This window comes from Quercus robur, chromosome 8 (genome assembly GCF_932294415.1).
Source record: "Quercus robur chromosome 8, dhQueRobu3.1, whole genome shotgun sequence".
Lineage (NCBI taxonomy): Eukaryota > Viridiplantae > Streptophyta > Magnoliopsida > Fagales > Fagaceae > Quercus > Quercus robur.
The window spans coordinates 33116227-33188315 of NC_065541.1; the positions used below are offsets into that span (position 1 = coordinate 33116227).

The window sequence follows — 72089 nt, forward strand, 5'->3', positions numbered from 1 at the left end:
TATAAGGTATTGTGATTTCTTTATTTGTAACCGCTTGTTGTGATAATAGTGAATTCTCGGGAGTGGTGACCTTAAGGTTTTTGTCGTGTAAGTTTTTCTCATTCGTAAACAAATCACCGTGTCAATTTAATTTTCGCTGCATTTAGTGGTGATTTGTTTGTGCTACCACGCATGTTGCATGCTACTTGAATTAATTAATTAACTTAGCTAATTAATTTGTTAATTTATCACAAGGGTTCAATACATTCTTGGCTTATTAGGCAGGGCACCACTTACTTGTACCTAGCCAATACATGGGAGGTGGGCCATGAGCCAAGGCTTTTAGAGGGTGTGGTCTGGCAGTGGGGAGAAAGAGGGAGTCTATTTTGGGGATCCTGCTCAAACTTCTTTGGGGAGAGATGTCTTACTGGGATGGTATTTCACCCAAAAGAGGTAAGTATAAGCTGAGACCACTTGATGCATGCCATAGAGGTAGGTAATGAAGAGACTTAATCCTTATTTGGACGAGGGAGGTGAAAAACAGAGAGAGGTAAGAAACAAGATAAGCAATTTTGTTTGGGATGGAGAGTGGTGCAACCAACACATTTAGAGCAATGGTAGTGGCTGAGGAGTTGACAGATTAGTAGGCAGTCCTAGAAGGACATCCATAAGGAGCCAAAAGCAGTTGAAGGGTAAAAATGGCAAATCCCACCACGATAGATGGTATAAAAGGGGGTAACTGTGAACAATGAAAATGGAGGAACAAAAGGAAAGGGAGGTAGAAAGAAAAGAAAAGAAAATACAGAGAAAAAGAAAGAATACATGGAAAACTCAGAGAGATAAGTGGTAGGGATAGAGGCATACATCAATAGACTACCTTTTCTCTCCCTCTTGACAGACCTAGTCTCTGAAGAATTGAAATTCGAAGCCAAAACCATTTAGGTCATTTTTCCAAAGTGTGTAACTTCTATGGCAGAAGTCTTCCTTGAGGTTACCCACATTGGAGATTGGCTCCTTTCTTTGGTCCACTTCTGCTAAAAGGCTAAGCCTACTTTTATGGCAGACAAGCTTTCCTTTTACTATTCATGCTTATTGGGTGATTAGTTTACCGTTCAGTTATTAAATTATCTGCTGTAGCATTGTTTTCATTTGTTGTATTATTTTGCCATAACCTTATTAGGTACCTTCCTTCTCAACATTAGTCTCATTTATTTCATTTAGTATTACAATTATTTTGCGGTACTGTATTCTTGTTATAATATCTATAACAATTGTTCCTGCTGTGGCCATGTCACACACTCAGCCCGCGATGCCTCTGCCTGAACGCGTCTATATGGGGACGGCTTGCCTTGTGCACAAGCTAGCTTAAAGTGTAGCCTCATATAGGCCAGTCCCAACTCTCTTACCTCAGACCCACAGGTTGCAATACAGTAGGAGGGATCGAAGCCCAACAACACAAAAAGGCCCACCACAAGAGGTAACATATTTTGAGTGACAAAACATAAAGTAAAATAAAAAAGTTTGGCTTTAAATAGGTTTGAAATTATCTTTCCAACTATTATGTGGTTATATGACTATTATTTATATATGTGTATTATTTAAACAAGTCACATGACTCATTGCAGAGGTTATGTGACTAAAACTACATATATGTATGGTCTTTTCAATTGTCACATAGTGAGTTAAAAGAAGATAGGTATAAATTGGTTTGAAGCCAATTTTTTTTTTTTCTAAAATAAAGTACTTAGAGTGGGATTGATAATTCTTGTATAACAATCTATCATGATGTTTATCGCGGGAGTTCTCACTTTTGTTTCTTTTTTCCATTTTACTCGGCTGTAATTATTGCCACTTCTACATCAATTATCCCTTTGTTTAAAACTCTAAACATTTACTGCCTGAAATTGTTGGAAAGATTGATTGATTTTTTAATATTAAATCATTTGCAGGCTCCATTTCTTGTTTAAAACTCTAAACATTTACTGCCTGAAATTGTTGGAAAGATTGATAAATTTTTTAATATTAAATCATTTGCAGGCTCCATTTCTACGTATAACATTGCTCTATAACCAACCAATCGGTGGAATTGAACAAGAAATTGTAAGTGAAATTTCCGCTTCACATCCAGATTATATTTTATCATATTAATTAAGGAGTGGGGTTTAATCCAATAGGCATTCCCATGGGCTATCTGTGATCCCTTTCTTGTGTCCTTTCATACTCATAATTTCGGGAAGGTAGAGTTTTATGTCTTCTATTGACTAAGCCATTAAGACTCCCAACAAACTAGTCCCCACCATAACCGAAAAATTCCCGTTTCTTCTCCAATATATTACTTATCAGAATTCCATTTCCATCCAATCTACTAGCTTCATATCAAGCTACCAAGACACAAAGCAATTATGGCATACACATACACTACTCCATGGCTCTTGGTAGTAACTGAGCTTTTAATACTAGTCTCTATAACCGAAAGCAAAGTTCCAGCCATCATAGTTTTTGGGGACTCAACCGTGGATGCAGGAAACAACAACGTGGTTTTAACCCTTCTCAAGAGCAATTTCAGGCCTTATGGACGTGATTTTTCTGGTGGTCGCCCCACAGGACGGTTTTCTAATGGTCGCATTCCTCCAGACTTCATTTCTGAGGCTTTTGGGCTCAAACCAACAGTACCCGCTTACTTAGATCCTGCGTATGATATAGCAGATTTTGCCACTGGAGTTTGCTTTGCTTCTGCTGGGACAGGCTATGACAATGCAACTTCTGATGTATTAGTAAGTATCAAACAAAACCATATCTGTTAGTCCCTCCTCTCTTATTAATTAATATATATATATTTTTATTCTAACAAATTTAGGTTCTAACTGGTGGGGAATTATCTTTCTCCAATTCATTAGGTTGCAATATAGATGACAAATCATGTGTATTATTTAAATGAGTCACATAATTCATTTAAAATCTTTGCGACTAAAACTACATATTATTGGTTTCTTCATTCATTATATGTGTTGAAAGAAGATAGCTCGAACTAATTTGGAGCTAAACATTTTCCTTTTTTTTTTTTTTTTTTTAAACCTTATAAAAGATTAATTGATTCAAACTTTTCTTATGAGCAATTAATACGTACTTTTTGGTATTCTACTTTGTCAATGCGTGGATTCCAGTTAGTTCAACTGGTAAAATTTTTGATAATTTTTGTTTTTGTTTTGTTTTGTTTTTTTTTTTTGAGAAACAAAGTTTCTGATGGTTGAATAAGAGATCTGGGGTTCAATCCCCGCTTATACCAAAAACTGATTGGTGTCTTGGCCTGATGACAAAAAGCTATTATCAGGAGCGGACGCCATAAATTGAAACTCTTTCTAAAAAAAAAAAAAAAAAAATTGTCAATGCATGTGCATAAGAAAGTTATACCAATTTTTAACTTGTGCTTCCTTAATTTGCAGAATGTGATACCAATGTGGAAGGAATTGGAGTACTACAAGGAGTACCAAAACAAGTTGAGAGCCCACGTTGGTAAAGACAAGGCAAATGAGATTTTGAGTGAGGCCTTATATTTGATGAGCCTAGGAACAAACGACTTCCTAGAGAACTATTACATACTCCCTAAACGGCAATCTCAATTCACTGTCAAACAGTATGAGGATTTTCTCATTGGACTTGCTGGAAATTTCATTAGAGAACTGTATGGTCTTGGAGTTCGAAAAATATCCCTCACTGGACTTCCTCCAATGGGGTGTTTGCCACTGGAGAGAGCCTTAAATATTTTGGATCAACATGAATGCGTGGAGAAATATAACAAGGTGGCGCTGGAATTTAATTGGAAGTTAAATGGTTTGGTGAAAAGGCTGAATAAGGAGCTTCCTGGGCTCAGATTAATATTAGCAGATGCATACACGATTCTCTATCAAATCATCAAGAGACCTTCTTTATATGGTAAGTTCATACTCCTTGTACCTACTGCAATTTGGTTTTACTTACTTTTATTTTTTGCTGAATTAATTTGGTATTACCTGTTTATGATTGTGATTAACAATGATATGCCTCCCTTTTTTTAATAAGTAGGTAATAATTTTCCTTCAAGTATATTAAATTAAATGACTTTGGATTCTCAAAAAATAAAAAAACCTTATATTTTTCTCTAAATATAAAATGCAATATTTTTTTAATTAGTTATTTGACTTGTTTAAATAATTCACATAAACAATCTTATAAATAATCACATGTAATAAGTTGAAAAATATTCTTCTCTATTGGTTTATTAGAGCTAATATTTGTTCTATATCTAATATATTTCTTATTATTTGGTTGAGGATGATTGAAGGAGACACACAGTTCTTGCTTATTAGATTTTTTTAATAAAAAATTTTAAAATATGGTCCAAATCAACGATTATATTTCATTGGATAAGACTTAAAAGTGACTAAGGAAACCCCATATCCTAGCTCATGACTTACATTTTGATATTTATATATAAAAAAATTGGAATGAAATTAGTAGATTATAAGGACCGGAATACAATGAAATGAAATATGATATTTTTGTCTTAAAAGAAAATTATATATATATATATATATTTAAGAATTGAAAATAAATAAATATAAAGGTTAGAGAAATATAAATATTTCCATTCAATGAACTCTTCTCCCTCTCACATAAAAGAGAAGCTGCAGTTGAGTACTCTACATGGACCCGATTTATGTAAGAGTAGAGACTTATCATATGACGAGTTGTGGTATAAAATTGTGTCAAATTATGTGTTCCTAGTATTACTCTCATGAATAATGTAGAATGGATTTGTGTGAGATTAGAGTGAATTCCATAACTTCTCTGTATTGACTATTGAGAGAGATTTACAACTTGACACTACAGGGGAGAATGGACCTTTACCATAGGTGATAGGACACAAGTCGATATCTCTGCATTCATTGTTACTCTTTTCCTCCTCTAAATTAGTTGGAGTCACTCATTACTAGTAATAAATATAACCCTCTGTTACTAGACATAAAAGAAGTTGGTGAGGGCCTTAATGAGCGTTTAAAGCTAACCTGGTTTTGTTGGGAACACAATTTATGGTGTTGACTCTACAGTAAATTCAAGTATTTGCGATTTTTTGAGTGGGGGGGGGGGGGGGGGGGGGGGTTTTGGACTGTGTTTATTGCAATAGGGCACTACACAAATTAGGGGTCGTTTGGTACTGCTTTTAAATAACAGTTTTCAGTATTTAAATAACAATAATGCTTATAACATATATTTCTATAACACTTAAATATGTATTTCTACAACACTGAAAACTGAACAACAACACTTAAACACTGCTACCAAACGGGCCCGAGAATGTGAAAAATGCCTTCTTTTTTTTTTTAATAGAGTGGGGGACCTTTCTATAATGGAGGCCTTAAGAGAATTCAGATCAGTCGTTGTATAATAGAAAACCATATAAAATTTATATAGTTTTATTTAAAAATGATCTACATCATTCCATGTATAATTGTGTAAATTTATAAGGTTATTATAGCAAACTTGTAAATTTACACTGAGACTATTTATTTGTATGTAGTTGTTTATTCTTTCTTTATGTATCTCGAGAATAAAGGAAGAAAATGAATGTTGACTATTCTCTGTGAAGAAAATTTTTTTAAAAAAAAAATGATATTTTAATGAAATATAGTATAATATAGATAATTTGATGTGTGATATTTTGCATGAACTAAATACGGATGCTCTATGCCCCAAACGTAGAGCCGGCTCTACTTGCTTTATTAATCCAATTTGAAACAAACAATATATGTCATGTCAGGTTTTATTTTTATTTTATTTTTCCTCTACTTGTAAGTTCTGAATTATAACAAATATGAAATACGTTGTGGATTGGCAGGATTTGACGCTGTAGAAGTGGCATGCTGTTCTACAGGCACATACGAGATGAGTTACCTCTGCAGTGAGCACAATCCGTTAACTTGTTTGGATGCGAATAAGTATGTCTTTTGGGATGCCTTCCACCCTACAGAGAAAACAAATCACATAATCGTTAATCATTTAATTGATACGCTTCTAGCAAATTATCGTTGATTACTTTCGTCCAAAATAAACAAAAAACAAAAACAAAAAAATCTCTGATTTTTGTGTGGTTGATTAGCATAATATCTCAATTAAAATATTTTTATTTTATTTATAATGATGGATTTCTTTATCTATATATTTATTTGGTTTTAGATTTAGATTTGATAATATTAATTTATTCAGTTTTTTTTTTTGGTTGTCCTTATTCTGTAATAAAACAACAGTGGCTCCATTGTAATTCAACGATCGAGGTCCAAATGCAATGGCATTTGGAATCTCGACGTGATTTTTATTTTTATTTTTTATTGATCTCGACCTGAATTTGTTTTTTGTGTATTTATCTATTGAAATGTTTGAGCCTAAATTAATGAGGAAAGATTGGGTTTGATATCCAGTTGCATTGGATCCGTCATGATGGTGATACGTGTGTATTTTTTTGTTACATCTCGTTATTTCAGCGGGTGCAATGTGTTAGACCTAAGCCCATTAGTACAGTTCTAATTCAAACCAAGCTATCAAGAAAAAAAAAAAGCGATTATTAAGCAAAAAGTTGAAGCCAAGGAATTCTGTATTATAAAAAAAAAAAAAAAAGTTCAAGTCAAGGAGGAAATATTTTTTTGGCAAGAGTGGAATAATATAATTATTTACATATTTTGTCAAATTTTGGTTTAAATTACACATGTAATTTAAGCAATATATCACTAATTAATTTTATGTTTTTCTTGAATGCAAGTCTTGACAAATCTATCATTAAATTACGTTTTCTTCTTACAGTTTATACTCAATATTTTTAAGTGCAGATTACATTTTTTTACTCTAAACTACCACCCTAATTGTACTTATCCTTTAAATTATCGAAATGCATGATTGGCCCCCAAAGTTATAACTTTATTTCAATGCTCTTCCTACCATTTGTTTTATATGAATAATAAAAGAATTTATATGAGTGATAAATTAAATGTACATCAAAGGCATCATTCACAATGTTAGCACTTACACAATAATAAAGTGGATTAGTCTGTTTATTTGACAAAAAATGAAAAAGAATATAGTGTCGATACCTGATTTATATCCGACTCATTGCCATGATTTAATTTTTGTTTTTGTTTTTTATGTGTGTGCACACACTCTCCTAATCTAAGTTGAGCAATAAATTTGCAAACCATAGATATTGGCTCGGGAATTCCTTTATGCTCAAGGGAGGTATTAGCAGGCACATATATAATACAAAAAAAATTTCAAGTACAATGGGAAGAACTGGCTGGCTGGGTAGCGTCATTCTCTTATCATGTTGTGTGTTGTGGATTTTTGCAGGGATTGGCTTCATGTAAAGTCTACCTATATATGTGTGATGCTTTTGCTTGAAAAAGAAAGCTTAAGAACTATACTTGATGTGAATGGTCTATTTTAGAGCTTACTCTTATCTCTTCAAGAGGGGTACTTCCTTCCATTCCTAGTTCTCTACCTTTTGGACTACTTTGGGCAGCTTCCTTCTAGACAAGTCCAACCCTAGCTAAGAGAGCTAGTTTCTCCGAAGCTTACCTAGAACTTCTTACTGTAGAAGACTTTCTATCTCTCTCTCTCCTCTATACTGAAGAAATCCTTGTTGTTTTATGTGACACAATCACAGAGTTAAAACCTAGATTTAGAGAAAGGTAAGATCTTTTTGTGAAGTAAGAAAGATTGATAGAAAGGAATGGAGAGAGAGAGAGAGAGGGAGAGAGAGAGAGAGAGATAGATATTTGACAAAAGAGAAAATCTGTATCTTTTGCATAATGACAAAATTGGGAGTACAAGAATATTCATAATACACTAAGCCTATCTAATTGCATAACAACCAATCCAAATTATGCGGAACTATAACAGAATCTACACCAGAACAATATTAGTATTCAATTGGAAAAACATACAAAACTTATCGTGCATGATAATGTATGTGTGTGATTGGCTTTACACCTTTTTAGATTCAAGCTATATATCTTGAATCAATTTTCACGTTTTGTGGGATATAATTCTATATAATTCTTTTCTCCACTGTAATTTTCAAGAATGGTCTAGTAATTTTTTGATGTTGCTAGTCATACCACAACGAGAAAGCTCCATAGGTTTCTATAGAAAATGTATGGAACATGGCATCAAAATTTGTTTAGATATAATTATAATAAGTTTGGTTAATGAGTGCTCTTAAGTCATTTGTTAATTGACAATTTTAAGAAAGTTTTAATACCATTTTTATAAGAAAAATAAAAATTATAAGAAAAAAATTAATTAATTTTTTTCTTTTTTAATAAATAATTTCTAAAAAATATAATAAACCAATGTTCTTAAACATCCATCAACTTTTTCCAATTATATTTGGCAACCGATCATTTCAAGTTTGGGTTCAATCCAATCGAGCTCTGGTCAAAGTCATTCAAATTTAAATGGTTCACCATTTTTTAATGATCCTAAATATTTACAAAATATGGAGTATTTTTTGGCTAACTAATTACTTGATAAATTTATGGTAGAATTGTAGGAACTCTTTAACTTGTGGAATCAACCAGTCAATCCGTACTGGACTTGTTTTCTACTAGCCAGTTTAGTCTTGACTTGCTTTCCATTGGTCAAAATTTCATTGGTCCATGGCCACCTTCTCCACCCTTTCCTCTCGGGTTCAGACACAATATTGACGATTCAAGCTCAATTGTGAGGTCTAATCATCTTGATATAATAATGACGTATTTATTAGGCACAGAACCCAGCACCTCCATTTTTGTTGGGGAGCCTTCAATGCCCGAATGCTTGTCACTCTATTGGGCGGTTGCAACCACATGAGGGAACTTAATAACTCTCTCTCCTTCACTTTAGTACGTAAAACTTTCGGTGGTAGTTGGGAAGCCATTGACTTGCTGTCCTATTTATAATTATTTCTTTCAATTTCAGAAGGGAAGAATTTGTGGTTAATATTGTGAATAAATTATGGTTATGATTATCTTTCTTGGATATAATTTATATTGTATGGTTCTACTTCCACATTAGCAACCATGACGTGAAATAATGGTGTATATCACATTCATGGAGAGAAGTACAGATTTTATAAGATATGGGAATGTGACTAATATATGAATTATTGCCAAACTGTTTGCTTAAGCGACATCAGACTAAATATTTTGTATCACTACCAAACGACTTGTAGTTTTCCCTTTGCGTATATTATCTATTAATGCTATTTAGAAATCTATACCAGTTAATTGAGGGCGTATAGGTACAAGACTTTAATTTTTCCACTCTACAAGACAAGTAGCATAGCGTGTAAGTATCTTCAGGTTTGTATAGCAATTAAATCTCCCAACCACCTCTCAACCCTAAACTTTGAATCAAGCTGACTCATATATTTTACAACTGATATTTATTTATCGCAGCAGCCCCATTTTACTTCAATGTTAAAGGTTGTTTCAGACAAGTAGTACAAACTTTGAATATCAAATGGCATACATATGCATGTATATCAAATGTTTCCTTTTAACCCAATTTCTTCTGACACTAGTTGTCAGAACTGGTGCCAAAGTTCCAGCAATTATCGTGTTTGGGGACTCATCCGTAGATGCTGGAAATAACAACCAGATCCCAACTATTGCCAGGAGCAATTTTGAGCCTTATGGTCGTGACTTTTCAGGTCGCAAGGCAACTGGAAGGTTCTCTAATGGCCGAATTGCCACAGATTTTGTTTCTGAGGCATTTGGTCTCAAGCCAACCATACCAGCGTACTTGGATCCAGCATATAATATAGCTGACTTTGCCACTGGAGTTACCTTTGCTTCTGCTGGGACTGGCTATGACAATGCCACTTCTAATGTGTTGGTAATTAAGTCCCATTCATAACAAGTATTGTCCTCTGGTTATATGCTGATCATTTCCTTATTATTATTATTATTTTTTTTTGGATAAAAGCTGATCATTTCATTATGCTATATATTTATGATACAAGTTTCATGTCTATCTCTTACTCTCTGGGCTCAGTGTTTTACTTTCCACCACTAATTTAAGGTTGCATAATCTTTTAAGTTTTTTTTTTTAATAATTAATTTGCAAATCTTTAAACACAGTAAGCATTCTTTCTGCCTATGTTTCAGCATTTGAATTCGTTGAAGTGCACGCTTACATGACAGGACAGCTCGATATATTTTGAGGCCTAATTAAAGCAATAATTTTAAGTAAATTTTTTCTAATATCAAATTAATTAAAGAACGTGTGTATAACTTGCTGCATTAAATTTTAATTTGAAATCTATATTTGTCACTTTTTGAGTTGCAAAATTAAGAATGAAGTTTTGTATTCAATTTTTAATATAACTAATCCACTTTTCTTGTGATTAGTAATTGATATTAGAATATTAGATAGAATTTTATTAATTTTTATTTAGGAATAAAATTATTTGTGTAGAAGCAATTGTAGCATATATTTCTTTAAGCAATAGATGTATTGTAAAAGAAGAAATTCTTTTTAAAAATTTAGTTTATCATTTGGATTATTTTCTTCTATTTGTAAAACTTATTTTAAAACTTTTATCTCTAAAAGTAAATATATATGTCAATTTTTTTTTTTTTAAGTTTTTGCTTATTACTATTAGTAGCAAATTTAACAATACATCCCAGTTAAAATCGAAATAATTTTCTAATATTCATATGTTTATTTTTCTAGTAGACATTGGAAAGATATTTCATCTACAACATAAAGTTATAATACAACTAAAATAAATTCTTAAGCTTAGAACAATATAACTTAATTAATCAAATCACTATTGTAACTTCACTTAACATTAGAATTAACCAGAATCTCAACCTTCACAACTAAAGATGAATTAACTTCTTCTCAAAAAAAAAAAAAAAAGATGAATTAACTTAAAATCAAACTAATACTACAAATTTTCACATCAATTATATAAACATAAGATATAATCATATAAAAATAAAATAAATTTATCTTCCTTAATTATGATTTTTGATATTAAGTTCAGTAGTAAAAGAGAAAAAGATTGGGTTTAATGGTAATTGGTTATGAAGAGATACTTTTTTTACTTAGAGAAAAAGTGCAAAACAAATGTATGGGTTTAATTTGGTTTTTAGTTAGACATTGACCATTTTTTCAAGCCAAAAAAATAATAATAAATAGATAGGAGACATAAATTGTTTTCAGTTGCTATATATAAAAACATGTTATTATGATCAAAATTTTGGGACTTTTTTCACTTCTATGGCCTTAGGCAATTGTTTGAATGGCCTATATGGTAGACCTGTCCCTGTTCCGTTTATCTTTACACATTAATTTATTATTTGTACAAATCTTTATGCATGTGTTTCTACAGCATACAAAACAACATAGAATTTTTAAAAAATACACTCCCTCCCATAAAATATGGAATCGCTAAAATTTAAAAATTTTAAAAATACACACACTCCCATAAAACATGAAATTCCTAAAATTTTGAATGTAATGCTTATGTGATATTGTTTTATGTGTAAACAGATAATTGTGCAATACTTATTCCATAAATTTTTTAGCTTAACACATAACCTCTTATATGATCTTGTTTTATATAAAATTATAACTCTAAATATGGACTTGGATCATCAAATAAGAAATTGAGAGCAAACCACTATTTATTTTAATGGATGTTTTAAGAATTCACAAATTAAATAATACTAGGATTTGAAGTGTTGCATTTTAAACTTTAGGGATTATGTATTTAAGGAGAAACTGCAAGTAGATTTTGTGTACTTTTCCTTTTTTTTTTTTTAACATAATATATACTTTTATTTTTGTACCCGCCATTTTTTTTTTTTTGATAGTTGTACCCGCTAAATTAGATCCATACGACATGCCTACTCTAAATTATTAGTAATTATCACCTAATGTTTTGCAAAAATTTGTTTCCCTTGCAGTCTGTGATACCAATTTGGAAGGAATTAGTGTACTATGAAGACTATCAGAAGAGGTTGAGAGCCTATCTTGGAGAAACTAAGGCTAACCAAGTAATAAGTGACGCTTTGTACATGATAAGCATGGGAACGAATGATTTCCTTGAGAACTACTACACCTTGCCAGCTGGTCGACAATCCCAATTCACGGTTACACAGTACGAGGACTTTTTGATTGGAATTGCCGGAAATTTCATCAAGGAACTCTATGGTCTAGGAGCTCGAAAAATATCCTTAGGAGGGTTACCTCCAATGGGGTGTTTGCCATTGGAGAGAGCCACTAATATTGCTGGTGGCAATCAATGCGTGGAGAGCTACAACAATGTGGCTTTAGAGTTCAATGGAAAGTTGAAGATGTTAGCAACTACGCTGAACAAGGATCTTCCTGGGCTCAAATTGGTGTTTTCAAATCCATACTATATATTCACCTATCTTATAAGAAGACCTGCTACCTATGGTAAGTTATAACTGTGCCTGTATGTGCACCTCTGCCATTCCATGTATTTCACTTTCACTCATTACTACACAATTAATTAATGTACCGTTTTTTCCTTTTATCCTTTCAAGTTTCAACCAGCGCTTGGAAAATCTGATAGCCAATATATGTCACTACATTGACATTTAAGCTGTCATTACTCAGTAGCCACTTTAATTAGTTAAGTAGTTGGGTGGTAGATATATTTAATAGGTTCCATTGAATTTTCAGTTTTTTGCTGGATTATTTAATATGTGCTTAATTTGGTAGCTGTCTGTCATCTCATTAATTAATAACTGTTGTTTTGTCAAAAAAAAAAATTAATAACTGTTGACTTGAGAGGCTGAAAATTAATTGTAGATATTTTGACCTCTTAATTAATTAACTATTTGTTCTTAATTAATGGACAGGATTTGACGTGACTTCAATGGGCTGTTGTGCAACCGGAATGTTCGAGATGGGTTACTCATGCAATCGAAATAATTTATTGACCTGCACAAATGCGGACAAATATGTATTTTGGGATGCCTTCCACCCAACACAAAAAACCAATAGTATCATCTCCAATTATCTGGTGAAGACTGCTTTGGCTGGGTTCCTTTAATTTCCGTTTTAGCATATATAAATATATAATGTATCCTTATCAAGCTATGCCTAGGCCTAGCTAGCTAGCAACATTGTGAATGCTCATATATATTTATTATGCTTTAAACTCGAATAACCGTATTTATAGTATGCTATATGGTATATGGTCTATCGAACAATACAAAGCTTGTAATTTATTTCTTTCCACTTGAGGACCTGATCAAGTTATGTTAAAATTATATGGAACCTTCAATAATAGATTCACATATTACTAGTTTTCCCTAATCTTTCTCTTCGTTTTTCCCAATAGTTACCTGTCATCGAGCTTATGCGAAAAACTTCCACGATTCTATCAACACCCCCCCCCCCCCCCCCCCCCCCCCCCCCCCACACAACAAAAAAAAAAATTTCTGAACACTGTTATATATGTTTTGATGTATGTTGATAATACCCACAATTGTTTTGTGGGTACCATTTATTTATGTTATATTGCCTTATTTTCAAAACTTTTTTTGAGTCTAATTTTCTTTGAATCACTTTGGATAGGAACTAGGACACACAATTAAAATAACTACCCCATATTAATTAGGACAAATTATACATTTCCACAATAAACAATAACCCCAATTACACTTTTAGTCCTTAAACTAATGAAGCGCATGATTGACCCCTCAAAAATATAACGTCATTTTAATGTCCCCTTGTCTGTTTTGTTGTTAAGTCTGATGAAATTTAGGGTTGAAATACCAATTTGCCTTCACTTTAAATATATGACTGAATGGTAAATTGGTCTTTAAATACTAAATTACATTAGTTAACAACAAGATAGATGACATAGGGTTAAGTGTTATTTTTTTTTTAATAATTGAGGAGTTGTTTATGTGTTTCAATCGATCGAGGGGTTAGGTACTTAGGGTTAAGTGTTATTTTTTTTAATAATTGAGGAGTTGTTTATGTGTTTTTTTAATAATTGAGGAGTTGTTTATGTGTTTCAATCGATCAAGGGGTTAGGTACTTAGGGTTAAGTGATTTTTTTTTTTTTTTTAAATAATTGAGGAGTTGTTTATGTGTTTCAATCGATTGAGGGGTTAGGTACTTAGGGTTAAGTGTTTTTTTTTTTTTTTTTTTTTTTTTTTTTTTTAATAATTGAGGAGTTGTTTATGTGTTTCAATCGATTGAGGGGTTAGGTACTTAGGGTAATAATTTAGGATGGTAATTTGTAATTTTTCCTATTAATTTAGAAATAATTCTTTTTTTTTTTTTTTAAATTACTCTTATCAGTATCAAGGTCACATATGATAATAACTTTGACATTGTGTAACTCATATTACATTGAGTAGCTAGTAACTCCACTATTTTTATTGGTTTTCATTTGAGAAATGCTATGTCGACCCACTACATTTTTAAAAAACTTTTCACAGCAAGTCTTAAATGGTAGGTTTACTTATGATTTATTGTGAAAGTGTTTTAGACGTACCACTTCTCTTTTAATTTCGGTTTCATGCTAACCTTTTTCTTATATATATTCTTTTAATTTTTTATATTTTCAGGCAAGCTCACATCAACGGGTAACTCATGCCACGTTAATTAAAGCCACAATTTAGTGGTTTTTTAGCATTTTCTTTTTTATTTTATAAAAATTTAAAACAATAGGAGATGTCCGGTTAAAAAAGTATTGGAGGTAAGTTAAACCTGTAAAAAATTAAGTACAAGTCAAATTTGACTCTGTGACCGTCACATGACTCTCATTGCATGCTATTTCTTAACCCCTCTCTCTCTTTGGAAATATTTTGGTCATTGTAGGCATGCGGTAATGGTAATATACGTCACATAGGGTCCGTTTGAATACAACTTATTTTTACTGAAACTAAAAACTGAAAATATTGTAGTAAAATAACGTTTAAATGTGTGAATAGTGCCATGGGATCTGTGAACAGTGCACTTTGTCTCCTGCACAATGAATTCATGTGATGTTACTGTTCATACGCGCTGGGGAAAAAAAAAAAGAAAAGAAAAAAGGCAGAAAATGCAAACGTTGTAACGTGTCGTGGATCCAAACACTCACATAGTAATTTTATCACATAGTATGCCATTATGGTAATTTACATCACATTATATAGTAACTAGTTTTATAACCCCTTTTTTTTGGTTACAGTGGGGCTCATAGGCTCCACTAGTTACGTGTTAACCTATTTCTTTTTGATATTTTTAAATTTATATATATATTTTTGTCATTTTTGGCATGCAATAACAAAATTTCACATGATAGCAATATTTATTTTAAGGAAAAGATAGTAACTAGTAATTTTACTCACTACAAGAAATCTGGATTTAGGCCGCATTTTTTTTTTTTGGCAACGTTTCCAAATATGCCACTATAGGAACTCTATTGCAGCAGTTTTATAAAACGCTGCTAAAGAATGAATATATATTTTTTGCAACGTTTTACAAATGTTGTCTAAACCCAAATTTCTTGTAGTGATTGCATTCTCATATTACATTGAGTAATAACTTCACAGTTGTTGGGGGCATTTTTCGTTCATTGCCCACATGATGTTAGGAGAGTCAAAACTGAGACACGATTGTAGGCTTGAAACATGGCCCAAAAGCTGTCAGTGAAGTGTGAAAGACCCATTTTTCTCTAAGTCTAGGTTGCATCCAACAAATATTATAATAAGGCCCCAAAAATACCTCCTACAAAGATAAGCTAGCACAAAGGATGGCTTACCACAACAAGTGCTTAAATAATAGTCTAGCGGTAAGCAAGAGAAGAGTCCCAACGGTAAATGTTTGGAAAATCAATAAATGTATTTGCATAGTAAAAATTATGCTTTTCCTCCATAGTTGGTTAATATAGAAGTTGTCCCATTATAACAAGTACATGAGGAAAAAGGGTCCAACAATGAATATGACAGACCTCCAGTGGTAACGTCTAATTAGTCAATAAATGTGTTTACATGATAAAAATCATATAGTTTCTTTATTATTATCAAGTTATCATGAGGGAAAACTTCCATAGGATCCAAAACATTATGGCTTTCATCATAATAACAATAAACAAGGATTAAAGGCTTCATAATTACAAGAAAAAGAGGGAAAAATAGGATGGAATGAAGGGAGAGAGAGATTTCAATTTAGTGTAGCACATATTGAACTAAGATTTTTGGAATATCTATATGTGGGGTATGAATGGTGCAGTGTAGGCTATTTTTGAGTGAGTGGGTATTTAAGTTTGTGGTGGTGTGATGGAGTTAATGTTGAGGCTAAGGCTTTTGTGGGTAAAGAATTGTTTGTGACTGATTAGGAAACATTTATGGGCTGTGAATATGCAGAAAAAGAAAGGGAATGTTTGAGGCTAAGTGAGTGTGGGCTAAGGGGGATGATTTATGAGTTTGGGGAGAGTTGAACCACAAGCAAAGTGACAAGAAAATCAGAAATTTTAGAGGGGTTTGGTGTCGATTTTAAGGTTCTGGTATTTTTTGAGAAGATGGAATGTGATATTTATGGATAAGTGCATATGAGCATTTATGGACTAACGGCTAGTTTCTGAACTAAGGGACTGACTAATAGGCTGAAAATAGCATGATGGGCGAGGAATTTTATGATAAGATTTGTTGTCCTCCATAAGTTGATGGTAGTTCCCTTTTATATCGAAACTTAGGGGATTGATTAGCAAAAGTCCAAAAACATAGGACTGATTAGGGGCAGGACAACAGACTTAATTATCCTAGAATTTGGCCTAAAATGAGAGATTTTCTTTTGGGGCTGTTTTGCTTTCTTTGGGCAATGTCGCATATGGGTAAAAATTAGCATAATCTTGCATTAAATGCTAAGAATTTTGAGATTGTGTTTAGCCAATGGAATTAAGGTAGGTATTAAGGAGGAATTCTAGTGCTGCAACTGAGATTTGGACCCTAGGAAGTAGGATTCAACATCCCAAGCTAGGTGTCAAAGTTTAAGTCCACTTCAGAGGGTTCCGTTGGAGATCCCTTTATGGCCTCCAAACCACATGTTCCCAAATTTTCCCTTATAGGATTCATGGGCTTGATTCCTGAACCAATTACATATATTTTTAGTAATAAAATAAACTATTTGGTTCAGGATTTCATGAGCTTGGAGGTCTTAGTTATGGCTTCCTTGAGTTGTGACCAAAACTTGGGGAAGAAGGATATTTATTGCCTATTAGCCTTTATAGAATTCTTCAGTGGGGTCAGTTTGCACACATGAGCTATTTTGGCTGAGATTTCATGTTGGGCTTGGCCATAAAGGTTGAGTATTTTGTTGGGCCTTTGACTTGGTGGTTCTCTCCACTTGGGCCTACCTTTTTGCTTTCTCATTGTGAGCCCTACAAAATGGACAAAACTACCATATATTGCCATGGATTTCTATTCCACATGGGCTTTAGTTGTTAGTAGAAATAAAATGAATCCATAAGCTTTAATAAATATTTATGATAGGTTTTGGGTATTAATTTCCATGGGCTTTAAATAACAACTTGTAAAGTTTCTCATAATTTTTGCCATGGATTACTTTGTAAATGATATTTTCTTTGGGGCTTTTAAAATAATGACATCCAATATTTTCTTGAGAATAATATTTACCATGGGTTTTAAATAGAGGCAATATCCATTGGTTTCAAATAAAATATGGTAACAACCACTATAATGGAATAATGTGATATTCTCATGAGTTTTTCTATAGATAATCATAATGGGCATGTAGGATAAATAATTATCATGAGTTTTGGAAATAAATATTATGAATATTGTGATATAAAATAAATAATGACTATGAGTTTATAATATGATATGAAATAAATAATCATAATTTTCCATGGGCTTTTATAAGATGATTGCCATGGGTTTTGAAAATAGATAATTGCGATAGATTTCATGGGCTTGTAATATTATAGTAATAGATTCAAGAGCTTAAAGTATTATTCATCATTGGACTTTTAAGTAAAACACTTATGATATAGTATTTTGCCAAGTATTAATAACCTTGGATTTTTGATAAAATAGTATTAAATAGTTAGCTTAGACTTTTTATAAAACAGTGCCAAGTAGTTAGCTTGGGTTTTTGATAATGCCAAGTAATTAGCTTGGGCTTTTGATGTTGCTAATAAGAATTGGGCTTTTTGATGTTGCTAGCGGGAACTGGGCTTTTGATGTTTCCAATGAAAATTGATTTTTTTTTTAATATATATTGCCAGCAAGAACTGGGCTTTTAATGTTGCCAATGAAAATTGGGCTTTTTTGATATTGCCAGTAAGAACTGTTCTTTTGATAAATAAGTTGCCATGGATTTAAATCATGGGCTTTGATCATGGATTTAAATTCCATTGATAAAATTGTTTTGCTATGGACTTGAATCATGGGTTCTTCAAATATTGCCAAGCATAAGTATCTTGGGCTTTAAATAGAATGAGGTGTGTGTATTGGGCTCATAGGGCCGGTTTTGGGTTTAGTTAAATGATGATAATAAAATTAGATAAAATATGAGGTTTTTGGGCTTTTTGTGATAGTTTATATCATGACCCAATTTAGATAATGAGATATGAAATATTTGTGATTAACATAATAATAGGGCAAGAAATATTTGGGAGAGCCCAATAACTTATTTGTGGTATTTGAAAAAATATAGGTGATACTTAAATAATATTAGGTGTAAAAAAATTGCACCCTAGCATTCAGCCCCTCAAGTCACGTGTGATCAAATTATTAGTAATACTATATTTTTTGAAAAGAAAAATGTTAAGATCACACGTGCGAGTGTTTTTTTTTTTTTTTTTGAAAAATAGTGATCTATTATAGATAATGAGATATGCAATATTTGTCGGCCAACGGGATGAGAAATATTCATGGAGGCCCAAAATAATATATGGGTGATATTCTGGGTTTTTTTTTTTTTTGGTGAATAAGTAAAAGTGATTAAATAGGATTAAGGCATGTGGCATGAGTGAAAAAATTGTACCTCAACCTTTAGCCCCCTGAGTATGTATGATCAGCTTGCCTTTGGTCACACATATGAGTTTGAATGAGTCCGTAAGCTTGTGTTGCATGGTCGAGAGAGAGAGAGAGAGATGGTGAGCTTGAAAGAGAGAGCTTCTTCCTCTTTTCTAAGACTAAGAGAACCCTTTTATCTCATTCCAAACTTCTTCCATCCTCCTTTTCTGATTCAACTCCTCTTGATTGAGTTTTTTCTTTTGCATTTGTAGTTCATAAATAGAATTTAGTTGTTGGTGGAATTGAAGCCGATGGCTAGGTGATATAAGCCTTTTTTTGCCATCGCATGATTTATGATGCTGTTAGTTCCATTGCTTCAATAGTAATTGAGAAGGACAATCCAATTAGTGCACCTCTGAAGTGGGTGCTATGAAGACATATTCTAGTCACAAAATTGCATGGACTCTAGCCGCTACTGATGTTTTGTATGCAACGGTAAGAACTTTTGTCAGCCCCCATTCGATTTATGGGTCTTTGTAGGCCCATTAGTGATTGGCCTAATTGAATAAGCTGAAAGATTGATAATAAAGTGTTTTATTGACCCCTTCATAAAGCCAATATCATTGGTGATGTGATATTGTTCCGCTATAAGATTGTATTCCATAATCTAATACACCGTTGGAATCTAGAGATGTTGAATTTAATAGTTGTTTGGTTCATGTAGGAGATATCCAGTTGAGTGGATTAAGAGGATAACACTTTGGTGGAAACCCCCAAGTCTAATCTAGTAAGAATTCCAGCCGTGATAAATCTAGATCCTCCGATGATGGTTATTTAGATCAAATTGATACTTTTGTTAATCCAACTATTGGTTCCATAGGTCCATGATGAAGCAATTTAAGGGAAGACCATTGCCGGTAGGATGAAGATTTATGAACCTATGGAAGAGATTTCTTCAAGAACTCATTATCTTCTTACATCCTTTCTTTCCTTTTTCTTCTATTCCTTGTCTTCATTCATGGCCTTGCATTTTTCTACCCTTATGGTTCCAGCAGCTTGGTGATAATAACAAGACATAGCTGAGGAAGTATGATGATGGATTTGAGGATACGGATACAGACTTCGGTAATTTTATGCCCCTTTCCACTTTCTCGTCATGTATATTTACAGCTGATGTATTTTCACTTCAGGTTTTGTTGCTGAAGATATAATGACAATTGACAAAAGCTTTGCTGATGCTGTTGCTGCTGGAGAGATTGTTTCTGAAGAGCTCCAGCTGTGATTTTGCCATATCTTCATGATGTTCCTTAGATTAAAAAATCTCCAAGCATGATCTAAAGTTGCTCATACTACTAGAGGGAATTACGGCTTGATATTGTTCATCTGCTCTTTTGTTGTTGGATAGTTGACTATGGTCTCTTACTTTACAAAAACGCTTGGAAAATTTCCTAATGTTGCTCTTAAAAATTATTAATCTTCAAGGGTGCTTGAAGGCATTGTAAAGAAACATTCTGGCTTCATGGTTGGAGGCAAGTTTGGTGTTGCTATGAGAGGACTATTGCTCCAACTGTAGTCATATTTATTGTGCCACTGAATCATTTACTATTTGTGATGATGAAGATAGCTAATTTGAGGAGAATATTGCATCAATGATGGTTGAACTTTATCATTTGATCAAAGGGATGAAATCATGTTGTTTTGTCTTCTAGTGGTGCTTCTTCTCTAGTGGAGACCTTTGGCAATGGCTTTGTTGGAGTAGATATTTATATTTTCTTGTGTGTATTTTTCAAAAAATTGCTTTGGTGATATATTATGATGTAATGTAATGTAAGCTTATACAACCATAATTGTTGTATTGATATGTTTTGAAAAATTGGTCTAGTCACATGTGTTCTGTTTTATGAAATGACTTGAAATTGGTTCAGTCGTGTAGGCTGTGTTTTATTTAGCCATAAATTTCTTTTGTCAAGATATTTTTATTGTTAGAAAATTACTATTCTTAGACTCAAAAATCAAATTATGGTCATAGAGGCGATATCTATTTTTAAAATCACTTGCTAAACACATGACCATTTTATTTTGGAGAGATCCAGCCATAGAGGCTATTATCAAATTTGAATATTTATAAATTTGAAATATGTTTTGATCATTGAAAAATTGATGCACTTAGGCCAAAATATGGTAATGGAAGTTATATATTTTATTTTGTGGAAATAACTTGTTGGAATCATGATAGTTTATGTTGGAGATATCAAGTTGTAAAAGGTCATCATTGCAAGTAAGATCGAAATATAAATATCGATGTGAGAAAAAATATCTTGAAATACTCATAGTTGGTTTAAGGCAAACGATAATGCTTACTAGTTATTTTCGAGGTAGTTTATTGGAAATATGATGATTGAGTTAAGTATGATATAGCTCCGACCATTTGCCATTGATAGGTTCTAGGAGATTTTTGCCTTCCGCCATGGCTAGACAATAATAGTCACTATCAAAAACCTCCTCACAAGATAAAGGTCTCTGGGTGCTGGGATGCCAGATTGATTGGGCCTTTTAGATCAAAGCCCCCAAGTGTGAGGTAGTTGACATCCTTGATTATGCTCAAGATTCCAAAGATTCCAATGATATCGTACATGTGAATTTGATGATCCTAGTAAAATGATGCATGGGGTCACCATGGCTTTAGGGTGCATGGGGTTACCATTGCCTTAATCTGTGTAGGGCTGCCACAACTTTAATGCTGAAAATAAAGCTTCTTTGATGACCTCCAATCTACTTGGTTCAGCGGACGATTTAGAAAAATTTTCTTTTATTGATTGGAACAAGACTGATGATTCTAGCGGCAAGGAGTTATTGCATTTCTTGGATTATTCGAGCTTCTATATTGGGATGGAAAATTCTCGTCGGTTTTATGCCTACAAAATAGAAAAAACCCAATGTCTAAGAATCATGATGATAATTGAATTAAATAATATGTTTTGTATTATAATTTTGATTAATGGTCGTAATAAAGATTGAGATAAAGTAATATATATTTAACGTGATAGTTTTGATTGAATGATGTATGTGATATAATACTAAAGTAATTTGTATTGAGTGATGTAAGCATAGTAGAGTAACATATATTCAATATAAATTTAAAGATAGTGATGTGATGACTTATCTTGAAAGTTCATGGCTCCAGCCGTATATCAGTGAACTGATGGCAATCTAGCAGCATGATGACATGAGTATAGCAGTGGAAAGTCCATGAATCATGATAAATCTCTCTATGGCTTGACATTGAGAGCATGTATCACCAAGTTAGGATCTAAACTGAGCACCATGTTTTACTCCTAAGCAAAGATGTCAATGTATTTTTCATTAGATGGAGAAGGTACGTCAAGTACTGTTGGAGGTTCCTTAAATGGTTCAGCTATACCACTGAACAAGAATTCTACTTCCATTAGATGTGTTATCTTCTGGATATAGCCGTGAGTATTGTACTAGCTTCATTCGGCCTAGGACCCTTCTATTTGAGGCAACTAAGCCTCACGTGTCATTATGAGTAACAATATATGCTTCCATTTGGTAGCCAGATTTATTCACATTGTGGCTGTGATTTGCCGTTGGATGCTTCTTTGTACTTTCTTTTACTTTCTTTTGGATCAAAAAATTTCTTTCATCAATAAACCTATAAAATGACCAAAATACCCCCGAAACCTAAAAAATGACCAAAAATGACAAAAATGTTAATTTTTAGGTTTTGGGGGGTGTTTGGGGGCCTTTTTTTGGAGCTTGGCCACGTGTCATCCGTTGGATTAGTGACCTTGCTAGGCCCGGGTTGTGTTCAAGAAGTTGCATCCGGAACTCAACATTGGGCCACGTGGTCCAATGGCTACTGGTGTATTTTTAAGCCTACAAAACCATTAAAACTAAAGTCTAAGAATCATGATAATAGTTGAATAAATATGTTATATGTGTTTGATATAATAGTCTTGATTAATAGTTGTAATAGTAGTTGAAATAAAGTAATATGTATTTAAAAATAAAGTAATCATGTACTCAATGATGTTAATTTAAAAATATGGAAGCAGAGTCACTTATCTATGTATGGTTTGTAGCTCTAGTTGTATAGTATCAGTGAGTTGACAGCATTCCAGCAGAATGACTCCAGCGGTGGAGAGGCAATCTACCATAGTAACTTCAAGATTGAAAGAGAAAAATGGGTGCAACTGGAGGGAGAAAGAGTATGTCTAGCTGTGTGTAGAGGTTGATTAAGCTTGCCTCTCTTATCATGCACTTAAATGAGTTTTCCCCTTGACAATGCTCTTTTAGTGGTTGTGAAGTTATGCATAGTGTTGCCTTCCATGAGAAGGACTTTTGTATGGAGTATTTGTGCCTTCTAAGAGAAGGGATTTATGTAAGATAGATTTATACCTTCCATGAGAAGGGCTTTGATATGAGGCCTTTATGCCTTCTAGGAGAAGGGTTTTAGTATTGGAAGTTTATGACTTCCATGAGAAGGGCTTTTATAAGAGAGGTGGAGAAGTGTATTGAGATGTGTTTATGGGCAACAAAACAATAGAATTTCAGAGTGAGAGAGTATGAGAGTGGAGCTTAGAAGAGTTGTGGTGTGTTATATGTAATGGTATAGTAAGTGTGTATAGGATTGTGTGAGAGAAATGGAGAAAGAGATATTTAGAGATATGGGCAGCAACATAAATGTATTTTTTGAATATGGAGAGTGAAAGAATGAGTATAAGAGAGTAATGGTGTTGTAGCGTGTTTAGCAATGCTGCTGGGATTTTCTATTGGAGGATGGATGAGGACTTATGAAGGGTAGTTATGAGCTAAGGGCTGAAGAGTTTAGTTCCTAATTTGGAAACTAAAAACTCAGAAGCTCAGAACTTCATTAAGAACTTAAGAAGATAATTAGAGGGAGAGAGAAGTTTATGAGAAAGTTGTTCTTCTCTATTGGTGTCCTTTAGTATGTTGATGAGAGGTTCCATTTGTAGCTGAGTTTAAGGGGGTTTCTAGCAAATAATATCAACAAAAATCTGTCCCAATCAGAAAAAAATCTTCAAAGAATCCATCCTAAGATTTGGCCAAAAATGGTATGTTTAGCTTTAAGGTATTCTTATTGTTTTGGGTAAGAGTTGTTGGTGGAAAGTGCAGCAAAAAAGGAAAGTATTTTATCAAGAAAAAGATAATTTCTTTAGTTGGTTTTGGTTTTTAGCCAAATGTGTAAAATCAGTAATTTCAAGGTTGCTGGGTTAGCTAATACATCTGTTCTAAAAAAGTTGTTCCAGCTGTTAGGAAAAGTTATCATAACTATCATAAGACAACTGTCACAGCTGTCATAAGATAGCTGTTGCTTGGGGCAGAAGCAGATGAGGTCAGATGTCAGGCTGCTGGGATTTCAATATTAAATGGATGGTGATATTAGTTTCAGCCAGGTGTCAAGTGCTGAATATACTGCTGGTGTTTTGCTGGAAATGTTTCCTTTTTTGGGTGTTTGTATTTTTGGTCCAAGGTTCTATTACAACACATTTTTTGTCAGTAATAGAATGGTTGGTTGAAAGTTAATGAAGCTTTAGAGATTTAGTCAAGGTCTCATTGTGTTGTGACTTAATCTTGGTAAGCAAGAAAAGCATTTAATGCTCTACTCTAGCAACTAGTAGAGAAATATTTGGTCTGATTGTGGTAGACAGTAGCTGGATATTACAGATATCATGAATATTCTATATATTTGGAGATTAAAGATAGCCAATCAGATTAGGCCATGTGTCTGAGTTGGATTTTAGTTGAAAGTAGTAATGTAGTTTATGTAGAATAATATAATGAAGTTTCTAAATTTGTATAGGAACAGCTGGAGGTTGAATGAATACTTATTTTCTCAGCATTTAGATGGCTAGAGATATTGAGTATTTGCCATATGATGAATATTAAGTTTTAGGAAAAGAGCAATGTGGAATTTTATCATTGTAATGTGATAAGAGATGCTTACCATATGTTACCCGTTACACACGGACTCGGCAGAGTTCAGGGAGTTAGAGAAGACACGCCAAACAACATGTTTCTTTTATCAACTTTAAACCGCTGGAGTTTTACTGAACATACCTCTTGGCCCTCCAAACTACGGCTCCCAAAATTTCCCCAAAGAGACTTATGAGCTTGGATCATAAGCCGAAGATGAGATGACGTACCTTGGGTTTTGTTGTCATTTTTCGTAAATATGGGCTTTTGTTGAAGAAGCCGCTTGTCATGAGTGTAAGAGAGGTAATATGGGCCGTGAGCTTTGATTCATTGCATGAGCCCGATCCATATGTTGATGTTGATGATGTTTTGGGGTTATGATCCCAATTGATGAAGAGGAAATGTGGACCATGAATCCGCCTCTTAAAGTAAGGATCTTGTGGGCCATGTGAGCCCAATCCATGAGATATAAGCTTATTTTGGGCTTTAAAGAGATTTAACCAAAAAATCAATAATATGTTTATGTGGCATGGGTTGCCAATGAAGTAGTGCCATGTAAGGCAAAAAAAGAGTCTTCAACAGGGGGTAATTTGGTCAATTTTTAGGTTTAGGGGGTATTTCAGTCATTTCTTAGGTTTAGGGGGGTATTTTGGTAATTTTAAGGTTTTGAGGGTATTTTGGTCATTTTTTGGGTTTATGGGGTATTTTGGTCAATTTTTTTAGGTTTCGAGGGTATTTCGACCATTTTTTAGGTTTAGGGGATATTTAGGTAATTTTTAGGTTTTGGGGGTATTTCAATTATTTTTTAGGTTTAAGGGGTATTTTGGTAATTTTTTAAGTTTTGGGGGTATTTGGTCATTTTTTTAGGTTTACGGGTTTTTTGGTTAATTTTTAGGTTTTGGGAGTATTTCGGTCATTTTTAGGTTTTGGTGGTATTTTGGTAATTTTTAGGTTTAGGGGGTTTGGTTAATATTTAAGTTTCGAGGGGTATTTTGGTCATTTTTTAGATTTAGAGGTATTTTGGTCAATTTTTAGGTTTTAGGGGTATTTCAGTCATTTTTTAGGTTTCAAGGGTATTTTGGTAATTTTTTAGGTTTAGGGGTATTTTGGTCAATTTTCAGGTTTTGTAGGTATTTCGGTCATTTTTTTTTAGGTTTAAGGGGGATATTTTGGTTCTTTTTTAGGTTTTAGGGGTATTTTGGTCTTTTTTTAGTTTTAGGCGATATTTCAGTCATTTTGGGTTTATGGGGTATTTTGGTAATTTTTAGTGGTTTTGGGGTGTTTTAGAGTTGAATGATTTGTAGAAATGGTACTTGGATCATAGTTGGGTCTAATTGAGTATCTAGTTAAAACCCAATAAAGATCAATGTTAATTGAGTTTAATTGGGTTAATACTTAATACCCATTTAACTCGATTAATAATTGGATGGGTTTGAGTCTTATTTAAGTTGATAGGTTTGGGTGGGCAAATTGATTTTGCCAACACTACATAAGACAACTACATATGTGAAATTCAACGGTATGTTTTGCCAAGTCACACGTTAACATACTTCTTACTTTTTTTTTTTCTTTCTTTCTATTTTTAGTTACTTTTAACAAGCAATAACAAGCTAACAAAACATGACAATAATTTTGTTGTGTCCAATGACAACTTGTGTCTAACGTGGAAACGAATCAAGTAATATTAAGGAACATCGTATCAGTAATCCCATGCCCACCTGACTAGAGATTGAGAAATTAATAGAGTACAAAACTTATCTTCAAGCTTTACCTTATTCTGATCATTCAGAGGGACAATTGGGTGTAATTTTGGATGAAAGGAGGGAGGGAGGGAGAGAGAGCAGGTTGGCTAAGTGATTTAGCAACTTATAATACTTTAGTTAGTATGAAGATCAAATTAATGTGGTTGCAACTCTTGAGGCAAGCAAGAACAATAGCTTTTTTGCAGCAGCAAGTGCAGCTTAATTAATGTATCAACAACTAGTTAGCATTTAGCAAGCAGTTGTAGTAGTGATTTGTGTTGTAATTCCATTAATTAGTAACACTTAATCAGTTCCTTTTGTAATAGCTAGAATGGGCTAATTAAGGCTTAATTTTTTGTCACAGAATCTGTTAGTAGGTTGTAACAGCAATTGAAACCGTCAGAAGACTGTTAGTAAATCAATTACATTTAGTACAGTTGGCATTAGGCCATGTGTTAAATAGCTGCAGCCCTTAGAGCATTCACAGTAAAGAAGCTATAAAATATATCTTTTAGCAACTTAAAAAGCAACTTTATCTATTTTAACAACACACACCCAACAACAAAGACTATTTTGACAGTCATCTTATTAAAATAATATAAACAACTTATTAAAATAAATTAAAACTTCCTCCACAAAAATTCACAGCAACCAGCCACAGCCTTTCCACCACCACCACCACGTAGCACAAACCACATTAGAACAAAAAAAACCCAAAACGAGTCCACCATTGCAACCACAACAACAACCATGTTATCAACAACCCACCACAAAAAACCTAGCAAAACCCAGCAAAAAAACCCAAACCTCCGAAACCTACCGAGACAAAACCCAGCAACCCAATGCCGTTGAAAAACACCACTGAGACAAAATCCAGCATTAAAACCGGCACCACCGATACAAACACAACCAAAATCCACTAGCACCAAACCATAATCAAGCCATAATCAAGCCATCAAAGCATGGCCAACCCAAACCCATGAATCCGAGCACGGCGACACCTCACAAATCACAAAATCGGCAACCTAGACCCATGAATTCGATCTGCACGCCGATGCCACCTCAACGTTGATGTCCACAATCCGATTTCACATGGGCCGAGGTCGAAGCTGGGAGGAGAGAGGTAGAGGAAAAAGAAAAAGAAAAGAGAGAAAACAAACCTAAGCATGTGAAGTGCTTTGTGAGCGTGTGGGGAATAAAAAAAATTAGATTTTGTTATACCATCCAACTATAGTGAGCTGCTAGAGATAGCAGCCCACCTTAGCAATCACTCAAACTTTTTTAGCTTTAGTTTCTTTGCTGTAGTGTGTGATTTTGGTGTTTTGGTTGCTAAAATGACTATTTAGTCATTTTAGCAACCTTATTGTGAGTGCTCTTAGGAGTTAGAATTTGACCATGGCGTGCATGTATTAGAATTCGACCATGGCGTGCATGTATAAATAGTCTTGAGAAATGTACAATTTTACTCAATTTTAGATGTTAATATAGAGTTAGCCTCAGTCTTAGTTCCAAAAGACTACTCTCTTGAGTCTTAAAGAGTTGTAAATCTTTCTTGCACTTCTAAGCAGCTTAGTTCTTTGATTCATTTCCACTACTTCTTGCCTTAGAATTATTTTCATCACTAAGGGCCTGTTTGGATTGAGGGAGGGGGGAAGGAGAGTGGAGGGGAATAGAGTAGAGTTGGTTGAAAATAAGCTAATTTTGAGTCAATTTTACTCTACTCTACTCTACTCCTCTTCTCTCTCATTCAATCCACATGGACCATAAGAGAGGGCTTAATAAGGAATCGTATGTACCCATAGATAAGAGTCAATATTGTTTGTTTGTTTAGACCCCTTTAAAACCAGATTAGTTTAACCTAATGAATTAGCCAAGTAGTTACTTAGGTTAATTATGAGATCTAGGTTAATCACATACAAACATATTACTTAGTGTGGAAAAGTAAAGAAGACAGTAATATAATGACCCAGGAGAACCAATGAAACCACCCATTTCAAGGTAAAAACTTGAGAAAGATTTAACCTAATTATTTCAAGGTAAACAAATCAACTATGATAGAATGGAAGATTACAATAGATTTAAACCCTAAATCTAAAGCTATCTCTTGTAGAACTTACTAAAACGACCACATGCAGCTTCGACTCCACGAACTCTTATATCTTAGATTTGCTAAACACAAACTCCCACGATTGTGACTTTGAGATCCTACTCAAAGGTTTCAAATCATCAACAATTGTTGATCTTATAGCAGCAAATTTAGATCTATCGGTTCTAATGGTATGAGAATGATATCCGGTAGTGACTTTGAAATGGAAGGCACAATACCTTTTAGATCTCAAAAGAGCACCTCCAAAGTCATCCAAGAGCACTGAAAATGTAGTTACGGTTTTCCTTTTATACCTAGTAGTGATGGACTGAAACCCTGAACGTTTTTGTGGGTTTGGGCCTGATTTAAATTCTACAGAATTGACTTTTCTGCAATTTTTGATCGGTCGAGTCTAATTTTCGATTGGTTGAGCTTCACAAAAGTTGAACTCTTCTTTCTGCAGCTTGAATGTTCTTGAATCTTAGTTTGTACAATCTTGAACAATGTCTAACACCTAATCTAGACATGTTTTTGTTCTCGGTTTGCCAACAAACACAAAATAATAATCTAAACATTTAATTCTAAATATTTAGAACCTAACAATCTCCCCCTTTGGCTATCCGTGATAAAACACACATAAACATGAATTGCTCAACTCAAGAACTAACTAAATTACAAAGTATTGCCCTAATACAATTCTATCACAATCTACTATCTATCAGTTGCTAAAATAGTCATTAGTTGTAGAAAGAATTAATTTATAAATTCCTGAAACACTGAAAACAAACCAATGAAAGAAAAAAAATGAAATAACAGCAAATAACAAACATGCAAACTAACTCTCCTCCTAAGTTAGATACATTGAAAAAAAAAAAAAAAACACACTTTTATTTTCTCCCCCTTTCAAAAGCAATTTCATCTCTTTTAAATAAAAAAAATTTAAAACCTTTTAAACAAGAGTCCTAAATTTCATCTATTTCTGCCTCTTTTTGTCACGTATTGACAAAGACAACTCAACAAAGAGTTGATAGTAAGCATACACAACAAAGGATAAGAGAAAATAGAGAACCAATGAACCACAAAAGAATTCAGCTCTATAGAAAATAGAGGCAACTCCCCATATGAAGAGCAACAACTCTTCCTATGAATAACATAGATTTTAAAAATAGCTTTCTCCCCATATAAAAATACGAAAAGAAAAACAAGTTTTGGAGAAAATTTAGCAGGTGGCGAAAAATAAAAAGTCACAAGCCTAACTAAAAAATTAGCTAAGGATTCACATGAATACAAATATTCCCTCTTTTAATATATGCAAACCTGACACTATGTGACCCATAAACAGATGCATGCAAACATTCCATGTACAATCAGTTAAGACTATACAATATAGATCTCAATGATAAAAATTTTGCATGCAATGTGTTTTAGAGAAGATATTTGCACATTTATTACCCACCATATCTCTATGAAATATTCCCAATTTTTAGTAGCTCACACATCAAGAAAAATAACATATACTAAAATGTACAGAACTCAAAAATTAATCACTCAATTTTTAAATCAAGTTGAGTACCCAATTTACCAAAGTGTATGCGTGTTTTGTGTAAAAATAATGAGAGATATGATTGCAAAAATGCAAGATGGATAATGAAAACAATGCAATGCATGTGAATCCTAACAAAAATGATGCATGAAAAGACTAATTGGGCAAGAACTTTAAAAACTGAAAATTTTTAGTTTCGATCAGTCGAAATGAATCGAAAAGAAATTTCTAGAAATTTTGATCGGTTGAGCATCGATCAGACATCAATCGAATTAGGTAGAGAGTTTTAGCTTTAAAACCTGAACATTTTTGATTAGTTGAAGCAGTTAAAAATTTTAAAACTTTAAAATTTGGAAATTTTATGTAGAAAAACAACTTTGAAAAGAAGTTTCTAAGCCTCAATGTTGATGCACATTATATAGAAAAGTTTTAAAAAAATGATGCCACTCAGATGCAAACATCAAAACCAATCAAGAAGATAAAAACAAAGATTTTAAACTTCTAAACACATTTTTCTTCAAATTCCCAACCAAAATAGAAACTTGTATTTACACAACAGATCATATGCAATTAAAGATGACTAGATTAGTCAACACACAATCATATGTACAGAATTTAGCAAAGATTTGCGTGTAGTGTGTGCAACTAGTAAGTGTACAATGTACAGAAAAGGTGATATGTAGATGGTAATCAAACAAATTTTCTACATCATCAATCACATTGGTTTGAAAGTGACTATCACCTAAAGAATTACATCATATAACTCTCACATCTCCTAGAAAACACGCTTGCAATCATGTAAAAGCAAGCACTACATAGCGAAAACTAGCAAAGTGTAGAAAATAACTCATCAAAGCTAAACAAGGTACATAGTCATTAAATGTAAATTTCATAGGCAAACCTTGATTACACACTTAGTGGTGTGCAATACCAAAAAACAAAAAAAAAAAACAAAAATCTTTTTGGATTTTCAAAATTTTTATGACCAAAAAAAAAAAAAAAAAAAAAACAACCATTATGCTAAATGAATAAAATGTAACAACAATGCATGATAGTGCTCAACTAGGCTATAGAGGGTATACAACCAAGAAATATTAATTTCTTAATTAACCCATGAGTACATGTACAAACTAGTACACACTCATACAAAATCAAAAATAGCTTACGCGCTCAGTTATGCAACACACACTATTCAAGTTTCTCCACAATATCAAGCATGTTCTAAATCGAGAGAGAGATTATAATTCATGTAATCCTCAAGAAAAATAAAACTAGGCACAAAATATATATATATATATATATATATATATTTTGTCTTTTTGAAAATTTTCAATGTTTTTGGATTTTTTTTAATAAAAAAAACAACCTAAGAAAATAAAACAACCAAAAACTGAAAGAAAACATGTCCACAAATAATTGAAAGAATTAAATCAGGGACAAGTAAACAACACTCACCTTAGCAAGTCTTTTCTCATCCATACAGCATGAGTCTTTGGCTTTGTAGGTGAAAATCCATGAGAGATAGTGTGTATTTGAGGGATTATACAATTTTTTTGGGAGAGATTGAAATCCTACAATTTCCTTTCACAGGCCAACAAGCTTAATTTTTTCAAAAGTATATGAAACAATTTATCAGGACTTATGGCAGGAGAAATATCATTACATATCCTAGATTGAAACACAGAATGCTTAAATTTCAGTTTATGACAATTAGGACAAATGTGATTAGAAACACCACAAAAGTGACAAACAGAAACAAATTTAGGAACATTAGTATTCCTAACAGCAAGTCTAGTTTTAGATTTTGATTTTTTCCTCAATAAAGAACAATTTGGTCTAATGTGTCCAACTACACCCCAAAGGTGACACGTAGGCACAAAAACAGATTTCTTTTGCACTCTAACATTAGGTTTAGACTTAGGTTTAGAAATTTCAGTGTCTACATCAGAACTTTTACCTGAAAACTTCACAGCTAAAAGCAGTAAGACATTTAAAAATTATCTATGACAGCGGGGATCAAGAATCTCACTCAGGACGTTAATCTAGTTAGAGTGAACCCGCTCTGATACCACTTGTTTGTTTATGTTTAGACCTCTTAAAAACAAATTATTTAAACCTAGTAAATTATTCAAGTAGTTACTTAGGTTAATTATGAGATCTAGGTTAAACACAAGCAAACATATTACTTAGTGTGGAAAAGTAAAGAATATAGTAATATGATGACCTAGGAAAACCAATAAAACCAATCGTTTCAAGGTAAACACCTGGGGAGGATTTAACCTAGCTATCCTCAAGGTAAATAAACCAACTATGATAGAATGGAAGATTACAATAGATTTAAACTCTAAATCTAAAGCTACTTCTTGTAGAACTTATTAACATCACCTTGTGTAGCTCCGACTCCATAGACTCTTTTATCTTGGATTTGTTAAACACAAACTCTCACACTTATGACTTTGAGATCCCACTCAAAGGTTTCAAATCATCAATAGTTGTTGATCTTATAGCGACAACTTTAGATTTACCAGTTCTAATGGTATGAGAATGATATCCGGTAGTGACTTTGAAAGGAGAAAGTATATTACCTTTTAGATCTCAAAAGAGCACCTCCAAAGTCATCCAAGAGCACTGAAAATGTAATTATGGTTTTCCTTTTATATCTAGTAGTGATGGATTGAAACCCTAAATGTTTTCGCGGGCTTGTGCCTGATTTAAATTCTAATTGACTTATCTGCGATTTTCGATTGGTCGAGCTTCACATAAGTTGAACTCTCCTTTCTATAGTTTGAATGTTTTTGAATCTTGATTTGTAAAATCTTAAGCAATGTCTAATACCTAATCTAGACATGTTTTGTTCTTGGTTTGCCAACATACACAAAATAAGAATCTAAACATTTAATCGTTAATATTTAGAAGGTAACAAATATTAATGTTGATGATTTTGATCTTTTTGTTCATGACTTTTGTTCTCCCGAACGACCTTTCTATTGCAAGCTTAGCTTAGAACTTTATCACTTAGTATTTATGTAATCAGTAAATGGAGCATGCTAAAACCATTTAACTTGCTTAAGGAATGAAATCGATACAACATAGAAGAATGAATGGAATTTGGTGAATTTCCTTTATACGGGAATAAGACTTCCTCCTCTCATTTTTTTTCCCTCTAAAAATTTCTAAAAATAAGAATTAGATTGCCATTTCGCCTCCATTTTGTTAAAGGAATGAGTTTTTCCTTCCAATTTTGATAAGAATGCTTGGAAGGGAATGGAATGAATTGAGCATTCCATCATTCCCTCATAACCATTTCTATTAAAATTCAAATTAGAGGAATGGATGAATTTTTTTTATTATTATTTATTTTTAGTTTCAATCCATTCCATTCTTTGCTTTCCTCTATCCTAAATGGACTATAAGCTTATTTTCACTTTCAAGAAACAATAATAATAATAATAATAATAATAATTAAAAATCCAAATTGCATCTTTTTAAATTTTTTTCTTCTACATTTTCTCACTAACCAAACATAGCATGGTCCACTTAATTATTTAAACTAAAAAATTTAAATTATCTAGGAGTCAATATAAAAAATAAAGAAAACAAACTTATTTAGGTACAGTTGCATTGAATTTCATTGTACTTGGAAAAGACTATTATTTGTTCTTCATTAATTTCATTAATCAATGCAATCATGTGTTTAAATTTAATTAAAAAAACCTAATGTACAAAACCTATGAAATTGTACCTAAGTTTTTTCTATGCTTTTATTCCATTGCCAAATAAACACAAATATTTAATTAGGCAGAAATACACTTCAGACCTTAGAACTTTGATTAATTGTTATTTTAGTCCACTAAGTTTAAAATTTGTCCTTTTAAACCATAAATTTTGATTATGCAATCATTTTACTCCTTTTGTCCATAAATTGTTGTTAAAAGTTCCCGTTAACTCTTTTAAAACAAAGTTTAAAAAAAATTTAAAGATGATTTTATTAATTTATTAAAACAAAAAAAAAATTCTAGTTTTTAAATTGAATGGACTAGAATGACAATTGATCAAATTTTGCGTTTTATTTTCTATTGCTTTTTTTTTTTTTTTTTTTTTTTGAGCTGCTTCTAAGCCTTTTGTTTCTGATTTAATATGTCACGGTCCATCATTGGAGAAAGGTCAATTTGTCTCCTATGTCACGCTGTGCGTAAGCAACTCGTTTTTCTCCATTCTCAATTTCCACGTTAATTCCACAAGACTTGACCGAATGAAGTGCAATAGAAAGTCAAACAGATGACTCTTTCAAAGGTCACACACTTCCAAGAGAGGACTCTTAATTTTCAAGTCTCAACTTAATTAAACCAGCGGTTCATAAACCTTTAACCAAAGCACAAAATTAACATTGAACCTTGAACCTTGAACAGCCACAAGAACTCAACCATGAAGAAACTCTACAAGAAAGGCCAAGTGCACCCATCACCGCCATCAATCGCCGACCACTTGGCGTTGCTTCCTGCAACAATCCTAACCCTCACTGCGGCACTCTCGGCTGAAGACAAAGAAGTCTTGGCCTACCTCATCATCTCATGCTCCAACACTTGTACCAACTTTTCTTCTCATACAAAAACTATCCTCAGTAGTAATGGTGATGGTGATGCTGGAGACCACACACCTATGTTTGAGTGCAACTGCTTTAGGTGTTATATGAGCTTTTGGGCACGATGGGATGCTTCGCCAAGCCGTGAACTCATACATGAAATCATTGAAGCTTATGAGGAAGAATTGGTTAAGAAGCAGGAAAGGAGCACCAAGAGCAAGAAGGAGAGAAGGAAGAGAGCCTGTAATGAGTTAAAGGATGGGGAGAGAGATTCTGGGGAGGGGTTGTTGAATAATGAGTTTGGTCAGTCTGTCTCTGTGGATGTGTGCCGCGGTGATGGTGATGAGTTTGTGATGGAGAAGGGGTCTGTGAGGAAGATTATGAGTTTCATTGGAGAGAGGATTTGGGGTGCTTGGAATAGGGTTTAATTTTCTTTTCATGTCCAAGACATTGATAAGTTTTTTTCTTTCCGTATTTTTTTCTCTGTACATGATTCGGAATTTGTCTTAAAAATGCGAGTTCAGCTATATAAGGCTGAATTAAATTTTTTCCCCCTTTATGGGTTTTTAGACTTTGTATCAAAATATATGTGATTCTCAGATTTTTTTTTTTTTGGCAATTTAACACCAAAATACTAACATTTTTGTTAGTTCGCATCATTTCCAAACTATTTAGGAAACTAAGTGGAAAATTATCCACATGAGAATACAATACCCAAACCAGAAAACACGAGGAAACACAACAATACCCAACCCAGAAAACAAGCAACAACACCCAACCCAGAAAACAAGCAACAACCAGAGAGACACAGGAGACAACAAACCCAGAAAACCACAAAATCAAACCCAAGCACTGTAGACAACAAACCCAGAATACAACAAAACCAAGCAACAATACCACCAAAAACAACAAACCTAAGCACCAGAGACAACAAACCCAAGACGCTACCATTTTTATCAGAGTACTACTATTTTTATTTGATAATCCTCTTGAGCTTATATGTTACGTTTAAATATAAAAAAAAAAAAAAATTAAGAAACTTATTTATTTTATAATTTATGTAACATCAATAATATTGATTTTCAATTTATAATATTTTCTTGCTTGCAATTTTGTAATAGTCGCTACAGTCATAAATGCTTTGATTTTTCCCCCCTACAAGGCTACAAGAGAAAAACGGGCAGTAGTTTTCATATTATTGCCAAGATTTTGAATTTTAGTTCTGCAATTTTTTTGTTCATTGGAAAAATGGACAGCAAGCAAATAGTATCAGATAACCCCGCAAATAATATCAGTTCCCCCCCCCCCCCCCCCCCCCCCCCAAAAAAAATCTATTTTTATTGTTTGTTAAAAAATAATTAAAAAAAAAAAAAAAAAAAAAAAAAAAAAAAAATGAAATTAAAAAGTTTTTGACCAGACCGACAATTACAAAGCATTAGATATATAGCCATCAAACATCTTCGGTTTGAAAGAGTCTATGTTCAACATTCTTTCCGCGTGGATCAACAAGCATATAAAAATATAGCTCGAATACTGAGACTACAATTCTATGTTTGAAAATGGGGAATCTCAAGGTTTGACTAGTAATATGACTTTTCTCTCCAATACTATTACTAGGATCATAATCCTAGTATTAGGGGGTAAAAACCCCAAGTTGCTATTTTATAATCTACACCTTTAAAATCATTCCACATCCGGGTATGTAAACCTAAAATTTTTTGCATCCTAGCTACAGTAAGAGCATTAGCATCCAGGATGCAAAAAAAGTTCTATTTACACCCTCAAAATCTATTTTATCTATTTTACTATCCATTTTTACAACTCACCCAACATCCCAGTTTCTATTTTTATAGACAACTTGTGGTACCCAAACCCAATGGTACTTCCTGTGCAGGGATTGGGCTCCCAATTTAGTTGTTCGTGGTTATGCCTGAATTCCTACTATGGCAAGCTTCAAATGTTGCATTAACAGCCCAATTGCATAACCATTATACCTTTTGTGCTTAATTCCCTCTCTTCCCTGGTATCTTTCCTTTCACCTTCACTCCTGTTTCTCACACCCCGATTTTTACCAACCAACCTCTTCTCTTCTATCCTCCCTTTCCTTTTATAATCTCCCCTTAGTGGGGACCCAAATGATTACCTTTCCATCTTTTCCCACTTGGTCCCCACCTCTATCCAGAATCCCTAGTAAATTGGTCAATTCTAAGGATTCTCTTGAAACTTGCACCTGACGCTGAATGGTGCTCAACAGCATACTCTCCTAAGGCACTAACGGCGTTTGGGGACTGATCTGAGTATTGGCTATTACCCTTTTGGTTATCCCCAACCCATTCATTGATATGGGGCCGAGCCTAGTCTGATAACAATAGGCCATTACCGAGCACCGATCCTATGTCTCTATAATATTGCCACTAGGCTAGGCCCATCCTAACAACAATGGGCCAATACCGGCCTCCGATCCCATATCCCTACACAACTTATTAAAATAATATAAACTACACCAACAAATAATATAAAAAAATTTCAATTCTCTCTCTCTTTGCCATAGCCATTTTTTTTATACCCATACCCATTGCATACCCGTTCACGGATTCACCATAGCCACCACGACACCACCACCACCAACAACAAATACCCACCATCAAACACCCACCACCACCAATACCAACCATCAAACACCCACACAAAATACCCACCATCAAACACCCACTACCATCAAACTCCAACCATTAAACACCCACCATCAAACATCCGCTACCATCAAACTCTAACCATCAAACACCCACCACCATATACCCACCATCAAACACCCACACAAAATACCCACCACCATCAATACCAACCATCAAACACCCACCACTACCAATACCAACCATCAAACACCCACACAAAATACCCACCACCATATACCCACCATCAAACACACACCACCAACAAATAGCCACCATCAAACACCCACCACCACCAAACTCCAACCATTAAACAACACTACCACAAATACCCACCACCACCAAATACCCACCATCAAACACCCACAAATACAACAATACCCACAAGATCAGAGAGAGAGAGAGAGAGAGAGAGAGAGAGAGAGGTGAGAAGAAAAGGAAGTCTGAGAAATACCCATCGACCACCACATTTGCCGCCACCAAACTGTGAGTGTTGGTGGAGATGAAGAGTGAGAAAATGAGAGAGGGAGTTTGAGAAATAAAGTAAGAAAGGGGAGAGAAGAAAGTAACGTAGAGAGAGAGAGAGAGAGAGAGAGAGAGAGAGAGAGAGAGAGAGAGAGAGAATTATTTTTTTAATCTAACAACTTGCTATAGTGAGGTTGTATGTATACAACCTTATTGCTCACAATTGCCAAATTTTTTTAGAAATACCAACCTGGATGAAGCATCATTTTGGCTTATAAGGATGTAAAATAGCAATTGGGGGGGTGTTTACAACCCCTAATGCTAATGCTTTAAGGTTGCATATGTACAACCTTAATGTTCATGATTGTAAACAAAATATAATTTTTTAATCTTAAACACTCTCTCTCTTCCTTTCACTTCAGACTCCTTTTTTTTTTTTTTTTTTCATCTCTTTCTCACGCTTGTCCTCTCTTCCTCTCACAGTGAAGCCTTTTTTTTTTCTCTCAAGATCAGCTTTGGGTGGGTAGGCTTCAGATCGGTGTGGTGTCATGAGATTGTGGGTGGTCCTAGGTTTGTGGGGCCGTGGGTAGCCCTGGGGTCGTGGGTAGCTATGGGTGGCTATGGGTTTTGCTCGCAGTGGGTCATGGGTTTGATGGGTATGGGTTTCATGGTGGATTTTATGTGTTTGGATTTGTGTTTTTGAGGGTATTTTGGATGATGAATTAGTGGCACTTGAGGCTTGAATAAGGCTGGGTTTTGGGGCTTTCTCGGTGGTTGGGTTTCAGTGGTTGTGGGTTAATGTTGGTGCGGGTAATAGTGGTGGGTATAAATTTTGGTGGTTGTGGGATGCTGTTGGTGGTGGGTACAAATTTCAAGAACATTGGCAGATTGCACTCCCCACAGCTCTAGCTTTAATGGCAAACCCCATTGCTTCTCTAATAGAAACAACATTCATTGGCCATATTGGTTAGTGCTTACTATTCATTTTCATTTTTATGTATTGTAGCAAGCTTGTGCATAGTGTTTGCTGCAATGTTGACTTGTGTTTGAGTTGCAGAATCTTATTAAAAGATGATGTTATGCATCAAAGAAGACTTGTATTCATGATGCCCCCAATGGGAAAACAAATATATACAAAAACTTCTTACCTTCTATAAGTCAATTCCAGAAGTTGATCATAGTGAAGAATGCTACTTTAGACTTAGGTTATTGAATTTCAAGAACGGTGGTGGGTATAAATTTTGGTGGTTGTGGGTTGCTATTCATACCGTATTTTGTCCACTCTCAATTTGCATGCCGGACGACTGAAAATCCAAAAATATCATTTTTTTTCTCCATGGGGCTGCGAGAACATCCAGAACAACATGGCATAACCCGTTCAGGTATCGGAGCATTCGAAGTACTTTTTTTCAGCTAAAATGACTAAAATGCCCTTGGTCAGCCTTAGGTTTGACCAAAGGTCAAACATGGTCAAAACCCTCACAAAACAATATTTTTTATAGTTTTACATCAAACCTGAGCTTCTCGGAGAATTTTGACAATTTTGACTTGAAGTCGATCTTAAGTGGGCCCAAAAACCCTAATTTCGATCCGGCTATTAGAACGGGTTGAAACCAACGCCATTGTAAATATTATCAAATTCTCATTCTAATGACTGTTCATGAGTCAAAATTGGAGTTAGAACGGCTGAGATATCACAAAAACCGGGATGATGCATTGATCGATACCCCACAAACTTCCGAAAGCCATAACTTTTGATCCGACCGTTGGATTTTCAAGATCCATACCTTTTCAGAAATAGGAAATCAAAATATTTCCAAGGGAGTCAGGATCAATCTAATCAGAGGCCTTTTGAGGCCCGCGGCCCATGAAGGGCCACCGCCTCAAAATGCGTGCTAGGGCTATAAATAGCCCCAGGCACCCCTCACACCAGAAGAGGAGCACATTTTCTAAATTTCTGCTCTCTGCCTAGCTTCGCTACACAGTTCTTCCCTCTTTTAAACACCAAAAAACACATCAAAGTCTCTTGATTCTTCTCTCTTCACCAACAACACAAGGTATTGTTCTTATACCCAATCTTCCTTTCCTTCGTTCTACACTTTGGATTTGGGGTTTAGGTGTGTGGATGTAGCTTTTTTAGCTATCATTCACACCCCTAACCTTCTAAATCTTTTCCTAGCGTTGATCTTGCTCTTTTTGCTTGAATAACATGATTTATTGCTTTATTTAGCATGTTTTTTACTTTATTTGTGTTTCTAGCTTAAATCTCTTTGTTGATTATGTCTTATGCCATGTTTCATGCTTAGATCCATGTTCCCACATGTTCATATGTTTAGATCTACATGCTTAGGCTTTTATACCAAGTTTTTCTATGTTTTGTTCCTCTTTTTGCTCTATGTTGATGTTAGGGTTACATGCTCACATTCTTGATATCATGTCTATGGTTATGTCTTGCTTAGATCTACATGTTTGTATGCACGTTCTATGCTCTTATCCCTATATCCGAGTCTTCACATGCTTGTATGCTTGGATTCATGTTCTACCATGTCTATGTGCTAAGTTTCTACACGTTTACATGTATGTTCCTATGCCTATATGTCTAGATCTATGTTTTCACATGCCTATGTGCTTGGATCTACGTTCTGTACATGCTTTTTACTATATGTGCTTGTGCGCTCCATGCCACATTTGTATGCCTAGCCCTAGGCTATGTTTGTCATGCCATGTGCTATTGTAGTCCTTTTGTCGCTTTATCTTTCTTTCTTGTATTTTGGCATAGTGGTGAGGACCCAATCTAGACCCTGTGGTCTTTGTCATCGTCCATACACCAAGGCCCACATAAAAGGGTTTGGATCATCCTATTTGCATGTCTACGTTTGCTTACTCCTATGCTTTATGCTTGTGTTAACCTCTCTTGTTCTAGGTTTTGCCACGCTTGACACCCTTAGCAAGCGTGTGGTTGTCTGGTTACATCTGATGCCCATGAGGCCTTGTTTGAATGCAACCACTTGGGACTCACCGCCATGATGCTCGTTGCTTCGTGCATACCTTTCCCCTTTTCCGCTCCGTGCAATGATATGCTTGCCATGCTTGTTTGTGCCACCCGTTGGCTTTATATGCATTTTTACATGCTTGCTTACACGTCCATGCATGAGTCTTTCTTGCTAGCTTGCTAGTGTGTCATCCATGCTTCAACACAATGAAGTTATGGACATTTGATCCAAACCTACATTTGTCCCCCGTAGACACCACCTTTTGTTTTCCCTTTTTGCGTGTTTGTCTTCTTTCTTGTTTGTTTGTTTATCTTGTGGCTCGTCATGTCTCTTGCCATATGCTATGCTTGCCATGCCTACCTGCTCGTCCCCACCCCCCCGGTGTGATTGTCATAGTCCGTGCTGCCTAAGGCAAGTAATGCCTAATTTCTGCAGCAAAAGTAAGGGGATATGTCACTGGATTTTCACCGTAGAAATCTAGCACTTTTCTCGAATGCCTTTGGAAAGCATAGATTTGGACCACATCCATTCAAAAGCCAAACTGCAAAGCCCCCCATGCATGCAAAGCCCTGAAAGCCAATGCAGAAATTACGTTTTTTACTACCAATTTTTGAAAATTAAGGTTTTATCAAAACAAAGGACTGTCCTTAGACAGGCGTTGTGGGGTGCCTAACATCTTCCCGCACGTAACCAAACTTCCGGACCTAAGAATCAAAATGTATTTTGCCATCCACATTAGATTAGGAAAAATTCCATTTTTCTTGACCTAGGATTGGTAATAAAATCAACTAGAAACAGGTGACCAATCACACTTTCGAAAAAACCAATGATTGATGATGACTCCACTTAGCTTCGGCAACCCCTTAAAATTTGGCCAAGATTCCTGCGATAAAACCAAAGGTAGACAAATACCTTTCTGCACCGAGAGAGAGAGAGAGAGAGAGAGCACTTGAAGCCCCGCGCAAACCATACCATCACACTGAGAGGGGCCCTCCAACAGGGTCCTGTGTGCGCGTGAGCTTTCACCACAGTGGGTGGTTGAATGAAGGCCTACGATGATGGCGGTGGTTTTTCTGCCTAATTCCGATTGAGGCTGGGCGTTGACAGTTGCTGTTATGGGTTGCTGTTGTTGTTGGTGGTTGCAAGTGATGGGTATTTGGCTGTGATTTGTACTGTAGGTTTGGATTTGGTTGGGTTTGGATTTTGGATTTCAATTTGGTGTTACAATGGTGGATTTGGGGTTTTGTTTTGGTGTCTTAATGGAGTTTCAGAGGTGATGGTGGTGGTGGTGTTGTTGTTGTTTGGTGTTTCTAGGTGGCTGGTTCAGTGGTGTTGCTATTTTAGTGTGAGTATTGATGTTGAGGATGGATATAGAGATGAAGTGATGGGAGAGAAATAAAATAATTTTTTTTTTATATTATTTGTATGTAAAAATAAGAACTGAGATGTAGGGTGAGTTGTGAAATGAGTTGGTAAAATATATATAGTGGTGTTTGAGAATGTAAAATAGACACTATTTTACATCCTTGGATGCTAATGCTCTATTCAATTATACACGTATGTTTACAACTATTTTACTTGACAGATCATAATTAGTTATTTGTTATTTTTTATATGGACTCACAACTCATAGTCATTAACATTAAATAATTTTGAAATTGTGAAATTGGCTAGGATCAACATTTATCCTCTTCAACGTGGCACAAAATCAAGGGTGGACCCACATTCAAAGTAGGGTGCGCCATGGCTCCCCCTCCCCAAAATTGTTTAAAATTTCTTTATTATAGGTAAAAGATACACCCAATGCCTTATTTGCAACAATTGCCCCCCACCCCTTACCCCCTCCCCCAAAGGAAATTGATTGGCCCTCACACCCCACCTGTCTATGTCTAATTCAATTTTGTTTTATTATTTTTTAGGGGAAATGTGGTTTTCCGGAAAAACACTTTGCCAACCTATGGTTTAAAAATTGGCACTTTACCCACTTGAGGCAGGTTAGCTCTCTTTGTTTCCTGTTACCCAGCTCTGTTAAAAACAATGATAAATTTTTATTTTTCCAACCATTTTATGTCTCTCTCCTCTTAAAACATAAAAAACTAAAAAGTTAAGAGAAAAGAAGATCTATAATCTAGGTTTTGTAAAAATTAAAACCTAACTTTTAGCTCTTCTATTTTAACGAATTAAAAAAAATATGTTGGGTTTTTATATTGTTTTATCCATAAAGTTGGAAACCTCCAAATCCCTGGTTAAGAAATCTGAACACAAATGACACAATTTGTAGGTGCAAATAAAATCTTTTCAATATGATTACAACACGTAGTTAATACTAGGGGCATTGGTTGCTCCCTGGTATGTTATGTTCCCTGTTCAGGGGACTTCTGATGAAGTTATGGATTAGTCCCATGGGAAGCAGCTTTGGGAGCTTTGCAAGGAAAGGAACAAACCCTTGTGGTTAAGTGGAGGTGGACATTACAATCTTGAGCTTTACCCAGAATTCATTAAACACCTAAAGAAATATGTACAGACCATTAGCAAATCAAAAGCAACCACAAATGGTTCTAAAAAACCTACAGTAGAATTTGATAATTTGGGCAAAGCATCCGAAATTGGAATTGCAGATACATTTGAATTAAGTTCAAATGTTCTAGAAGTTTCCAGAAGCAGTTTAGATAGCCAACTTGAGAAGTCCAGAAAATCAAACAAGCCTGAAAAGTCTCGTATAAGCACTGATCATGTTGATAGGTTTAGACGAAGAAAGGGCTTAGTCTGGTGATTAATTTACACAGCATTTCAATAAGTTATGTACTAATATCTACTTGAGAAGTAAAATCTATTCACCCTAGCTTATGTAATGCTATGTCAGTTTACAAAACCTAGCTTTTAGATCATTTTTTTCCCTTGATTTTTTAGTTTTTTATGTTTTGAGAGAGGAGAGACATAAAAGGGTAACTAAAATACAAATTTACTCCTATTTTTAATAGAGGTGGGTAACAGGAGACAAACAGAGCTAATTTCAGGTGGGTAAAGTGCCAATTTTAAAACCACAAGTAGGCAAAGTGTTTTTTAGGCAAACCACAGGTAGGCAAAGTGTAATATGTTTTATTAGTGTGAACACAACGAAAAATGGAGTCGCCATCTAGTTTTTGCAATGGCCTAGGAACCATATATATAGCGTCCTTTCGAGGAAGGACCTTTTGATCTTACTACCAAAGATATGGGTTCGGAGTTAAGCTATGGTCTTGGGAAGGTGTTAGGCACCCAAAACCACCCAACCCTAGGGTTGGCTTCCCATCAACATAAACCCTAGCATTGTACATCTAAACATGCTTCATCATATTACATCATAGCATACCCTTACATACATCTCATCACATCATCCTAGCATTCATCTAGCATGGCATCGTATCATACTCAAGGCAACAACATGTAACATTAAATCAAAGCAAGGATATAGCATATCATGTTATCATCCAAAGGCATCAAGATCATAAACATAACCTCAAACCTAAACAAGATCATGTCACAAATGCATGTACAGATGCATGACTTACATTTACTTACCTTGCAGCAGCTCAGCACCTATGGCATTATGCATGAGCATGTGAATGAATGTTCATATCATTGAAACAAGGAAAACACAAAACAAACCCTAATTCTAACATGTGATAGCAAACAAGCAAATAAACATGTGAAACAGAGACTTTAGAAGCATAAAAGCATTGAAAAGGAAGCTAAACAAAGCAGGCATGTGAAAGCAGTAGCCAAACAAATGAAAAAAAAAATTAGGGTTTCTAGGCAGTGGCTTGCATGTGCAAGAACAAGCTTACATGCACATAATCAAGCCTGCGTGCACAGGCAAGATTATGCGTATGCAAGCTCTTGCCAGAAAGCCCTAAAAACATAACCAAGCCTAAAACACTAAATCTAACACCCTAACATGCATTTTAAACATACACTACCTAGACTAGATAAACATATTAAATCATGTTATAACAAACAAACAAAGCAAACAAAAAGAATTAAAGCATAAAAAATAAAGGAAAAGGAAAAAAGCAAAGTTTGAACTAATACCTCAAAGAAAAGCTCTTCAAGCTTGATTTTTGACCGTTCTCCTCAATCAAATCTATTCACAAACCAATAAGAGAGTGATTAGTAATATTAAATTCAAAGATCAAGGCCAAAAAAGGCCCTAATCAAATGAAAATTGACTTGAGGGTGTTTTGTGAAAAACTCCCTTTTTGATTCACTATTTCTAGTGAATTTTAGTGTTTTCCTGTGGGATTTCTTTGTGTGTTTTGAAAATATACCATGTAAGGCTTTTTATACTATGAAAAATGGGGTTTGGAATGATCCTTAAACAATGTAGGATTCGTTCCAAACCTCAACATAAAATGCAAAAAACTTTCTTTGTATAGTTTTCTAGAATGATCTCCAACGATTTCCAGAAACTATACAAGGCAAGTTTTCTTGAAATCGCTATGCGAGTGCAAGATCGGGCTTGCGTGCGTAGCCTGATTGATGTGTGTGCAAAGCAAGGGTTTCCTTTGGTCTTATTTTTCAAAAATTGATTTATTTGCTCATTAAAAGTTACATTTTTCATTTTAACACTTCTCAAGTCAATTTAATTTCTGATTGGGCCCTAAACCAACCTTGAGTCTTTGAATTCAGCATCATTGGGGAACAAGAGCCCGAGTCGTAAGGGGTACAAAATGCAGTGTCTACAAATACCCCTCTTTTGATTTGTGAGCTTTATTAACAGAATCAAAAGCATAAGAGACAAAAAATTTTGTTTCGACGTACGGCTCGGCCCTAACCCACGCACACGACACACATCACGCATACATGGGGCGGGGTGCAACTACAAAGAGTTGCGTGGGATTTCATATGTCCGAATTACCACCTTTGTTGCTCGGGAAACGAGTAATGACAGGTTCGCTATCCCAAAACCTATTTTGCCAATTGCAAGCAAAAGGCGAATGACTCACTATCCTAAAGTCACTAAAAAGAAAAAACAAAGGTGTTTTTATGAGCTTAAACAATCAAACAAGGGTGCTCTTATGAGCTCAAAAAATTAAACAAAGGTTGCTATTACGAGCAAAAAAGTATATGTATCTGTGGTGTCCATCTGGGGCTTTTGCCTCAAACTTCTTTGGGGGGTGCTTGTCTTCCATCTCTATCTTTACTTGTTTTGGTGAGGCTCTTGCCTCGAGTTAACCTTGGTCACTATCACTATCTCTACCTCTTCTACTGCGCTTGCATGTTCAATTCCCATAGGATATGTGCACGAATTCTGTGTTATATGGGATCGATGCCTGCATATTCAATTCTAGGATGATATGTGCACCACTCTAACTCGAATAAGATCTGTGCCTGGATATTCAATTCCCATAGGATATGTGCACAGGGTCTATATTCTGACTTTCTAACTTGTATGGGATTTTGTGCTTGCATGTTCAATTCCCGTAGGATATGCGCATGAATTCCATGCTACATGGGATTGGTGCCTGCATATTCAATTCCTGAAGGATACGTTCACAAGGTCTATACTCTAACTTTCTTGACTATTTTTGCATGAAAGATCCCCTAGGGATGCTGGAAGACTCACTGGGGAGAATGATTTTGTTGGAAAATGTTTTGGTGATGATTTTGACCTACCATGAAGTTTTGATGATGTATGGTGATAGAGAGCTAGCTACATTTTATTGTATAGCTATATTGTATTGGATTAGAAGCATGTGCTGAGATTGTATTTAGACATGTGTTGATTGTATTAAGCTTGTGTTGATGTCCTTGGCAGTTAGTTAGTTGCTTGGTATAGATTAGTTACTTGGTAGTTAGAAGGCAAGGCATGAGAGTATAAGAGAGGATTGTAATGTGAAGTAAGGATTAATGAATAGTATGATGCATTCTTAGTTCTTAACCATTCCTAATCTCCACCCTTTCTTGAGGAGGCGCAGTTGTCCTTGAAATCAACCAAAAAATTCCTTTCTTAGTGTTAAAGAATAGATAGCTTGAAGAGTCCTAACAATTGATATCAAAGCGGTTACTAATCCATGGTAGAAACAAAAGCTACCATTAATGGTGAGAAGATTGCAACATTGGCTTCCAAGTTTGAAGGGCATGATCTAACCTTGATCGAGATGAAGCAGTAATTGAGTGTAATTCCTTAGTTCATGCAAAGGGTTGATCAAAGATTGAGTGATACAGAGGTACGGGTTCAAGAAGAAAATCAGAGAGGGACTTAGAATGTGGAAAACTCCATTGTTGTACCAGGTGCCAAGCTTTTAAGATTGGACTTTCCTCATTTCTCAAGGGTAAATTTAGCTTCATGGATTTACAAGTCTAATCAATTCTTTGCTTATTACAACACCCCTGAGCATCAAAAAGTTATGATGGCATCTTATCACATGGAAGGGGAAAACTCTGGTTTGTTCACTGATTGGGAGGAATTTGTTAAGGCAGTGCATGTGAGGTTTGGTGTTACTTCTTATGATGATCCAATGGAGTCACTCATAAGGTTGAAGTAGACCTCTTCTGTTCTTGCTTATAAAGGGAAATTTGAGGCTATTTTTGATAGGGTTCGAAGCTTGTCTGAGCCTTATAAATTGAGTTGTTTCCTCAGTGGGCATAAGGATGAAGTGAGGCTTCTAGTAAGGATGTTGAGTCCCAAGACTCTCAATGAAGCTTTTGGGCATGCCAAGATTCAAGAAGAGTACTTTTGGAGTTGTAGAAAGCCTAGCAAGATTCCTCATGATGGTTCAAAACCATCCATTCTTGGAATTCCTAAGCTTGAGAATAGCATCTCTACACTAGAATTAAGAACCAAGGTGCCTCCGTTGAGATTGACAGCTGCTCAAATGGAGGAAAGGAAGAAGAAGGGTCTATGTTATCATTGTGATGAGAAGTGACAGAGTGGACATCAATGTAAGGGAGCAAGGATTTTTCTGTTAGAAAGAGTTCCCTTTTCTCAAGAATTGCCTTCCTCTAGCCGACAACTTGTGGAGTTGGATGCAGATGGGTTTGTGATGTTGCCAGAAGGTCAAGACTTGCTGCAAGACACACCTGAGATCACATTATATGCATTAGTGGGTAGCCTTTCCCCAGGCACAATGAGAATTGAAGGTAAAATTCAAGGGCAATGCTTGGTGATTCTTATTGACACTGGCAGTACCCACAATTTTCTGGATGCTGGGTCATGTTCAAGCTTGAAGTTAGCAATTGATCTAGCTTTAGCTTTTGATATCAAAATAGCCATAGGGCCACAATGAGGACACTTGGTTCTCGTCAAGATTTGCAAGTTCAAGTGCAGGGTCATCATTTTTGTATGGATCTCAATGTGCTTCCTTTGGGAAGGTCTGATTTAGTTTTGGGCACTCAGTGGCTCAAAACATTGGGGTTAATACAGTGGGATTTCAATTTGCTCACTATGGCATTTCAATGGCATGGCAAGCCAATGATTCTTAAGGGATTGAGGCCATCTCATTCTTCCCTTCAAGATGCAGACCTATTCTTCAAGAAACCTACTAGGAAAGGCCTTTTTCTGTAGATCAAAGCCCAACTCTTCATTGTTGAACCTAGCTTGCTTGTGCTTGAACTGGAGTCCTTATTTGAAGATTTTGCAACTGTGTTTTAGGTTTCTTAAGGCTTGCCTTCTTCTTGGGGACATGAGCACATCATTACACTTAAGGAAGGCACTCAACCAATGTGTGGAAGGCCTTACAGGTATCCTTATTTTCATAAAACTGAGATTGAAAAAATTGTTAGGGAGCTTTTAAAAGTTGGCTCTATTAGACCAAGCCAAAGTCCATTTTCATCACCTGTTCTTTTAGTTAGGAAAGCTGATGAATCTTGGTGAATGTGCATAGATTATGGGCTCTAAACCAAGTCGCTATCAAAGATAAGTTCCCCATTCTAATAGTGGATGAATTACTTGATGAATTGTGTGGCTCTATGATATTTTCTAAGCTTAATTTAAGATTTGGTTATCATCAGATTAGAATGAAATCTGAGGATGTGCCTAAAACTGCATTTAGGACTCATGAGGGTCATTATGAATTCTTAGTTATGCCCTTTGGTCTCATAAATGCTCCTTCCACTTTCCAAGCTCTTATGAATGATATCTTTAAACCTTTTTTAAGGAAGTTTGTTTTGGTCTTTTTTGATGATATATTAGTCTATAGTAAGTCCTTAGTAGACCATTTGGATCACTTGAGCGATGTGCTTAGTGTTTTGCTTCAAAACCAACTTTATGCAAAGAGGAGCAAGTGTACCTTTGGTTGCTTTGAAGTAGAGTATTTGGGGCACATTGTGTCAAGTGAGGGTGTCAAAAATAATCCTAAGAAGGTCTTGTCTATGTAGCAATGGCCCATTCCTACTTGTGTGAAAGCTTTGAGGGGACTTTGGGGGCTCACTGGTTATTTTAGAAAGTTTATCAGAAATTATGGTCTTATAGCTGCACCCTTGACTAATTTGCTCAAAAAGGATTCCTTTAAGTGGACTGTTGAGGTTGATTCTACCTTTCAACACCTCAAGGCTGCTATAATGAACCCCCCTATCTTAGCTTTACTTGACTTCTCTAAACCCTTTGTTATTGATTGTGATGCCTTAGGTGTGGGTATAAATGCTGTTCTGATGCAGGGGCAGAGGCCTATAGCCTTCTACAGCCAAGCTTTGAAGGGCAAAAGCTTGCACCTCTCTACTTATGAAAAGGAATTCTTAGCCTTGATTACAGCTGTCAAAAGGTGGAGACCTTATCTTCTTGGCAAGCCATTCATCATTAGAACTGATCACCAGAGCTTGAAATTCTTGTTAGATTAGAAATAGGCACTCCAGCACAGCAACAATGGATTTCTAAGCTTTTGGTCTATGCTTTTGTAGTGGAGTACAAGAAGGGTCAAGATAACAAGGTTGCTGACGCCTTGTCCAGATTAGGATGCTCTTTTGAGGAGGTGGCAGACCCTAATGCTCACTTATTTCTCATTTCATTTCCAAGCATTACTTGGATTGAGGAATTACAACAAAGTTATCTCTATGATGAGGTGTCATAGTAGCTCTTGTCTGCTCTTAAGCGAGGCATTGCTTCTAAGCATTATACTTTGCATAATGGATTCTTTATAAAGGGAGGATTTTTTTGGGACCATCCTATTGTTTAAAACCTAAGCTGTTGTCTCATGTTCATGACAGCCCTATGGGTGGCCATTCTGGGTAGTTGAAGTCCTTTCACAGGTTGAAATAGGACTGTTGGTGGCAAGATATGAAGTCTGACTTGAAGAATTACATCAAGGAATGTGCTATCTGTCAATAGATGAAGCATAAGACTTGTAGACTAGCTGGATTGTTGCAGCCACTCCCCATTCCTTGTAAGCCTTGGTCTGATATAAGCATGGACTTTATGGAAGGTCTTTCAAGATCTCACAGAATGGATGTGGTTTTTGTGGTAGTGGATAGGCTTACTAAATATGTCCATTTTATTGCTTTATCTCGTCCTTGTTTAGCCTCTAAGGTTGTTGCCCTATTTGTTCAACATGTGTTCAAACTACATGGTATGCCCAATTCAATTGTAAGTGATAGAGGTCTTGCCTTTACATCCCTTTTTTGGTCTGAGCTTATGAGGTTACAGGATGTTCAATTGGCCATGTCTTCCTCCTATCACCCTTAGACTGATAGCCAAACTAAGGTGCTGAATAGAAGCCTTGACCAGTACCTTAAGTCCTTCACTAGTGACAAACCAGCTGAATGGGTCATGTGGTTACCACTGTGTCAATATTGGTTCAATACTAACTATCATATCTCAACTAAATGCGCTCCCTTTGAGGCTTTATATGGAGTCCCTCCCCCTAAATTCCTTGATTATATCCCTAGTACTACTAAGGTTGAGGTTGTGGATACGCAGTTGCATTCTAGGCAAGAACTAATTGTTGTTTTGAAGCACAATTTGGTGCAAGCTCAGAATGCTATGAAACTACAAGTAGAACAACATAGATTAGATAGAGTTTTTGAAGTTGGTGACTGGGTTTACTTGAGGTTGCAACCATATAAGCAGCAATCCATTGCTCATAGGGCTTCTCATAAGTTGTCTCCTAGGTTCTATGGTCCTTTCTAGGTTCTTTAGAGGATTGGAGTTGCTGCTTACAAGTTGTAGCTATCTCCTGAGTCTAGAATTCATTCAGTTTTCCATGTTTCAACATATTCTTCCATTTCCTACTCTACCAGTTGTGAATGATGTGGGAGTTTTTAACCCTGAACCAGTAGCTATCTTGGACAGAAGGGCTCGATCTTCGATCAAGAGTTATCACTGAGTTGTTGGTTCAGTGGTAAGGTGGTTCTGCAGAAGATGCCACTTGGAAGCCACTACATTCTCTTTCCAAGCAGTTTTGTCACCTCGTGGGCAAGGTGTTTTAAGGGGGCGGGGGGTATTGATAGAGAGCTAGCTGCATTATATTGTATAGCTATATTGTATTGTATAGCAATTGTATTGGATTAGAAGCATGTGCTAAGATTGCATTTAGACATGTGTTGATTGTATTAAGCATGTGTTGATGTCCTTAGCAGTTAGACAGTTAGTTAGTTGCTTGGTATTGATTAGTTAGTTACTTGGTAGTTAGAAGGCAAGGCATGAGAATATAAGAGAGGATTGTAATGTGAAGCAAGGATTAATGAATAGTATAATGCATTCTTAGTTCTTAACCATTCCTAATCTCCACCCTTTCTTGAGAAGGCCCGGTTGTCCTTGAAATCAACCAAAAAATTCCTTTCTTAGTGTTAAAGAATAGATAGCTTGAAGAGTCCTAACATATGGCCCACTGAGGAGAGGGTAGCTTACTGAGGATTTCTTGATGGTATGCTGTTAATTGGGGAAGTTCCTTTCGCTGGGGAAATGATTATCTTCTTCTTGCTTATAAATCACTGAGGATTGATGTTGACTCCACCCTCGAGGGGGTTTTACCAAACTCTACTAGGGAAATTTTGTTTTACAACTCTCGAGGGAGCTACTTCTGTGCCTTGGACCCACAGGGGAGTCTGTCTATGATACCAGATTTACTTGAGATTTAGTTGATGATCTTGACTCACGAAGGAGTGTCCATGATGATTTCTAGTTGACTGAGGGATGTTTGAAGCTTTCGATTCATCGGGGATATTTTGGTAGTTTCGATCCACTAGGGAATGATTTTGATGCTTTTAATCCACTAGGGATTCTTTTTGATCTGCTAGGGATATTCTTGCCATTTTTAGATATATTTTTGAATTTTCCTTTGCACTTCTGGCTTCTTAGGAACTCCATGGGGATTTTTGAATTTTTGTTTTTGCTAAACTACATGTACTTTAGCAAGAAGGCCTAAACTACTGTAGTTTAGCCATCCGGTGTGTTCTCGCCTCTTCATTTTTCTCCAATGATTACCAATTTTTTTTTTCCTTTTCATTCTCATCATCTCCCTCATCTCTTCACATTCTCTATCTCTTCAACTTTTCTACTTTCATTTCCTCTACAAAAGCTTCTGCCCTTTCTCTCATTTCCTCACAATCTAACTTTCATTTCCTTCTTCAATCTCAACTTCTCTCCGAACTCTCTCATCTCCTTCAATGGCACCCAAGTCTAGGAAGAGTTCCTACGTCCTCTTCACTGACGTTTTCCATCTCACCCACTGGAATTGAGCGGTAAGGCTAACAGCAGTCCCTCTTTTGACCTACATATCACAATAATACATTTTGGAGGGTGCAAGGATCGGATTAGTAAGTTTTTCAAACTTTCCTCACTTTTCAAGTTTTCCTTTAATCTTCTATTTTAATATGTTTTTAGGCCTGTAAATGCCTAGGTTTTGCTTTGGGATAGGTTTAGATAAAAAGATGACACTCTAGAAGGAGTAGAAACATGTTTAGGTTAAGTTTTGGTTGAGAAAACTTGAAAAATATCGAACAACAACCTTCTGCATTCATTCTTGCATGCGTAGAATTGGGCTTGCGTACGCAAACTTGTTCTTGCGTGCGCAACCTGATTTCATGCTTATGCAGGCTTGTTTTTGCATGCGTGTATCTGTTCTTTAGTTTATGCATGAGCAGGATCCTCTCTGCGTACGCGAACAAAATTCTGTGCACGCAGGGTCTTTCTTGCTTGTGCATGGCGCTAGGCAGAAACCCATATTTGAACATTTTAGCTCCATTTTCACCTATATTTAATCTGTTTGCAATTTTAACATCATCTGTCACCATTTTTGAACTCAAACATATGTTTCATGTCATATTTTATCCTATTATGCATCCAATATCATTTTCTCACCACTCTTTTCTCCTGATCATGAATTTAATCTCACTCTCTTTTGTAGGTCTCAGCTCCATATTTCGGTAAGGGAAGTACCAGCGAGGTCTTGGTATGGTACTTCGTTCTGAATGAGGAGACTCGGGGTGATGTCCGTGCTGCGAGTTTCGAGCCTATTATCCATTTAATGCCCGAGAGGTCTGCTAGTGCTGTCTTGGCGTAGACCTTGGCTAAAAGGTGGTGGGACACTACCCACACCTTCCACAATGTTGGTCGGGAGATGACCATGTCCTCATGACTTCCACAGCATGTCTGGCTTATGTTTTGATGGAGTCTCGATTAGTCTAGAGGACAAGTCGGTTGTTTGGTTGGGTGTGGACTTGTTGGGGAGGAGGTATGCTATTGAGACGATCTGCTACAATGATCTTGAGGCGAACTTTATGCATTGTCCACAAGGAATGGCTGAGGAGTGCCTTTGGATGGCTAGGGCCTTTCTGTTATTCCTGGTGGGGGCGTGCCTATTCACCAACAGTGCACAAATGGTGTCTTTGAGGTGGTTAACCCTTTTCTGAAACTTTGAGAAGGCTCAGGCTACGAACTGAGGGTCAATATGCTTGGCTTACCTTTAGTCCTCTTTGGACACTCTCAGTCGAGGAACATTGCGCCACTTGGTAGGGCCTTGGAAGCTCCTTGAGGTTAGTTTCTCTCTCTTTTCTCTTGTAGTTCATGCATTCTCATTCTTATAGTTATACATCCACATGCCATATAGGTTAAGACCATGCACTATATTCTTGCTACCTGCATTCATACCCATATCCTACAAACTATTATCTTGCAAACTACCAATCTATCTCTTGCAAACTGCACTATATTTGAATCTTGCAAACTATTATCTTGCAAACTGTACCATAGCCTCTTGCAAACTGTCATCTTGCAAACTGCCATTTCTGAATCTTGTACACTATCATCTTGCAAACTATTCTTTTCTGAACCTTGTGCACTACCATTTTTTTAGCGTTGGCCCTTGGTGTACGATCTCATTGCTAGAAGAGTTAAGTTGGACTTGAGTAGGATCACTCCGCTTCGGGCTCACCTGGATAGGCTCTCTCTTGAGGATGTAAGCTAGAAGCATATTGCTTTCAATATTTGCATGCTTCTTTAAGGTTCTTTTTCTAACTTCATGTGTTGTCACAGATCATGTGGAATCCTTGGGCTAGAGTTGCCCCTATAGCGGACCCAAGCTTGGAGGTAGCTACCATAGTTTCTTCTAGTCTCTTTCAAACCCTTAAGGGTGATGGATCGAGGGTGATCTATTTGGCAGAGTGGGTGTGTTGCCAGTTGACGGGGGAGGACACGCCTCGGATTCCTGTGGATCCTCCAATGTTCATGCTTGCTTCTTGTTCCATGACGGATGCAGAGTACAGCCAGTGTAGGCCGGGCATTCCTTTTGCTGATCAGGTCATAGATGAGTCAGATTACGAGGAGTTTAGTGGGACTCGTCTCATGCCTTCCCTCACCGTTCTAGTATGTGTTCTTTCTCCTCTTATTTTCCTTTAATCAGTAATCACTTCATTCTTGAACATTAGAAACACTCAAATGAAACACTTGTGTCAGGAGGGCCCTGCTGCCGGTGCCATTATTAATCCTCCTCTCTTACCTTGGTCGGTCTATGCCTACGGTCCTGACGGCTTTGCTCGAGAGCGTCCTGTTGGACACAACACAAATGTCACGGGCTACCTCTTCCCTAAAGGCACACGGGCAGTGGGTTCTCTCTTTTCCTTTCTATTCTTGCATCTAAACACTTGTTCTAACAACATTTCCTTCAAAATTCAGCCTAGTTGACTCCAAGCCACTAGCTAAGGAAGAGGCGCTTCTGATGATCCTGTAGACAGACAGACACAAACACCACATCATTGCATAACATACTTTCTCTTATGTTGCTTTTATTACTTTTCTTTTAGCACATAGGCTTGCACTTTTAGACTTTGTTTGAGACATTGGAATGTATTTTATGAACACCTTTTACATTTATGCTTTTATTTGGGATATGTACTTAAATTACAAACTTGTGGAAACTTTGTGCCATTTTGTTGTTCTTGGATATTTTGTTCTTGAATTGTGCCTTGAGTAGTCTTTTTAGTTTCTCCCTTGCACCTTCCCATACCATCAAGTTAAATGAATGAATTGTTTTCTCTCAATCCCTAATTTTTTGCCTAGGTTTTGCATGGATCATCTTTTGGTTTTCGACCCATCAAGGCTCCTTGTATCGTCTTTGAACTCATTTTCATTTTTTTTATTATTTTTTTCTTTTCCTTTTTTTTTTCTTCCCATCTTCTCTTTTCTTTTCCAAACATGGTCATATGAGAAGCCCCAATTGTTCCATCCAACTTTAGGATATAAGAAATGACTCAAAGGTTGTCATGGAGTGGGTTCACATAGCTAAGAAAGCTTACAAAAGCCCAATCAATTAAAAGAAAGAAATAAAGACTGACCGACCACCTTGATATGCCCCAAATTTTACTTTTCTATTCTTTATGATTCTCATGTCTTTTCCTATGAATTTAATAAAGATTGGAATGTTCCACATCCCCTCTAAAAACAATTTATCATCTTTTAATTTGAGTAATGAGAGAACCACCCATTTATTATCTTTGCTTATAGTAATCATTTTTCTTTTCTTCTTCTTTTTCTTTTCTTTTTCCCATGCCATGTAATTTTTGCCCATGGCATCCATTGATGAATTTTCGCCATGCCCATGGTCTTTGCCCCTATCTTTTGCCTAGATCGCCCATTTAGGTTTTCAACCTAGCGGGGTCCTTTAGCCTTAACTTTTGCCTAGGCCGCCCTTTCGAGTTTTCAACCTAGCAGACTTTTTGCTTTTTCTTTTTTCTTATCAAATGTGGTATCTTCAGAGTCAATCCATGTTGATTGGGCAAAGCATATCTTCCCCATCCAAATCTGTAATTCTTATAGCACCCCATGACAAGATCTTCTTGATAATAAAGGACCTAACCATCTTGGCTTCATATATCCTCTCCGATTAAAAGCTTCATCTTTAAGCACTCTTAAAATAAAGTCCCCTTCCTTAAGGTTTCTAGGTCTCACCTTTTTGTTAAATGCTTTAGCAATCCTCTTTTGGTACCTTTGTGCATGGTATTGTGTCCTAGCTCTCTTCTCATCTATCAAAGTCAATTGTTCATATCTTTGTTTCACCCAATCTTCCTCCAGGACCTTGGTTTCTGCTAGTACTCTCAAAGATTGTATCTCCACCTCAATGGGAAGTACTACTTCACTACCGTAGACCAAAGAGTAGGGGGTTACCACAATTGATGCACGGATAGAAATTCTGTAACCCCATAAGGCAAATGGGAGCTTCTCAGCCCAATCTTTGTATGTAACTACCATTTTAGCTAGGATGTTCTTGATGTTCTTATTAGCTTCTTTTGCGGCCCCATGGGTCTGTGATTGATATGGTGAAGACTTGTGATTCTCAATGTTGTATAGTTCCATATTTGTTCTAACCTCTCCCTTAAAGTGAGAACCATTATCAGAGATAATCTCTTGGGGTACCCCATATCGACAAATGATATTATTCTCTATGAATCGAGCCACCTGCATGGATTTTAACATGAAGTAAGTGGTTGCCTCCACCCGCTTGGTGAAGTAGTCTGTTGCCACTAGGATGTGTTCGTGTCCATTCAAGGTCTTAAGAGCTATCCTTCCGATCACATCTATGCCCCAAACTGAGAAAGGCCATGGAGAGGTCATGCTATATAGCTCATTAGGTGGCACATGATTCAAATTTGCATGTGTTTGGCAATCGTGGAAACTTTGCACAAAGTCTACACAATCGGTCTCCATCATGTTCCAGTAGTACCCTATCCTTTAGATCTTCTTGGCTAACATTCTCCCATTCATATGAGGACCACAAATCCCTTGATGAATTTCTTCCATAACTTTCACGGCTTCTTCCTTCTTTAGACAACAAAGGTGTATACCATCATAGGATCTCCTATAGAGTTGCCCTCCGCATAAGATGTATTGCATTGCCATCATCCTAATCGAATAACATTCTCTCTTGTCAGCACCATCCGGATATACCCCCAATTCTAAGAATTTCTTGATGTCATAGTACCAAGGAACCCCTTCTTCCTCTATAACCAAGACTAAAGCTTCGGCCTTCTCTTTGTGTACCATCCCATAACTTTGTTCAATCTCTAAGGGTCGTGTCCATACTCCTTTGGGTATTTCAACCATGGAAGCTAAAGTAGTTAAGGCATCTGCAAATTGATTCTGAGCTCTAGGGATGATCGTGAATTCAATCTTGTCAAAAGTATTGGTAAAATCCTATAGATATTGCTGATAAGATTTTAAGTGCTCCTCCTTCACTTTCCACAAACTTTGTGCTTGATCTATAACCAAAGTCGAATCTTCAAAGACCTCGGCATCCTTCACCCCTAATTCTCAGAGAGCTTTCATTCTGGCGATACAAGCCTCATATTCTGTCATGTTATTGGTTGCCTCAAATTTCAACTTAACTGCTAAAGGTATGTGAGATCATTCGGGAGTGATCAAGAGTACTCCTATCCCATTTCCATATTGGTTCATAGCTCCATCAAAATACATTTTCCATGCTTCTAGCCTAATATCCAAAATATCCTCATCCGGAAGGTCTCCTCTACCATCTTCTCCTTCCACAGGGTTCTCGGCACAAAAATCTGATACGATACTCCCTTTGATAGTTTTCCTTACTACACACTTAAAATCGAATTCGGCTAGTAGGAATAACCATCTCGACAGTCTTCCACTCAAAGTTGGTTTCTCAAACAAGTACTTTAATGGATCCATTCAAGCTACTACCCATATCTGGAAAGGTAGGATGATCTGTCTCAACTTCTACACAGCCCACACGAGAGCAAAGCAAGATTTTTCTATAGGTGTGTACCTAGTGTCATAATCATGGAACCTCTTGCTCAAATAGTACATGGCTCTCTCATTCTTATCATCATCTTCTTGTGCAAGCATACTTCCAACCGCATCTTCTATGATGGAGAGGTAGAGGAGTAATTGTTTCCCATGCATCAGGGGTATCAAGATAGGGGAATGGAGGAGATACTCCTTAATGAGCTCAAAAGCTTTCTGACATTCGTCATTCCATTCATGATGTATATTCTTCCTTAGAAGCTTGAAGATGGGCTCACAAGTGGAAGTGACTTTGGCAATGAATCGGCTAATGTATTGTAATCAGCCAAAAATCCCCTTATCTCTTTCTCGCTCTTGTGTGGAGGCATTTCTAGTATGGATTTGATCTTTGATGGGTCAAATTTTATCCCTCTATCACTTACAAAAAAAACCTAACAAATTCCTTGCGGTTACTCCAAAGGTGCAATTCTGCGGGTTCAATCTTAGCCTATACTCCTTCATCCTTTTGAAAAACTTCCTCAAGTTAATGATGTGACCCTCTCTCTCTCCTTGGATTTCATAATCATATCATCAACATACACTTCTACCTCATTGTGCATAATATCATGTAACAAGGCTGTAGCCATTCTTTGGTAGGTCGCACCCGCATTCTTGTGCCCAAATGGCATCACGGTGTAATAATAGATTCCCCATTCTGTCGTAAAGGTAGTCTTGGTCATATCCCTAGGAGCTATCTTGATTTGGTTGTATCCCGACAAACCATACATGAAAGACATCAAGGCACTATCAGCGGTATTATCCATTAAGACATCTATATAAGATGAGGGAAGTCATCCTTAGGGCAAGCTTTGTTCATGTCCCTAAAATATACACACATTCTTAACTTCCCATCTTGCTTGGGTATGGACACAACATTGGCTATCCACTTGGCTTGGTGTCCGAGTTTGACGAACCCTACCTTCAATTGCTTGGTAACCTCTTCTTTGATCTTTAGAAGCCATTTAGTTCTCATACACCTCAATTTGAATAAGTGTCAATGTGATGTTAAGCTATCTCGGGATCAATACCAGGCATATCTTCATAGGGCCATGCAAACACCTCTTGAAATTCGGTGAACAACTCTTTGAGATCTTTTCTTTCTTTTTCATTTAGGGTTAAGCCAATTTTAATTAAATGTGGATTCTCATCATTGCCCAAATTAAGAGTTTCAAAAGTTGGTTCCATAGGTTCAATTTCTTTTCTAGTTGTTTATTAATTTCATTTTCCAATTCATTTGAATCATTTAAGTTCAGAATTTCAATATTATGGGACACATCAAAATTAGCCAAATTAGAATTCATCTTATTAAAAATGTTGAAAAGTACATTGGTACTTGCATTACACACTTTCTTTTCCACATTTTGAAAAGACCCAACCTAAGTCCAATTATTAAGTTTCCCTACAATAGCTATGATGAAGGCAGAAAGATCACTTGGCACCTCATTAGTGATGGTGAACACGTCCCTCTCCATCTTCATTATAGTCTCCATTGCTTCAGCATCCATGTAATCCACCTAATCGATTTCTTCTTGAACTTCCTTGATCACCACCATAGGTTTCTCCTTGAAGGTGAGCTTCTCATTGAAGAATATCTCCCAACTCAGGTACACCTTTCCATCCTTACTTACCCAAAGTTCAGGAAAGCCACAATGAGGGAAGTCTCCTCCTTCCTTCACAAAGTTTCCATTAAGGGTATCAAGGTTCGTCTTGATTCCTTCACAGCCTTCAAAGAATCCCAAACCTTCCTTGGTCAATTGAGTCTTAAAATTAGGGAATTCAACCACCCTTCTTCCTTCTTTTCTAAGACCCATATCAGGCATATACCCCATGTTCTTCATCATTACAATCACCTCTTGGCTACAATATGGGACCAAATTCGAAGTATACCTTTCATCTTTCAATCCATAATTAGTCATGTTCACAAATTCGAAGCCACTCATTTGGAGCTCACCTCTCCTTCCTCAATTCCACAAATTAGTGCTAGGATCTCACCATTATCGAGCACTATAGCGATTCCTCCCTTCCATGGGATCTTCATGTTTTGGTGTAGAGAAGAGGGAATAGCCCTAATAGGATGAAGCCATGCCCTTTCTAAGAGAAGGTTGTAGTTAGGAGTGATATCCATGACATGAAATTCCACAATTGTGTGTATTGGGCCAATCTTGCAATGAGCCTTGAAAGTACCCATGACTTTCCTTGAAGTGTTATCACATGCCCCAACTGTCAAAGGAGAAGGTATGATTGTTTCCACTTCTAACCCAATGGTGAGGGTGGTCCTAAAAGGGTATACATTCAATGCAGACCCATTATCAATCAACACCATAGGGACTTTGACACCCATGCATTTGATGATGATTTGTAGAGGTCTAGTGTGAGTGGCTCCATCGAGAGAAAGTTCTTCATTGGAAAAGGAAAGAAGAGGATGAGATAGGGCCTCAACTCCTATGAGAGAGAGAGTACTTCTTGTAGTGTAGTTTCTATAGGCCCTTCTTTCCCATTCAAAGCATCCAAGATAGCACTAAGATGCTTGTGAGAAGCCATAAGCAAGCCCTATACTGACACATGAGCTTGAGTCTTCTTCAATTAAGTTAAAACTCGATCTTCTTTCTCTTTCTCTTTAGGGTCTATAGGTTTGGATCCCTCTCCTATGTCCCTACTAGGATGATCCTTCTCCAAAAATGATGGTTTATAGTGTTTCCCACTCCTAGTAATATTGGCCACATTGTCCTCTATGATTCCTTTCTTTAGCTTGGTCATTCTTTTGGGGAGTATCCCCTACACTGCCACCACATTCTTCAAAACCTTATCTTTTTCATCCCATATTCCTTGGACTTCTATAGTATTAACTTCCACGGTCTCTATTCCTTGGACTTCTATAGTATTAACTTCCATGGTCTCTATCAGCTTTGAACAATCTCATTCGAGAAAAAGGTCATTTTTCCTAATCTAATGTGGATGGCAAAAAATCTTGATTCTTAGGTCCGGAAGTTTGGTTACGTGTGGGGATGTGTAAGGCACCGCCAACGCCCGTCCAAGAACAGTCCTTTGTTTTGATAAAACCTTAACTTTCGGAAATTGGTAGTAAAAACATGATTTTGGCATTGGCTTTCGGGGCTTTGCATGCATGGGGACTTTGAAGTTTGGCTTTTGAGTGGGTGGTCCCAATCTATGCTTTCATGAGGCGTTCGAGCAAAGTACCAGATTTCCATAATAAAAATCCGGCGACATGTCACCTTACTTTCGCAGCAGAGATTAGGCATCGCTTGCCTTAGGTGACCCGGATTGTGACAATCACACCGGAAGGGGGCAAGCAGGTATATATATACATACATCATGCACAATGCCAGAACACAGAGCAGGAAAGTAAATGTCTACATCCCTAGAGTATGGCCCAAAATCGCCATATTCTAGAGATGAGGATGAATGGTACACGGCATGATATACCTAATAGAAACCATCTAGGGGATAAAAGGAGAAGGAAAGGGTTTAAAAGAGTACATAACCAAATGTAAGAGGATAAACTCCTAAACCTACTAACTATCGTCGCTCGGCTCATATTGACATGCTTGCGCCCGCACCCTTTTTGCTTGCACCTGGGAGATCGTGCCCTAACTCCATGTGCGTACTTGCAAAGGCAAAGACAAGAAACTAGTAGACAAGCATTGGAAGGAAAATACGCAAAGAGTGTATGAAAGAGGCATAAAGCAAATAAGCGTGATAGACAGGGCAAGCATAGTGTGTGGCAGGAGATAAGACAAGCAAGATGCATAAACAAATGAGAAATAAAGAAGACAAATAGGCAAACACGCAAGAAAGCAAACAAAAGGTGGTGACTGCGAGGGACAAATGTAGGTTTGGATCAGATGTCCATAGCTTCGTTGTGTTGAAGCATGGACGACACACTAGTAGGCAAGACTCATGCATGAACATGTAAACACACGTGTAAAAATGCAATCAAAGCCAACAGGAGCACAAACAAGCATGGCAAGCATATAATTGCATAGAGCGGAAAGGGGAAAGGTAAGCACAGAGCAAACGACATCATGGTGATGCATCCTAAGTGGTTACATCCAAACAAGGCCTCATGGGCGTCGGATGTAACCACACAACCACAAACCTGTTAAGGGCGTTAGGTGCGGCAAGGCCTAGAACTAGAGAGGCCAATACAAGTATAAAGTATAGAACCAAGCAAACATAGACATGCAAATAGGGTGATCCAAACCCTTTGATGTGGGCCTTGGTGTGCGAACGGTAATAAAGACCATACGGTCTAGATTGGATCCTAACCATTTGGCCAAAACACAAGAAAGAAAGACAAAAGTGACAAAAGGGCTACAATAGCACATGGCATGACAAACATAAACATGGCATGGAGTGCACAAGCACATGGAAGATGGCATAAAGCATGCGGAGAACATAGATCCAAGCACACAAGCATGTGACAGCATAGATCTAGACATATAGGCATAGAAATATGCATGTCGGCATGGGAATGTATATCTAAGCATGTGGGTGTAAGCGTAAAAGTATGGAAGAACAAAAATCCAAGCATGAAGCATATGAAGGCATAGACATAGGCATAGGAGCATAGAACATGCATACAAACATGTGGATCTAAGTAGGGCATAACCATAGACATGATATCAGGTATGTGAGCATGTAATCCTAACATTAACATAGAGCAAAAGAGGAACCAAACATAGGATAATACAGCATAAAGCATAAAACATGTAGGAAAGACAGATAGACATGTAAACAAGCATAGAAACATGTGGATCTAGCCAAACAACACATGGGAAAAATAGATCTAAGCATAGAAAGCATGGCATAAAACATAAAAGCATGTTTATTTAAACATATAAGGATGTGAGGACGTAGATCTAAGCATAAAAGATGGCACAAAGCATAAAGCATGTAGATCTAAACGTATAAGCATATAAGGATGTAGATCTAAGAATAAAAGATGGCAGAAAGAATAAAGCATGTAGATCTAAACATATAAGAATGTAAGGATGTAGATTTAAGCATAAAAGACGGCATAAGGCATAAAAAGGAAGGAGATTTAAGCTAGAAGCACAAATAAAGCAAGAAACGTGCTAGAGAAAGCAATAAATCATGTTATCCAAGCAAAAAGAAAGGATAAAAAGCTTGATGAAGCTTTAAAGAAAAAGAGGTATGGATAGTAGCTAAAAAGCTACATCCATACCCCATAAACCTCAAACCCAAGGTACGGAACCAAGAAGAGAAAGATAGAGGGTATGAACACTAACTTGTATTTTTGGAGACGATAGAAGAATCAAGAAGTTTTGATGTGTTTTTGTATTTTTTGGAGAGAAATATGGTGAGAAAAGAGAGAGAAAAAAAATGCCTAAAATCGCCCAAAACAGATCCCAAAAACCCAAATTTTCAATTTTGGTCGAATCTGGGGTGCCAGGGGCTATTTTTCAGTTCTTGGTGTTCCTTGAAAGCTTTAGATGTCTACTATTTAGAAAGCTAAAGAAATTAAAAATCCAACAGTTGGATCAAGAGTTATGACCTTGTGAAGCGTGTTGATGTGCTTTTCACAGTTTTCTCAATATCTCAACTGTTTTAACTCCGATTTCAACTCATGAATAGTCGTTGGAATGATAATTTGATTATCTTTGCAATGGAATTGGTTTCAACTCATTTTGACGATCGGGTCAAAATTAGAGTTTTTAGGCCCCACCGAGAGTCAACTCCGTGTCAAACTTGATCAAAGTTGCCAAAAATATTCAAGGAGCTTGGGTTTGATATAAAACTATGAAAAATGTTGTTTTGTGAGAATTTTAATCTTGTTTGACCTTTGGTCAACGTAAGGTTGACTAGGGGCATTTTGGTCATTTTGGCCGAAAAAGGCACTTTGGGTGCTCCGATGTCCGAATGGGTTACACCACATCATTTTGGATGTCCTCGTGGCCCCATGGAGAGAAAATTATATTTTTGGATTTTTAGGGGTCTGGCACGCAAATCGAGGGCGAACAAAATATGGCATTAACAGCTGCCCCTTCTTTGTCTAATACCTCGAGTGCAATGATAGGTGTCAAATAAAGAACGTGATTTCATATTTTGTCGCCCCTAAATTGCGTGCAAAGGCTATTCAGTGATCGAGACCAGTTTTTTACTTGATGTGGTCTAGCTACTGCAGTTGTTTCTAAAACACTTTCTAGACTTGAGGTCAATGCCTATTTTTCTTCTTCTCTTCTTTTTTCTACAAAATGTTAGTAGCAATACTACTAGAGATGCGTGCTAGTATTTATTTTATTTTTGGAACTTTCATCAGTGTATATTTTTGCCATGATTTATGCCATACTATCTTAGGAAAAATGCATATGTAAGGTTGAATTTATTCAACCATCTAATTGGCTTTATTCCGTGCCAAATTTGCTTGTAATTCAGCATTTAGTAACCCTGTATTTAGGTGGGTTTGTTGTAAGGGTAGTGAGTGAGATAGAGTGAAGTTTGCTCAAGAGTGTGCAAGAAAACGGAGTGTCGCGGCTGGGACTCGCGGGTGGACTCGCGGCTGCAAGCCGCCAGAAGCTGCACACGTGCCAAGCATGCTGGAAGATGAACAGTCATGCTAGCTGGAGCACTACAGGACAAAACAGGACAACTGGCCATACGGTTAACTCGCGACTGGATCTCGCGACTTGGTCAAGCCGCGAGGTCAAGCCGCGAGCCACCCCTGTTTTGCCAAAACCTGACGTTTCACATTCCTCTCCTCTCCAGTATAAATACCCCTTTAACCCACGATTGAAAGAGAGCTTCCAGAGAGAATTTTGAGAGAGAAACCCTAAAGAAAAACAAGATTGTTTCACCCACAATCTATACCTTAGAGTCTCTTCAAATTCCCTCACTCTCTTCCTCTCCATTGTCAAATCCTTGAGAGGCATTATACCAAACCTGGTTCTCACCATTATCATCTCTGTGAGACAGTCGTTTGGAGTTCTGGGAAGCAGTTAGGAAGGAGCCAATCTTCATTGGTTGATGCTACGGTGTAGTAGCGGAATCCGGGAAGCTAGAAAAGAAAAAGGTTCAGCGCAACCTCGTTGGAGCAAGAAGCTTGGAGGGCTTAGGTGCACTGGGTAGATTAGGCTTGGAGGGTCTATTGCTGTCCTTGTATCCCAACTGTATTTTCTAGTGGATTGATTACCGCTTGGAGGGCGGCGGAGAGGTTTTTCGCCGAGGTCTTCGGTTTCCTCTTCGATAACACATCGGGTGTTATCTTTGTGTTTGCATCTTTCTTCCTCTCTATCTCTGCCTTTACATTATCTGCTGTGGTTTTATTTTGTTATGGCTTAGATAGTTGTTTAACCAATTTCATATTATAGCATATGTTAAGTTTCCGCACACTAGTTGTTTGACATATTGCTTGTGTTGGTTAAGTTGGTTTTTGGGGGTCTAAACGTTCAAAAGTGTTTCTGTACACGTTTTTGAACTTTCAGCATATATATATATATATATATATATATTGTCTTTGACATATGAGTGCAAACATGTGGAAATTTAGATGCTAAAAATAAAATGTGGGACATAAGTGAAAAGACTTACCTGGTAGTCAGAAATAGTGAAAATGGCGAGGCATACAGCATCACTGCTAGATAGCCTTGAAATAAGGTGTGAGCATACGGCATGGCCTCTATCACCCATGTTAGGACATATGTGATTCACTTGTTAGGAGCATATGTCACTATTTTATGTAATTGGCTTATCCTTTAACAAAACGCACTTTATTTGTATTTGGGTAGATCTAGGATGTGTTTAATACTTCAAGAAACTGTGTTTTAAGATCAAGTGTTGAAGACATACAAGTCTTTCCAAGATTCAAGTTGAAGAAATGTTGTTCATTAAAGCTCGACAGCTAGCTATCCATCGAGCTTAAGAAGCTGTTCCAGCCTCGAGGCTCGACAGTTGCTCGACAGCACCTCGACAGATAGCTATTTGTCAAGCTTTATGAAAAACAGAATTCCAATTCTATTTTGACTCTAATCCGTAATTATGTGTTTGGGCCTTCTTTTCTTCTAACCCTAGACATATAAAAGGATTATTTTAAGGGCCGTCAAAGTGTACACAAGTTGCACAAGTGTTGAGCAAAGTTTGTTCAAGCAATTTGTAACCATAGACAAAGTTTTGCCCTAGTTCATCATTCTTGTGAAGAAGTTTCTATGTATGTGCACCGTAGGGTTTTGTGACCAAGCATCTTCTTGGTCTTCATCATTTGGATGAACTGAAGAATTTTGTAGCCAACAACCTTCTTTAGTTGGTGATTGAAGTCGCATACTGGGATCCGCGCATTTGGTTAGTCACATACTTGGGAGCCGTGCATCAAAAGGGAAATTGTCACTACAGAACAAGTCCAATTGGGTATTGGGGTAAGGGTTCAACTATAGGTTGGTATAAGGTATTGGGATTCCTTTACTTGTAACCGCTTGTTTTGATAATAGTGGAATTTCGGGAGTGGTAACCTGAAAATCACCTAGTGGAATTTTTGCTATTAGGTTTTCCCCATTAGTAAACAAATCACCATGTTATTTATTTTCTGTTGCATAATTAGTTTATTGGTGATTTGTTTATGCTAACACGCGCTTTGCATGTTAATTTGATTAATTAATAAACTTGGCTAATTAATCAATTAATTTATCACAAGGGGTCAATTCGTTTTTGGCCTATCAAGTGGTATCAGAGCGGGCATAGTCTGATTAGGGTTTAATCTTTGCTGTGTTGATCCATTGACCCCTGTTTGTCATGGATAGAGGACAGTCGTTAATCATACCTCCTTTATTTGATGGCACTAACTATGCATACTGGAAAGTACGCATGAGAGCTTTCTTGCAGTCTTTAGATGAGAAAGTGTGGCAAGCTATTAAGATAGGCTAGACCAAGTCAAAGGAAGCGCCGGCTGACTGGGATGATGCCAAGATCAAGGCGGCAAACTTTAACAGCAGAGCATTGAATGCCTTATTCAGTGTGGTCACCAATGAGGAGTTCAAGAATATATCCTCCACTGAAACTGCTAAGGAAGCATGGACTATCCTCTAGACAACCTATGAGGGAACAGAGGCTATTAAGGATTCAAAGCTTCAGAGGCTCACTACAAGCTTTGAAGAGATTAAGATGGAGGAGGATAAGTTGTTCGATGAGCTCTATGCCAAGCTCAAGGACTTAGTGAACTCAGCTTTCAATCTTGGGGAAACCATTTCTAAACCCAAGATTGTGAGAAAGGTGCTCAGATCTTTACTTGAAAGATTCCATACTAAGATTACGGAAATCGAGGAATCAAAGGACATTGACAAGATTCCTTTGACAGAGTTGGTTGGAAATCTGCAGACTTACGAGCTAGGGTTGACTAGGATTAGCAAGACGGGTAAAGGTAAGAGCATGACACTGAAGGCCAAGAGTAGTGAGACAAATGAGTCTTCAAATGATGAAGATTCTAAGATGAAGTCCTACATCACCAAGAAGTTTAAGAAGTTTATGAAGAATACCAATGGAAAGGGCTTCGACAAGGACTGTAGGCAATCCAGTTCTTCTCAGTTCAAGATCCAAGACAAAGGGAAGAAGGATGCAAGGGATGGTGGTCAGTACACTGTTCCTGCAGGACCTAAGTGCTTTGGGTGTCAAGGCTTCAATCACATGAAACAAGAGTGTCCTACATATCTCAAGAGCATTAGGAAGAGCAAGGCACTTGCTGCTACCTTGAGCGACACCGAGCCTGAGGATGATTTCGACAATAAGGATGATGGAATCTTGAATGCCTTCACTACCACTGTTAATCCTACTGATGGGATTGTTAAAGATGTGGTTAAAGAAGAGGAATTGGTGGAATCCAAGTTTGATAAGATGGATGATCAAGATGATATATATACAGCCTATGAGAAATTATACAAGCTTTCTGAGAAACATGAGAAACTTTACAGGCTAACCACCAAGAAGCTCAATGATGTGGAACTTGATCGTGAAGAGCTGTCCATAAAGTTGGGTGAGGCTAATCAGACTATTGGAGCACTGAGGTACGAGAACAATTTCTTGGCTAAGAAGACCAAGAAGCTTGAAGCAGAGCTGTTTCAAGTCAGAGCTTAATTGGAGAGGACTTCAAGTGCAAATCTTGATGAGATGCTCAGTCTTCAGAAATCTGCTTCTGATCGAACAAGTTTAGGGTACGGTTTCTCTTCCTCTAATACTGCTTCTACTAGTAATACTGTTTTTGTTCCTCCTAGCAATAATGTTGAAATTGAGAACAATAATATCAAAACTGTTTTAGCTAGTGAGAACTTAGACAAAGGAAAATCTATCTTAGGAGCACCCCCTAAGCAAGATAAGAAGGAAGTTAAGAACCCTAGGACTAAGAAGGCTAACTTTCAATAGCCTAAACAAAAGAAGCAGCATCTCTGTCATCATTGTGGAGTTGCCGGTGATACTCAACCAAATTGCTATAAGTGGCTTGCCACTCAACAGAGTAATGACATGACAGCATCTGGAAGCCAGAATCAGCTTCAATCCTCTCTTGCTTCCCTTGGAGATCTTCTCAAAGCCCTTATGTTCCTTTCAAACTTGAACAGTTTTAACTCTTCCCCCTCACCGCCGGTTCAAGGGTTTAATCAAAGGAAAGGTTCTTCCAAGGTGTGGAAGGAAAAGGGTTCCAAGTGATTCTATCACTTCTCTCTCTCTCTCTCTCTCTCTCTCTCTTCTTGTTTTTGTGTGTGCATTACTTATGTGTTTTGCTTTCAAGTTTTGAGTCAATCTAGCTTTTGTACTTTGCATTGTTTAAAATGTTTTTGTTTGTTTTTCAGTTTTGATTATTTTGTTTTAATATAAAAATAAAAATAAAATTGAAAAATTAGAAAAATACAAAAACAGTGTGTGTTCTGTGTATATTGGTACTTGTGTACCTTGGATGGCCATTGAAACAAAGTTTTCTAAACTTTGTATCATTTATAGCTTAGATGAGCATTTCTATGCACAACTAAGCAAGTGAGCTTTGTGGCTCTTGTTTGTGATGAGTAAGATTAAGTTATTTCTTGTACTTAACACTTGTATCATTCTTTTTTATGGGAAGGACTAGAAAATCCTAAGAGAAAGGCATAAATAACCATCTCACCACTGTTGCCCGCCAATTATAATATGACACCTGTATGCTTCGGCATAGCAAAAGTGCAGTGTCAATGACATTTGTGTGCTTCGGCATAGCAAAATTGGAATGTCAAATGCTTACCATCATTGGGTATTTCTTTTCTCTCTTTTATATGCCCATACATGATTTGCTTAAATAAGATATGCAAAGAAAATGAAAAGCAAAAAGATCAAAATGCTTTAAACATGGTTGCAAGCGTGTATTCTAGGAGATGTGGGAGTTATAGGATATACCTCAAAGGTGATAGTCCCCATCTAATAGTTATGATTGTGTGTGAGTTAAAGTGATTTTCTCATATCTCAAATCGTCATAACATGTATACACTTATGCAATCTTGCGATGTTTTTCACACACAACACGCAACATTCTTTGCTACTTTTGATACATGTGTAGGTACAATGTGATTTGGCTATCACAAGGTTTTACATGTGTTAATGTATGCTCACTAAACTGTCTTAACTTGTTTTTGAAATATAAAATTGTTTAAACTTGTTTAGTGTATGTGTGTGTGTGTTTTTAAGATCATTATGCTTAAAATTTTTATTGAGAAATGATTTTGAGAGCTTAAAATGTTACTTGGATATTCGGTTGAGTTGCATGCTTGATTGCATTCATATCTGTGTTTTTCCTTTCTTGAAAAACGATTTTTAAGCAATCTCGACACCTCCTCGATACCTGGCTATCTGTCGAGCTCTTAAGGTCTTTTCTTATTGCAATCTCGACAGCTGGTTGATCGAACGAGAAAGTTCTTGGATCCTCGATAGCTTCTCGACACCTGGTGGATTGATCGAGCCTCATCTCCTATGTCTAATGTTTTTGTACCTCGACACTTGCTCAACACTTGTATCTGTCAATGGAAAAATCCTCGACACCTGGCTTGACACCTTACTCGACACCTCTATCTGTCGAGAATTACTGAAGCGCTATATATTGGGTTGTCGCAATTCGATTCTCATTTTCTCGATCTCTCTTGATCTATCTGCTCCTATTCTCCTCCCAAACACTTTCTTCTCCCTCTAAACCTTCAGCCCACGTGATTTTTGGCCTTTCCTTGCTTCAAACACTTGGTATGTGTTCTTTTTCTCTCATTCTTCATGCATTTCATGTTTAGACCTAGGTTATAGGGTTTTTGAAATTCTTTTGGGGTTTTTCAAAATTGATGAGTTATTGTTAAAATTTTAGGATGAATTTATGATTAAATGAGTTTAAAATCTCATGCATTGCATCACATTAGCATAATAACAGTATTATCATGCATTTTAAATGTGTGCAATTAATTGTGTGCTGGTAGGATTGGATTAGGCTGAGCCCATGATGCAATTTCTTTTGCATATCACATGTTCATGCATTCCCCATGCATACGTACTCTCTTTTCAATATACTTGTTATATTTGAATTGCTTTGGGACTTTTCTGATTGTCTTTCTTTCTCTCCCTCTCTTTCTGTTTACATTAGTCATGTCTATGGCACCTAAGCGTAAGTCAGCTCCGTCCCAGAACCCTTTGCGTTCTAGGGCATCGTCTTCTTCTGATCCTACTCCTTTTCATATTCGGTTCCATGATGAGGATTCTCGAAAGGATTTCTCAGAGAACTTTTCTCAACGAGGTGTTCATTTAGAACGCCGAGTCATTTTGGCGGACTTCATCGACACTGACCTTCCCACTATCATTCACAGTCGGGGATGGGAGTCACTGTGTGACGTCCCAGTCACTTGTCCGACTGTGCTGATCCAGGAGTTTTACTCCAACATGCATGGTTTCAATATTTTTTGTACCTCTCTTTTCTACTTGTGTTCGAGGTATGCGCATTGTAGTCACACCGCAGCTTGTTGCGGATGTGCTTCATGTTCCAAGGGTAGAGCATCATGACTACCCCAATTGTGAGCATCTGCGGACTGTGTCTAAAGACGAGATGATTTCCACTTTTTGTGAGCGTCCCATAGATTGGGGTGATCGTCAGTTCATACCATGTCGGCCTTTTGCTAAAGATCCTAGATTCATGAACATGGTGATGACTTTTGTTTTGCACCCACTATCTCACTATAACTCTATCATAGAGCCTCGTGCTCAATTTTTGTTGTCTTTATTAGAGCACGTCACTATAGATTTTCCTTCACATTTCATTCTTTCTATCTTAGATGTGTATAGGGATACGGCTACCCGTGATAAGCTCATTTTCCCTTTGTCACGTGGATTCTATGCCATTTTTCTTTTCCTTTTCCTTCTTCCAACCATTTTCTTGTCATGTGTGCCATAGACTACGCTACAGTTAAACGTAGCGAGGCGCAGTTTCGGTCTTGGCAGTCGGATTCAACAACTCCTCCCTCCCGTTCTGCTCCGTCTTGTTCTGCTCCATCCACATCCACTCCCTCTTCTTCTTTGGGTGATGTGACTCTAGGAGACATCATGGTGCATGGATGCTTGCCTTGATACACTCTCTACGGAGTTGTATCAGGTGAACATTCGTGTCGGTCGTATTGCACAGCGACAGGCGACCATGGGTGGTTTTGCTCCTGAGGCTTCTCTTCCACCACCTCCTCCAGTGGCTTCTGAGTCTGAGGATGATGATGATGATGATGATGATGATTGTGATGACAATGATGCTTCGGACGATGATGATGGAGCTCTACCGATGAGATGTCTACTTAACACTCTTACCTTTTGTCACTCGTGACAAAAAG

The 72089-nt window shown here is 36.4% G+C and overlaps 3 protein-coding genes across 3 annotated transcripts; all 3 read left to right on the forward strand.

Annotated features, from left to right (window-relative positions):
- Window positions 1–2323: 2323 nt before the first annotated feature.
- LOC126695256 (GDSL esterase/lipase At4g26790-like) lies at window positions 2324–6377 on the forward strand. The gene is made up of 3 exons (XM_050391931.1): window positions 2324–2753; window positions 3423–3912; window positions 5855–6377. Exons 1-3 carry the CDS (start codon window positions 2382–2384, stop codon window positions 6046–6048), a joined length of 1056 nt encoding a protein of 351 aa, XP_050247888.1. The 5' UTR covers window positions 2324–2381; the 3' UTR covers window positions 6049–6377.
- Window positions 6378–9387: 3010 nt separating this feature from the next.
- Window positions 9388–13344, forward strand: LOC126695257 (GDSL esterase/lipase At2g04570-like). Its single transcript, XM_050391932.1, has 3 exons — window positions 9388–9882; window positions 11964–12456; window positions 12885–13344. The coding sequence occupies exons 1-3, from the start codon at window positions 9508–9510 to the stop codon at window positions 13076–13078; spliced, it is 1062 nt and encodes a 353-aa protein (XP_050247889.1). The 5' UTR covers window positions 9388–9507; the 3' UTR covers window positions 13079–13344.
- Window positions 13345–34652: 21308 nt separating this feature from the next.
- Window positions 34653–35467, forward strand: LOC126695258 (uncharacterized). Its single transcript, XM_050391933.1, has one exon. The coding sequence runs from the start codon at window positions 34759–34761 to the stop codon at window positions 35341–35343; it is 585 nt and encodes a 194-aa protein (XP_050247890.1). The 5' UTR covers window positions 34653–34758; the 3' UTR covers window positions 35344–35467.
- Window positions 35468–72089: the final 36622 nt, after the last annotated feature.

Excerpts from the sequence above, each read along its gene's own strand:
- LOC126695256 (XM_050391931.1), top strand. The coding sequence starts at position 2,382 with ATGGCATACACATACACTACTCCATGGCTCTTGGTAGTAACTGAGCTT. Across the intron at positions 2,754-3,422 it reads ATGCAACTTCTGATGTATTA|AATGTGATACCAATGTGGAA; the intron begins GTAAGTATCAAA and ends CTTAATTTGCAG. Across the intron at positions 3,913-5,854 it reads CAAGAGACCTTCTTTATATG|GATTTGACGCTGTAGAAGTG; the intron begins GTAAGTTCATAC and ends GTGGATTGGCAG.
- LOC126695257 (XM_050391932.1), top strand. The coding sequence starts at position 9,508 with ATGGCATACATATGCATGTATATCAAATGTTTCCTTTTAACCCAATTT. Across the intron at positions 9,883-11,963 it reads ATGCCACTTCTAATGTGTTG|TCTGTGATACCAATTTGGAA; the intron begins GTAATTAAGTCC and ends TTTCCCTTGCAG. Across the intron at positions 12,457-12,884 it reads AAGAAGACCTGCTACCTATG|GATTTGACGTGACTTCAATG; the intron begins GTAAGTTATAAC and ends ATTAATGGACAG.
- LOC126695258 (XM_050391933.1), top strand. The coding sequence starts at position 34,759 with ATGAAGAAACTCTACAAGAAAGGCCAAGTGCACCCATCACCGCCATCA.